The following is a 69,114-nucleotide window of genomic DNA, read 5'->3' on the forward strand; positions in this document are numbered from 1 at the left end:
CGCCAAGGCCGGGGGCACAGGGACAACAGCGGGACCGTGAGGGCCCAGCCACGGCAGGGGGCGCCGGGGAGCACCGACAGCGCGAACTGCAGCTCCCGGCATGCAACGCGCAGAAGGGCATGCGGCCCCTCGCGTTCCCGCCCCTACTCGGTGGGGCGGGCGGCGGGACTCGGCTACGGCGGCCCAGGCCTCGCTCTGCTCCCGCCGCTCGGCCCGGCTGGTTATGGCTCTAATCATGACTCTTAGCTCTTCTCGGCACTCGGGAGTGCCGCCACGACCGGAAGTGCCCGTTGCCATAGCACCTCGTCTCCCCTATGAGCATTCCGGGTGTCCCCGGAAGCGGTCGGAGCCGGTGTTTCGCGCGGAGATGATCTCCGTCGCTCCCGCGGCCGCGCCCCACGTGGTGCCGCCGTTAAACACCGTGCACCATTCATTGCAGCGCCGCGCGGGGCCGCGCTGGCCAAGCCCCCCCGCGCACGCCATTGGCCGAGCGCCGCTCCGCCCGCCAATGAGCGCCGGCCACGCTCCGACCGCAGGAAACCGCACATGGAAAGTCACGATTGGCAGCGACGGCTGAAGGCCCCGCCTTTCAAAGCTCTCCATTGGCTGCGTGTTTGGCGTGGTGCGCTGCTATTGGGCCGAGTGGCGAGGCCCCCCCCACCCTGGGGTTGATAAGCCGGAGGGGGAGGGCCGCGGCCGCTCCAGCGGGATCGGCGGCGGTGTGGGACGGGCTCGGGAGCGCGGGGCGGCGGCGCCGGGGGCTCTTCTCTTGTGACTGCGGCCGCCATGAAGTCAGTCTGGGGGCTCGCTCTGGCGTGTATGCTGCTCCTGGCCGGTAAGCGCCTGCGGGTTTCTAGAAGGTTCTGGCGGAGGGGTGTCCGGGTCCCGGCCAGCAGGCCCCCCCCCACCCTCACCCGCCTTCCCCCACTGTTTGCTGGGGTGAGGGGGACGGAGGCCGCCGAGGGGAGATGGGGCCTCCGGCGGGACCCCTCAGTCTGCTCCGCTGGGAGAGGAAGAGATGTTCGGGCCTTCGTCTGCCCTGCCAGGGCCTGGCCCTCTCCGGGGATGGGGCGGCGGGGGAAGGGGGCCGAGCGGCTCATGCGCCGTCACGGGCGGGGGCGGAGGGTGGGAGGGGGCCTCCCCCCGCCCGTCTCCCGTGTCTCCGGTTGAGCTGAACTCCCCTAGGGAGGGGACTCGAGGGGCAGCGCTGAGCCTGGAGGCGTAGGGAGGGGTAAGCGAAGAAGTTGGGCAGTGCATAGTGTGGAGTTCGGGCTCAGAACGCTGCTTTCCTTGTTTTTCCAGTGTCGGTCAGAGCCGATGAGGTGGATGTAGATGGGACCGTGGAAGATGACTTGGGCAAAAGCAGAGAAGGGTCTCGAACGGATGATGAAGTTGTTCAGAGGTTGGTACCTGGGGCGTTCTGCTTTTGGAAGGGTCAATTTGAGCACCAGTAATGCCTCAGAAATAAGGGGTGAATGCTGTTCAAAAAAGAGCTCCAGTCAGCTGGGAGAAATAAAACATTCCTGTCAAGACTGTTTTCTCAACGAGCTTGACAACTTAGAGAAGTTCAACTTTTTCTCGAATATTGATAACTGTTAATTTGGGTGTACTTGTGCATGTCATAAATCCTGTCAGTTTAGTCCCTGTGGATGAAATAGCTCTATGCCCATGAAATGCCTCACCCCTATGAGGTGCACCACAGGCTGAGGATTGCAGTAGCTTTAAGACTATCACTACTATTCTCTGAATTCTTTATTTAAAAAGTCTCACTTGCAAGTTTGAATTTTCACTCAAGTTTTTGGATTATGGTAATGTGGTTGAGGATTGCCACTCTTGCACTTGACTCATGTGATCATGTAATTTTGTGCTGCATCAGTGATTAAGTGTTATTGCTGCTGCTTTGTGATAAAATTAAATTGGTTTTGCTGTTGGTGGATGAGACTCCTTGATAGGTTTTTCTCTGTCTTAACAGAGAGGAAGAAGCTATCCAACTAGACGGCCTAAATGCATCCCAGATCAAAGAAATTAGAGAAAAATCTGAGAAGTTTGCATTTCAAGCAGAAGTTAACAGAATGATGAAGCTAATTATCAATTCTTTATATAAAAACAAAGAGGTTTGTGCCTTCATCTTCATATCATGTTAGAATTTTGAGAGGTGTGTGTCTGTTTTGCCCCTTGTTATTCCTGACTACTGGTTTCTATTTCAGATTTTCCTGCGGGAACTTATTTCAAATGCATCAGATGCTTTAGATAAGATACGGTTGATATCATTAACTGATGAAAATGCTCTTGCTGGCAATGAGGAACTTACAGTCAAAATCAAGGTAAGAAGGATAAGATGCAAACATACCTTATAAAGAAGTGATGGAGGAATGTAAAAATACACTGCATCATTGAATTTCTCTTTTTGGCTTAATACTGATGCAAGTACAAACTAGGACCACATGAGGACCCTTGCAACAAAGACTCGTCCTCTTTTAACAGTAATGATATGTTTCTGGTTTTATAAAGAGCAGCTGATGTATTGGATTACTTTGAAGGAAGGTGTTCCTCATTTCTGTAGTTACTGCAGATTCAGTTTATTGTAGCTAGGCATGTTTGATTAGCTACTGTGTACCACTTATTTGTGGCATGTATTAAGATTGACAGTGAAGTCAAACTGCATTTTTGTCTTTATTTTTTTTCAGTGTGATAAAGAGAAGAACATGCTTCATGTTACAGACACGGGTATTGGCATGACAAAGGAGGAGTTAGTTAAAAACCTGGGTACCATTGCAAAGTCTGGTACAAGTGAATTCTTAAACAAGATGACTGAAATGCAGGATGATAGCCAGTCAACATCTGAGTTAATTGGCCAGTTTGGTGTTGGCTTTTATTCTGCTTTCTTAGTAGCAGACAGAGTTATTGTCACATCAAAACACAACAATGATACTCAGCATATCTGGGAGTCAGATTCAAATGAATTCTCTGTGATCAATGACCCAAGAGGAAACACCTTAGGACGTGGCACAACCATAACGTAAGTATTAAGTTTCTTCAGTCTTAAAAAGGTTGTGTGGGTACACTTTGCTTACTGGAATATGTGAGTGACTTTAGCTTTGTGACTGATTTACTTCTTCTAATACAGTTTTATTCAGTTTAATAGAAATATGCAAAATACAAACTGCATCCAGAAAGAAATGTAGTTCATGTTCTGTTAGATGAACTAACAAAACTATGAATGTCTTGACAACTATCAGCAAGTAATTCCAGACAGTTCAGCTGCCTTCAGGCTCATTCAGTCACTCAAAACAATTCTGGCCTGCCAAGACTTATACAGGGGTTGTAGAGCTTTCCTTGGAATCTGGCTGCTGTTTATATATCAGTGAGGCTGGTCTGATGCAAATTTCAAAATGGAGGTAATTTGCTGGTCCTAGTCTCATTGCTTTCATGAGCAGGTAAATTTATTTGGTCTGGATTTAGAGGATGTTTTTCTGGAGGAGACACTCGGTGTAAAAAAGTTGATCTTGGTGCTTTATGAGTGTGCATTAAGACCCTGATAAGTACCAATATGATGTTTTCATTCAAACTTTTGAATATTGTGTTCTGCCTCAGCCAGTGAAAACAATTGCTGGTTGAGTAAGAATTGTGTTTTTTAAGAGATACTTGGAGCTGAACTAATAAAAAAAGCTCACTTGCATAAATCTGAATTGCTACAGCTTCAGCAAAAATCACAGGTTGTTCTGAGTTGGGACCTACAAGGATCATTAAGTCCAACTCTTAAGTGAATGATCCCATCCATATGTGGATCAATCCTCACTCTTGGTTATTAGCACCATGCTCTGGCTCAGTTGGTCAATCTCAGAGGCGTAAGAAATGTATATTCTGCTGTAAAACGGTCAAATACTTGTCTAGCACTTTAAAAGATTTGGTTTTGTGGATTTTGTTTTTCTTTAGCCTTGTCTTGAAGGAGGAAGCATCTGATTACCTTGAGCTGGACACTGTTAAAAATCTAGTGAAGAAATATTCCCAGTTCATAAACTTCCCCATATATGTGTGGAGCAGCAAGGTAAGTGTATTTAACTGAGCATTGTTCAGTATAAGGTTTGGTTAGGATCTTCATGGCCAGATGTTTCATGAAAGCTGAGGGCCTGCCATAGAGCTGTTTCTTGTCCAATTTCTAAAACACTTCTGTTCCTGACTCTTCTGGCTACTAATTCACTATGTTGTTTTGGTTTTTTGTTACTGGTCTATTTCTAAAATCACAAACTTCAAAGGAACTTGGATTTATTTGACTCAATGAACTTTACCAAAGAAAAAACATTGCTAATTACTAATAAGGATCTTTGTTCCACTGGATTTGGTAGATGGAAGCTTCGTTAAGTTTTCAAGCAGAGCCATAGTTACCCTTCTAAAAGAAACGGGGCAGTATCTTAGATTTTAGGCCTGTTGTGATGTTTTCTTGGTGTAGCACCAACTTGAAATCCACCAAGTCTCTGATAAGCATTATGTGTAAAGCACTGAGAAACTTAAATATGAGTGTGGTGATCTCCCAGTATATTGAAGGAAAGTAAGTATTAATGAAAAACCAACTGAAAAATACTACCTGTAGAAAAGTTTGCTACAGGCAAACAGCAGAAATCAGGCTACTGCTGTGAAAGATTATATTGTTTGAGGGGATACTACAACATGCCTGGTAGGAAGTCAAGGTGTTCAAATCCCCACTTGTGGTTCTCTCTTTAGACAGAGACTGTTGAAGAACCCATTGAAGAGGAGGAAGCAAAGGAGAAGGAAGAAGAAACGGATGATGAAGCTGCAGTTGAAGAAGAGGAGGAAGAAAAGAAACCAAAAACTAAGAAGGTAAGTTTTGTTAACCTTGGGGTCCTGTAACTCGTGTCAGATAGCAATTTTCCTAGGTAGTCTTGCAGAGGTGCATTTCAGTGTTGTGTGCTTTCAAGGAGCAAATCCTCTTAAAGTGAAATGGTAGGAGAGAAGGTTTTAAATGAAACCAGCTAGGTGGAAGTCAGGCAGGTGATTGGCAGTAGCCTTGTGAAGCTGTGGTCACAGCTAATTATAAGTACTTGCATGAACCGCTTGAAATGGTAGCGGAATTCTGTAATCTGATACTGTTCACAAGTTTAAATTTAACATACTCTGCGGGGAAGATTTTTCCAGAGTGGCATTAGAACATAAATGCTGGTGCTTAGTGAATGTGTTAAATGAACATGGAACACACTACACTGTAGACTGAAGTTTTGTTCCTATGCGTTACACTAGTGTGTATACTTAAAATGAGAATGTCCAGGTCATTGCATAAGTCTGTAAATGAGAGCATGTTTGGATTTTTACATGCTATTTTTTGTTTTGGCTGCGGTGGAGTGCCTTTAATTGGCCTGACCTGAAGTAAAGAATGTGTCTTTTTAATACTATTGTGTTTATTTACCTAGGTTGAAAAGACTGTCTGGGATTGGGAGCTCATGAATGACATAAAACCAATCTGGCAGAGACCATCTAAAGAAGTTGAGGAAGATGAATACAAAGCTTTTTACAAAACCTTTTCCAAGGTAAGCTCTGGGCCTCAATTCCAAAGCAAGAGGCTTGCTATAGTATCTCTTGCTATGTGAATAAAACCAAGTGCTTATAAGATGGGCTATTTCAGAAGAATTAATTAGTTGTTGTCAGTAGATGGAACTGCAGAGAGCTTGGAAGGTATAACACCTCAGTAAGGAATTCATCTCTTTTCCAAAAGAAGCTACTGCCATCCAAGTGTTGATTAGTCTAGATTTGGAAAGTATTATGTTGCAGCTCATGTGGAGCTTGCTGATGTGTTTAAATGTTACAGGGAAATTTTATTTAGTCTGAGGGTTGTAGTGTTTGTTGCATATGGTGGAAGAAAGAGTGAGACAGTTTCCTAGAAGTGTTGTCTTTGTATCATACAGTGTAATGTGTTACTCGAAAGTATCTTAACTGTGGTGTGATGATAACTATTGGTTATTTTCCTGTTAACCTTTTAGTGACTGGCTTGTTAAAATCCAGCAAAACTTAGGAGGTCTTCAGGAAAGTTACGTAGGAAAGTTATTTTTACATGAGTAACTCTGCTCTTGGAACTTAAACTTCTGTCTAGCAAAGCATAGCTATGTGGATTCGTTGTAAAATAATTGCACTTATTTGCCAAACTCGCTGTTATTATTGGAAACGTATTAACTCACTGGTATTTTCCCCATGTCAGTTGAAAGTGTTCTCTCTTCACAGGAACATGATGACCCGATGGCATACATCCACTTCACTGCTGAAGGAGAAGTAACTTTCAAATCCATCTTGTTTGTTCCTAATTCTGCTCCACGTGGACTGTTTGATGAATATGGATCCAAAAAAAGTGATTTCATTAAGGTAGGACAGAAAAGTGTGTGGGTATGGTTTTGTGGAAGAGAAAAATAGCCTAAAGTAACTTGGGTGCTCTCTGCTCTTGTAATTTAGCTGTACGTTCGAAGAGTGTTCATCACTGATGACTTCCATGACATGATGCCCAAGTATCTTAACTTCGTTAAGGGTGTTGTAAGTATTAGAAATATTACTTTAATTTACTTTTTAGCTTCAAATACTGCCAGATATACTTAAAATCTTGTTTCTCAATTAGGTGGATTCTGATGATCTTCCTTTGAATGTGTCCCGTGAAACACTTCAGCAGCATAAATTGTTAAAGGTAAGCACATAACAGCAGGAAGGTTTAGGAGACTTAATAGCTTGATGAATTTTGTTGCATGGCTCTGAAATTAATGTAAAGGAAACTCAGTTATTGCTGTTTACAGATTACTTGTCTACTTCAGATCAGGGATACAAAGTGGAATTTGTATTGAAGTGAGGTTGCATTGAGGGCTATTCAAAATACTTATTGTTGTAACTCAGTATTGCTGCTTTTTTTTTAGGTGATCAGAAAGAAACTTGTTCGCAAAACTCTTGATATGATCAAGAAAATTGCAGAGGAAAAATACAATGACACATTCTGGAAAGAATTTGGTACTAATGTGAAGCTTGGTGTTATTGAGGATCACTCCAATCGTACCCGGCTCGCTAAACTTCTGCGCTTCCAGTCTTCACATCATGAAAGTAACCTCACAAGCCTTGATCAGTATGTGGAAAGAATGAAAGAGAAGCAAGACAAAATCTATTTCATGGCTGGTGCCAGCAGAAAGGAGGTGTGTAAGAGTGAAAGAAAGAGGGAAGAAGTACAGTATATTATAGCCTCTAGTTTTAGTACCATAGAGGTTGGGAATTGCGTATTTACTGTAAATGTGGAGACTGCATGCTTATGTTACTACTGCAGTTCAGTTTTTCTGGTACCAGTATTTGCCAGATAGTTGTACAGATTTTTGTAACTGCTGCTACAAATGCAATTAAACTGACATTTTAAATGTTTTCATCCTAGGCTGAGTCCTCACCATTTGTTGAGCGTCTGCTGAAAAAGGGCTATGAAGTGATCTATCTGACTGAACCTGTAGATGAATACTGTATTCAGGCTTTGCCAGAGTTCGATGGCAAGAGGTTTCAGAATGTAGCAAAAGAAGGAGTTAAGTTTGAAGAAAGTGAAAAGTCTAAAGAGAGTCGGGAAGCCTTGGAAAAGGAATTTGAGCCCCTCTTAAACTGGATGAAAGACAAAGCTCTCAAAGACAAGGTAAAACATTGTGTTATATGTAGTGATTATTTTTATTTGTCCTACTTGATACAGCATACCTTGCAGATTATTTGAGCACAGACTTGACAGTAGCTTCTCTGTCTTTATGGGTGAACCTTTAGGGATAACATCTTTATTCAGGAAGATAATGAATTAGAACATCACCTTAGACATTTTTCAGAGATTCTTGAATTGACAGGGAAATGCAGAGTTAGTTAGTTTAGTAAGTATAAGCTATTAGCTCTGTGAACTAACGTTAGGGTGTTTTGGGTTTGGTTTTTTTTCCCCTACAGATCGAGAAAGCTGTGCTATCTCAACGTTTAACCCAATCTCCATGTGCTCTTGTGGCTAGTCAGTATGGATGGTCTGGTAACATGGAAAGAATCATGAAGGCTCAAGCTTACCAGACTGGGAAGGATATATCTACAAAGTAAGCTTCAAGTTCCAGCAGCAGACATGAAATTGCTTGGTGTGCCCATAACAAAGGCTTCTGCCTGGTTCAGATGATCATGGGTGTTTTTAAGGTCATTTCACAACCAAGTTAAGTCTCCATTATAGCCTTAAGTTGTTATTTTCAAGCCCAGTATGTAAAAGTGCCTGCTGAGCAAGACTCATCAGTGGCATTTGGTATCTGCCATTTGTCCATGGGTGTTTTTAAGGTCATTTTACAACCAAGTTAGTCTCCATTATAGCCTTAAATTGTTATTTTCAAGCCCAGTATGTAAAAGTGCCTGCTGAGCAAGACTCATCAGTGGCATTTGGTATCTGCCATTTGTTGGCAAAAGATTAACTTAGTAACTTGAATGCTTTTTATAGTTGCACCAGTATTAAAGGAGGGGGGGATTTCACTTGTTACTGTGACTGTAACCAGTGCAAGTAGATCTAAAGATATCATTGGGTCCTGTACTTTGAAACTTAGTACTTAGTACTGTAATTTCTCTTTTCAGTTATTATGCCAGCCAAAAGAAGACATTTGAAATTAACCCCAGGCATCCACTGATCAAGGACATGCTGAGGAGAGTCAAGGTAAATAAATAACAGTAATGGAAGTTTGACTGACTTGGCTGTATACAACCTGCTTTAACAGGTCTCTCTTGATTTTTCTGGTGCTCTTCCATGTTAGGAAAATGAAGATGACAAAACTGTTTCAGATCTTGCAGTGGTATTGTTTGAAACTGCGACTCTGAGATCAGGATATATGTTGCCAGACACTAAGGAATATGGAGACAGAATAGAAAGGATGCTTCGTTTGAGTTTGAACATTGACCTGGATGCCAAGGTTAGTTTGTCTTCCACTTGGAGTGATAATTGACCTACTGTTGCTCCCTCTTAAAAAAGTGCAGCTGCTTCATTCACTTCCATAAAATAAAATGTATCCAGCTTCCTGCAGTTAAGTGGGCCACCCACTTCACCCACTTCACCCATGGGTCTGTACTTAAAACTCATGTTCTCCCTTCCATGCTCTTCTTTGTAGCTGTTTGAGATTCTGCTATTTCATTATGCTTCTTCAGCATATTCCTGTCCTTAATTAAGTGCTGGCTCTACAGGAGTAAACTGGGCACACAGGCCTTTGGCTCCTGTCTCTCTAATGGAGAAATTCCTAAGTGGGTACAAGTAATACATGTTCTCATAACGCTGTGCAGGAACTTCTGCTGGCTGTTTTGCTCGAGTGGAGCAGTGCTAAACTGATTTTACTTTTTCCTTCAGGTAGCTGGTGGCAAATGTTAGGAAATAATAGTGAATACTTCAGTAGCCTGTATTTAGCTAGTGCACAACTAGTTAAACAACCTAAGCAAGTAAAGTAAATTGCTTGTGACCTTTGTGTACAGGTGGATGAGGAACCTGAAGAGCCTGAAGACGCAGCTGAGGAGGCAGAGCAGGATGAAGAGGAAATGGATGCTGATGCTGAGGACAGTGAAACACAGAAGGTAGGGTCTCAAGTTTGATGCTTTCTTGCCAGTATTTATGTGCAACTTCACCTGTGGGTGCTACCTGGCAATAAAGTTCACTTTGCCTTTCATGACAGTAGATTTTATTGTCAGGTGTTCCAGGTTTTTCTTGGAGGGGGAAAAAAAACAGCAGTACAAATTTATTATTAAACTATATTGTGAAAAGATGACACTGAGGTATGTTCAAAGCTGGAGCTGAGTTAAGCTTTAGAGATTGTAACAGTGCCTGTGGCAAGAAAATGGCAACAAATCCTCTAGTGAAGACAATTATCCATGGTATTTCCACAGCTTGTGGGCAAAAACATGAACAATTGTAATTGTGTAATTTTAAATGCTTACAATACAGGCTTGGAACAACACTGCAGACAACACCATTGCTTCTGAACAGTTCACCTGTCATGTGAAGTCAGCCTTCACTTAGCTCATGTCTGCAGTTTTAACTATGTCTTGATGATATGCTGAACTCTTCTAATACCATAGCTTCTTGATAATACTAACTTGTAAAGTTGCTATGAGGTTCCAGCTGGGCCTGCTTTCTTGGCTTGCTTTTGGAAGAGACCTGCAAGATGATATCCTGTGACTAGTGCAAATATATAGCTTATAGCAATGTAATTTCCTACTGTTATATGTCAGATTAGGTAAAAATAAATTTGAGAAACGGTATTTATTGTACTATACCTACTTAATTTTGATGCCATTATATACACAGCAGTATAATATAATGACAGTAATATAAATTTCTGTTCTTCTAGGGCAGTTCTTAAAACCTTTTTCCACTTTCCAAAAGTAATATTCTGATTCTCTTTTTTGTCTTCACAGGAATCCACAGATGTGAAAGATGAACTGTAAACTGCACTCAACTACTGTCTTGCATTGGGGGGTTAAGAGGGAATGTGAATTAGATTGTTTTGGTTTTTTCCACTGTAAAATGTTGACAGAGGGTATGGGGTTTTAAGGGTAAAGGAGTTGGTTTGTTTTTTTTTTTTTAAGTTCACTTTTCTAAAAACATTCCTCATGAATGTAAATTTGTATTATTTAACTGACTTGGTGTAAAATCTTGTCATGTACAAAATAAAATGTTCCCAAACACCACCAACTCTAAATTTATACATAGCAAGCTCATCTTGTGGGCTGGCAGAAAGAAGCGAAGGTATGGTCCTGCGTGTTTGGGTCCTCTGTGCAAACAGGCTGTTTGTTGGCAATCCTTGGACCTTCCTCTGCTGACACAGCCACACCTACTTGCAGCATCTGCCTGTGGCTGGGATTTACATTTACAAACGTGCTGTGCTGCTTAGCCTGGTAGCTGAGAGCTGTGTACTGAACTTGCTAATTAAAATAAGACTTGGAGTTAGTTATCTCCTGGCAAGCCTGACAAAGAGGAGATGGGGCATTAAAAAACGGCATTGGAAATGAAGCTGACAGCTTGTGCTGGACCCTGTGACTTGACTCCTTAGGACAGGCAGCAGAAGCTTTACAGATGAGAGGGAGAAAAACATTTCCTTTCACTAACTGTGTGGACAGCCAGCACCAGAACTGTCTCACTACCTATGAGCGGGTACCATCCTCCATGGCACTTGGAAACACCTTTGACTTTTGTAGCTACAGCAGTTCTGTTTTCTACAAGATTTTTTAAAGATGGAAGTTCTTTTCACATATTCCTGATGCTGTTACTCCTAAATGTTTTCATTCTTGTTCTTGGTCTCTTACGGCAAAGCACTGTAGTTACTTAATGTTACTGAAGCTAAACCTGGTTAGTTTTAGACGGGTTGAGCTTCCATTTATGTTAGCTTTATGTAGTGGTTGGATGAAGCACTACATTTTCTAACTAGTGCCTCTACTTGAAAACATCTTCACAGACTCTGCAGAAAGCGTTTACAGTAAGGATTTTATTTTCTTTTTGCCTTCCCCTGTGGAAGAAGGACATAGGAGTGGTGCTTCTGCACAATGATTCTACTTAAGAACCAATCTTTTCTGTTTTGTTAACAGAACTTCTGTGAAGTTACAAGTTTCTGCAGTCTGAAGCAAAATAAGCTTTCTTACTAGGTGAGGGCAGTAAACACTGACGTGAAGCACTTGCTTTCCATTTACTAGGCTTCTATATTGTCCAAAATGTGCCATGCATGAGTGTGGTTGTGTTAGGATTTTAGAGCTGGATTGAAGTCTGAGATGTCAAGGAAAGGAAGCCTAGTTTGGGGGGTTCTTGAGGGAGTCTGGGGCGGCTCTGGTTTCTGCTCACTGCAGTGGTATCTTAAGAGAAGAGCCTTTTGTTACTGGCCCAGGCTGAGTGGTCTAGCACAAGTCTCAGCAGCTGGCACTGTCAGCTTTAGCAGCAGCCTTTGCTACTAAGTTACTAAACAGGGCAAAAAGGGAATATCCCCTTACTTTGTGCTCTGTAGCAATAAACCTCCTAAAGATCACTTATTTTCAGTGATACACTCAGAAATGTATCATTACTACCCACACCTCTCTATTTGACCTCTGAGTAACGAAGGTTGCTCCCACCTCCTGTGTTGTTCTGAAGTTTAATTTGTTTGCCTAACAAGAGGAAGGGGAAGGGTGGCCTCCTCCAGTATTCTTAGTCTGTAAGTTACTTGTAGATTTAAGCAAACCTAGTTCTGTTGTATAGCTGAAGCCTTCAATGCTTTGGTTGGTTTGAGGGTGACAAAACTGATTAAATTTCAGAAATAATAAAGAGCATACTTGAGTTATGCTTTCTGCCTCTTCATATACTTCAGCGGAGAGTATCATGTGCAACATAGCTGTGGTCCAGCGGCTTTCTCTACACCCTGCTGTGACAAGTGTTTGCTATTAATAAGCACAAAATGCACTTGTAAGTTTCCCTTTTATTTTTGTCAGCTCTGAAGCAAAATGGTGGCAGTAGTGGAAGTGTCTCTCAGCACTGTTTCTTTCAGTGCTGCAGTTATGCTGATTCTGGTGCTGTCACCTCTGCTGTTAAAACTTGGTGCATTGTCAGCTTTGCTATTCCTAGATGGGCACTACTGAGGACATTTCCCTCAGTGCTGGAAAAGGCAGAGCTCCCTGTTGCTCAGTTTCTAGTAGCAGCAAGATACACTCAGAAGTCTAAGCCTAATTAGTAGAAGCTTCCCTCTGCAGCCTTTAGATCTGAAAAAACTTTAGAAAATAAGAGAGAAATGCATCTTGCATGTCAGAAATCAACAACATAAGAGGTGATAATCTGACAAAGTGTGAGTAACAGTGCAAGGGCTGGTGAATGCTGGCTTGTTAAAGGGATCATCAAAACCTGCTGTTCATGCCCCAGTTAGAACAGAAACAAAATACTGCTGAACTGTCCCATTTTCTCTTCAATAAACTTCATCTTCTGCTGAAGTAGAAGGTTGCCAATCTCAGCTTTGTTTAGGTGCAGTAAAGGAAAAAGTCTTTTCACCAGAAGTTGATCTATTAAGACTTTTTCATTGATAGATTTTGTTTGGACTTAACATCTGTGTTTTACCAGAGCCTCTCTCTCACTGCCTGCTGTCATTAATAAAGATGCCTGACAGAAAGGATGTGATCTAGTTATATAAAAAGTGCACACACGGGCACACAAGGGCAGGAGAGGAGTTCATCCCACCAGCTGTAAAACTTGGTGAGAGCAGACACACATGCATAAGAACCATAATAAACCTTTCTTCCTAGGAAAACCACTCCAGCTTACGTAGGCATAAATGAAATAGCTTCATAGTCAGAACTGATGTAAATGTAGCACTTTCTGTGATCATTTCTGGATCCTTCTGCTTCTACAAGACTTCCAAGTACCCTGGCAGTAGGAATTAGGGAGCTTTTTGTTTCCTTACTAGGTAATGTGTCAGACTGTGTTTTTACAAGTTAAACTGAAGTGTCAACTGAGGATGAAGCCTGTGCTTTGTCCTGGCACTTTTTTCAAGTAAAACAATCCCAACCTTCCCAAGCTCTGCACTGTACCATTCAAAACTGGGTTGTTGAGCCAGCTTCACAGGATGGTGACTGAATCTTCAAGTTCCTGGTGCGAGAGTGTTGTGATTCCATTTCCAGACTGAATCTTCAAGTTCCTGGTGCTAGAGTGTTGTGATTCCATTTCCAGACTGAAAGGTAAACCTGCACTTTCTGTTTCAGAGTTTTGCATATTTACAGCTATCAAAAGCAGATGAAGATGCCCAAATGGAGCACAAACAAATCTGATTTCAGTGTAATCTGTATATATTTGCCCCATATTAACTGAGATGACCAAGCTGTAAGATTCCAGCCTTAGAGTGGACCAAAGCAGATTTCCTGTCAGTGATACACTGTGTCATGGTTTGATGCCTTATTCTGTAGGATACTTAAAATGTAATCCAGATTTATGACCTCACAAGCATTTTGGCACACAACTGATGGGACTTTTACCAACAACATTCACTGTATGTTTATTTTTAATGCTGCCTGCAACTCTGCTCAAAGGAAAGCAAAGACACATTACAGGAGCACAGTATTTCACACATGTATTTCTGCAACTTAAACAGTTGGATAAATATTTTATCAGTTCTAGTTTTCATAACAAAAATAAACTCTGGTCACTGTTGTGAAGTCTGAACTTCGCTTGATCTTTCTTTTAGACCCAACAGTTCAGTTCTCAGTTCTCCAGGCTTAGGAGGTATTTCAGGTATGCTCTATTAAAAACAGAGAAAGACATCAGTGTTGTGACAGAGGAAAAACTACACTCCCAAAACAGTAAATTAGCTTACTCTGGAAGAGCATGACAGCTAAACTGTGATTTTTCTGCTGTCTTTTCTGAGCAGAATATAATTCCTACATGCAAAACACCTTAAGAAATATTACCTTTTTGTAACCTGACTTATTTTATAGTAGCAAAATACAATTTGGAAAAAAAACCCCAAGATGAAAGGAAGAATAGACAGTTTGTTTTAAACGAGCAAAGCTTATTTTTGCCATTAAAGAGCATTTGGTGAAGATGTTCTAGCACAGTTGAAGTTTCCACACATACTCTTGGTGATAGAAGAAAATGTTTCAATGCTTCTACTTCCCTGATTTAGAAAAAAGGCACTGAAACTGGAGATAAAATTTTTAAAAGGTAGCAGATAACATGACATTTCAAGAACTGCACCTCCTCAAAATTCATACTACTTAAGAGATATAGATAATTTGATCACTCTGAATAAATATGTCAATTTGCCAGTAATGAAGGCTGCAGTAGAGACTACTAAAACACATAAATTCTAATGTATTTATCAATGACTGAAGCATCATTGCTTAAAATTTGAGCTGACAGCTCAAGCATGGTAATTTTTTTAAACTTATTTCCCATTTGAAAGTAGCCCAGAGAATTAAAAAACCCAAGAAAAATACGTGAGCAGGAGGATGAGAGAAAGCTTTCAAGTCAGACCTCCAGGAGGCTAAACCAAACCATTACTATCCGTAGTGGAAGGTCTCGTTTAGAGTTTAGTTCTGTGACTGCAATTTTGACACCCTTGTCTGTCACAATTTCTAATGTTAACTTCTGGTCACCTTCATTTCCATTACTGGAGGAAATAAAGTCTATTTAAATCTAGTACAGCTCCTTCTTGCCACTTTTGCACACTCTCAAACCCAGCTTCCCACAGCAGAGACACCTTCTCGACACATGATACCGTGTTCACAGTGGAGGTGACTCCCCCGAGGAGTCACAGAATCACAGCACTGTTAGAGCTGGAAGATCATCCTCTGGAGATCGTCCAGTCCAAGCCCCTTGCAAGCAAGGTCACCCAGAGCAGATCACACACAAATGTGTTCAGGTGGGTTGGAATGTGTCCAGGGAGGGAGACTCCATGCTCTCCGTGGGCAGGCTGCTCCAGTGCTCTGCCACCCTCAATAGAAAGTTCTTCTTCATACTAAGGTGGAACTCCTTATGGTTTAGTTTATGGCCTTTGCTCCTCATCCTGATGCTAGTCACCACTGAAAACAGCCTGGCACCATCCTCTTGGCACCCACCTCTGAGGTATTTATAAGCATTAATAAGATCCCCTCTCAGTCGTCTCTCCAAAGAGACGCTGCAGACCCTGCACCATCTTCGTGACCCCTCACGGGACCCGCTCCAGCAGCTCATTGTCTTTCTTGTACTGAGGAGCTTAGAATCGGACACGGCTGGCCAATGCCTCTGCAGAGGCTGATCTCTGCCCGCCGCCAGGCCAGAGACGTTTCCGAGGCACAGCCTCTCCAGCAGACCCTCCATCCCGCACACACGCTACCAGCGACCGGGACCCTCCGAGCACTTACAAGGTCAGGCCTGTAGTACCTGTGCACGACCTCGGCACCCGCGAACATGGCCAGCATGCTGGCCGCCAGCGCCCGCAGGTAGGTGGGCCACGGCGCGCCGGCGGGCATGGCTGCCGGGGCGGGCCCTGGGCACGGACGGCGCCGGACATGCGTCATCCCCGCCGCCGCCGGGAGGGGGAGGGGGAAGGGAACAGGGAAGAGGGAAGAAGGTGCAGAGGCCCGCCCTCACCGGGGAGCATCGCGCCAGGCGGGGTGAGTCGCGACACGGCGCCCGCACCTCGGCCCGGCCGCCCCCTCACGCCCCCCGCCCGGGGCGGCCGCTGCCCCGCCCTGCGCCCCCATTGGCCCGCGCGGTCACGTGAGCGGGGCGCCCAGCGGGTCGGTGGGATCGCGGGGGCGGCGGCAGCGGCAGCGAGGGCCCGGCATGGAGGGCCCGGAGCTGGGCAGGTACCGGCGGGCGCCCGCAGCCGCGCTCGGGCCTCGCGGTGGGGATCGCCCGTTGTCCTTCTCCTCCTTCCCCGCATCCCACGGGAAGCCGGGGCCGCGCCGTGGCGGCCGCCTCCCTCCCCTTCCCCTGGGCACAAAGAGGGAGGGAAGGCGCTCCCGGGGCTCTGAGGCTCCCGGGCCCGCGGCTGGGAGAGCGCGGTGGCCCTGGGCAGCGTGGGGCGCCATCGTGTCTCTCTGCCCCAAGGGGGATTTGAAAATGATTTAATACCTGGTTTTGTTGCAGTGAACATTTATTTTTCTTTACCTTTTTCTTTTTTTTTTTTTTTCCTTTGTTTTTAGCATGAACGGAAAGGGGGGGGCGGGGAGAGGAAAAAATAATGAACTGAAGGGAGGGGAGAGGAACAAATCACTACCTTTTCATCGTGATACTGAAAGTACTTATTTAAATGTTCTGTAATATATATACATCAATACAAAAAAAATTCTGAACCCACGCAAGAAATCTGTCCTAAAATATATGCAAATCTGAAAATCAGTTTTGTTTGTTCATTGACTGCACAAGTATTTTATATAAAATGGAACTCTTCTTGGAGAGGGTTTAAAGTATTCCCTGTACACAGAAAATATCCTATAGCTTCATTAGGCAACTTCCCTGGGAATCTGACAGATGTATGTTCATATTTGTTCTCCTTGTTTCAGGATAGATATCTGGGTTAAAATTTGTGTCTTGATCACAAGACTGTGGGTTTCTTAAAAACCCAGTGTGTAGGAGGGAATGGTCGCTTCTTTTGAGAAATTTAAAATCAGAATTATTTAGGTTGGATAAGACCTCTAAGATCATCGAATCCAGCCATTCACCCAGCACTGCCAAGCCCACCACTAAACCCTGTCCATAAATCTACACATCTACAACATCTTTTAAATACCTCCAGGGTGGTGACTCTGGCAGTTCCCTGGGCAGCCTATTCCAATAGTTAACAAGCCTTTCCATTAAGAAATTTATCCTAATATCCAATCTAAACCTCCCCTGGCGCAACGTGAGGTCATTTCCCCTTGTCTTGTCACTTGTTGCTTGAGACTAACCCAGCTTCCACCTCTTTTCAGGTGGTTGTGGAGAGTGATAAGGTCACCCCTGAACTTCCTTTTCTTCAGGGTAAACACCCCCAGCTCCCTCAGCTGCTCCAGACCTTTCCCCAGATCTGTTGCCCTTCTCTGGACATGCTCCAGCACCTTTCTGTAGTGAAAGGCCCAAAACTGAACACAGGGCTCAAGATGTGGCCTCAGCAGTGCCAAGTCCAGGGGGAAAATCCCTGCCCTGGTCCTGCTGGCCACACTGTTGCTAATACAGGATGCCACTGGCCTTCTTGGACAAATATCTCTATATCTAAAAATTATTTGGTGTTTTTAATTATAGATCTGAGATGATAAAATTATTTCCTGAAAATCTGTTCACCAAGTCCTTGCTATGTATTTGTGAGGCAGTAGAAGCTATGGACAAGAAGGTTGCTGTGTAGGTAGAAGGGAGTGACAGAATAAAGTAGAAATGTGTGTGAGGGTTGTATATGACTAATAAATGTGTGGAAGGAGAGAACTGTCTATGGAAAAATGTCTTTATGCATAGGATTTCTGTATGTGTGAACACTGCCTTGTGGAATAAGTGCAATACTTATTTGGGTTGGCATCCAGTGTGTGATAGCAGGACAACATCTGCCACACAGCTTGTTAAAGCTGTTTAATAATCTGCATAGTAACAAATGCTGTGTGTATTCTTAATGCTTTATAGCCCTGAATGATTCATCCATTCTGTACCTTACCAGATCAAGCAACTGACACCACATAAAAAAGATCTAAAATTCAGGGAACTTGTGGAAGCTCAGAGAGCTTTAGCTCAACATGCATTATAAATTGTTGGTGTGTTTGATAGACAGTTTGCTTTGGAAATGTGTGCTACAGTGATTTTACAAAAAAAAAAAAAAAAGATGAAAGCTTTACTCTTCCCTTACAAATGCTGTGTTAATTCCACATGAGAGCAATCACAAGAGAACTGTGCTGTTAATGTTGGGGTTAACTCATACCAAGTAAGCAGCCAGAGTGCTTTGAAGTTGTGGATAATTTAGTGCCTTGTTAATATTGTTAATAGAGTCATCAGAGAATGTAAGTGCAGTACATGACAGCCTTGATAAAGTCTGATGTTTACATTCTGTTTGGTACATCAGTAAGTTTCTAAATTTTTGATAAATTATTTCTCTCTTTCTCCGTCTCTAAGATACTACGCATATCTCCAGCAAGCTCAGGCGTTTTACTCGTTTCCGTTCCATCAGATGATGACTGCAGTGCCCAACACGGAAATGATGGCTGAGCAGCCGACTCTAGAGGGCATTCCAGAGCCAAACATTGCTCAGGAGCCTCCAAAAGGTAGCTTGACTGGGCTGTGCCAGTGAGCTGAAGTGAGAGTGATTGATTGGGAAAAAATAATATTGCTCTTAAACTGCTTCCTTGGACCTATTGGATTTCCTTTTCTTGATGCTCACTGCAGAAGTATTGATTAATGGTATTCTTTAAGAAATGTGTTCTAACAGACAATTAAAAAGACAGGAAGTAAACTCATGTGAATGTATGCACATTATTCAGTCTCACATAATTATCTTGTTCCAAGAAAAGCAGATTTTTTTTTCAATAGGTAAATGCATTATTTTAGCTGAAGTCATGGGTTTTAACATTGTGTTAGAGAAGGTTTTTTTTAAGATTCTGGCTTCAAAATACCTATTTTTTTAACTTTCTGCAAGAAAAGTATGGTATAATTTATTTGAAATATTTTTGTTTGAATGGTTGCTTAGTTTTTGTAGTAATCACAGGTAGGGAATTGGTTACTAAGAATTGTTGCGTTTTGTGTGGCTTATTTAAAAAAATACTAACTGTTGGAAAGTGACACTGTTCTACAGCTCAACATTATTAATGAACATAGAGAGAGAGCAATCTTTGGGTGGTCATGTCATGGCCCGTGCCTGTGCTGCCTGAATCTCTAAACTTTTAAGAGCCAGAAGATGAGGAAGCTTCAGGTGTGTTGCTTAAATTAATGAATTTGGAAGGTAAATTTACCTCTTTGATTTCTCTCTCTGTGTCCCTACATTTAGCTGAGTCTATTTGAATATCCACAATGCAAGATGGGAAATTTACAAAAAGAATATTTGTTGTGTGTTTCAGAAGTTAAAAAAGGGGGAAGGAAAAGAAAAGCCAAAGAAACTGAGCCAAAGCAACCCAAAAAGCCTGCTGCTAAAAAAGAAAAACCAGCCAAGTCAAAAGGCAAACAAGAAAAGATCACAGATACTTTTAAAGTCAAAAGAAAAGTGGACCGTTTTAATGGTGTATCTGAAGCTGAACTTCTGACCAAGACTTTGCCTGATATTTTGACCTTTGATTTGGACATTGTGATAGTGAGTAATTCAGTTTCAAGATTAGGTAGAAAAGTCTTGTATTTACTTGTTATGATTTATATTCTTTCTGCTCACTCATCTGTATTGCTTATATGGCAAGATCTTGCAAGATAAAGTACATAAACTGTTTCCTGTGTGTAGAGCGGCTTTGCATTTTCTGTTAAAGCCACAGTAACTTAGTCCTAATTTTTGAGAAATCTAAGGCTCATGTTTAGCACAGATTCATGAGAACCCATAACTCAGTGCTTTATTTCCTGGAAGCTTTGCACCCTCTGAGCTGCTCTTTTGATCTTGCACATTTAAATGAGGCGCTGCTGCAAAATTGTCAGGTTTGAAAATAATGGTGGAAGGTGCCATTAATGCATTTTTATTTATTAACAGTAACTTAGAGAGAATTGAATAAGCATCCTTACTGTAACTTGAATAAATTCTTGACTAGCAAGCCATGTTGTCATTGTTAAAATGGACTGGTATCTTTGTAGATTGGCATAAATCCTGGCCTGATGGCAGCTTACAAGGGACATCATTACCCAGGACCTGGAAACCATTTTTGTACGTTTTTGTTTTTCTTTCTTCTTTTAGCATTTGCAGAACTTTGTTAGAACTTGTGGCAATGTAATTAAACTAGTTTGGTTTTTGTTTTTCTCCTGGGTTTTGGTTTGTTGGTTTTTGGGGATTTTATCTTCAGAGAGGGATTTTTATGTGCTAAATATGAGTTCAAGACAGCAGGTTCCGTTAGAGAGGCCCAGCAAAAGGAGAAGCAATGGCAAGATTGTCAAAGAAAGCTGACGTGTTGTATTTGCCGCATTCTTTCCCCCAACCCATATTGATCACTGCTTAAATGTCTCACAAAATCTAAAGCTCTGTGCTGAGCTTCTAGAATAAAAGACTGGTTTGCAGGATCATGATAAGGAATTCCTGTTCATGGGGCCTTTCTGCCCTCTTGGAGGAGGTAAAGTAATATTGGCTATTTTAAAACTTTCTGGATTGGGAAGTAGTCTTCCCAAATTAACTGATACTTTGTTAAAATAGATTATTCCTTTAGCATTCCAGTACTGCAGTAGTTGAGTGGAATTTTTTGGTTCTGTTTTCTTTTCCTTGGAAAAAAGGTAAATGCATATCTGTCTTCCAACATCACAGGGAAGTGTCTGTTCATGTCTGGTCTAAGTAATGAGCAGCTGAACCACATGGATGACCACACCTTGCCACATAAATATGGGATTGGATTTACAAACATGGTTGAAAGGACAACACCTGGAAGCAAAGACCTCTCCAGGTAAGACAATAAAAGGAAATATCAAGCTTGTTAATGAATTAATAGTTGTGATTATAATTTTGAGTATTTTGTCTTTTAGCAAAGAGTTTCGGGAAGGAGGGCGAATTCTGATGCAGAAGCTACAAAAGTATAAACCTCGTATAGCAGCTTTTAATGGAAAATGTGAGAACTTTTACATGAATTTTTTTCTGCCGGTAGCTTTTTTTTTCCACTTACCCTATATTTTCATTTTAGGTATTTACGAAATTTTTAGTAAAGAAGTTTTTGGAATTAAAGTTAAGAACTTGGAATTTGGGCTGCAGCCACACAAAGTGCCAGATACAGAAACTGTAAGTATTGAGACTGAGAAACAAAACTCAAACTGGGGCACTTCATTTTGGTTATTTAAAAACGAATGAAATCACAGGCTTTGCACACGCTTAGGATAACACCAGTTTGACCAGAGTACAAGAGGTGTGAAAGGTTTTTACTTAGATAGAGAAAGGGGACTAGTGCAGTTTTTGGACACATCTTTAATGCAGCTTCTTCAGACTTGCAGACTTCTTTTGAGAAATGGTATGTTATGGTTAGTAGGTTGGCGCATTCTCTGAGGACGGCGTAAAATACAAGTAACACATGCTTGCTTTTATGATAATTTTCATCTGATCCCCTGTGTCCAATTCCCTGGGTATTTGTATTACTGGATTTTGATACTGAGCATGACCATGCAGTGCCACAGTGGGGGAGAAAGTCCATCCTTGTGTTACTGCATGCAACCCTTCAGCATTGCTAGATCTGGGCATGCCCAAGCGCTTCCATCAGACTGGATCTCCTTAAGCTGATCTGCAGTTTGAAGTTAAATTGGATGCTTAAGATAAAACAAGCAATTTGATGAAGAGTGCATTAGTCATAGAACTCTAGTGCTGGAAGATATCTCAAGAGACCAGCTATGTATCATTAATAATTGGATTGTTTAATGTGTTCTTATAAACAAGTTAAAGCAAAGGCAATTACACTGCTTGCCAAAGTAGCTTATTCTAAAGCTCCATTATCTTGTCAGTTCAAAAGTTTGGTTTGTTTTTCTTCTTATTTCTATCCTCTACTACTAGTGCTGCAAGTTTCAGCTGCCTTTCTCTAAAGGTGGAAGTGCTGCCATTAGAGCCTGAAGAATCATTGGATAAATATTTGCTCCTTAGGTAGCTCTTAAGGACTTCTGCAGTAGATGTATTTGTAAGAAAAATAATCCCCTTTACTGGTACTTGTTCATAAAGACTGCATGGTAATAGAAGTATTGAATACAATTTTTCTTGAACTAACTTGATGTCTTTAGTTAGGGCTGTTGGCAGAGGTAGAAACACTGAAGCTGGCTCCAACCACACTAACAACAATTTCACAGCCTGGTGTACATCATGCAGCTGCACTTGTCCAATAAGCCAGGCTAATTAACCTGTGCTGCCTCCCTCACTGGTTTGGGATCTTTGCATGCTATCACATACACCTCTATGGCTCAGAGCTCTGCTTGTTCAGGGAGTTCTGGAGTGTGCTCTGCTCTCTTGTAACACACATGGCTACTGCTTCTCCTCCAGCACATAAGTAACTGGTGAAAATTGTGCTCACTTAGCAGCTGGTAATCAGCCCTATCTTCAGGGCAAGACAGATGGCTGACCAAGAAAAGTGGAAACTCATTTTAGCCCCTTCCATAACCACCTGTGGCATTAGTTGAAATTTGTACAAATAGTTAAAACAGTTAAGTTGTTCTGAATGCACTAAGTATTAACTCATAGCTTGGGGATCAGTAATGCTGTTTTTCTTGCTCTTTGTCTCAAGCTCTGCTATGTTATGCCATCATCCAGTGCAAGATGTGCTCAGTTTCCTCGGGCACAAGATAAAGTTCATTATTACATTAAGCTGAAAGACTTAAGGGATCAACTGAAAGGCATTGCACCCAACACGGAGGTCCAGGAGGTGCAGTACACATTTGACTTGCAACTTGCACAAGGTATTGTTGTTATTTTGTTAACACTTCATTAAAATGTAATGTAGTTTACAACACTAGCAGTTTCCCAAGCAGAAAGAAAGAAAGAATTTTTTAACGGGGAGATGTGATTCGCCAAACTGTGTGGTAGAGAATTACAGATTCCATTCTCTTTAGTACAGGATACATATTTTAAGGGGAGCAGGTAGAATCTTGTGGAATTTATGGCAATTTTTCAAATGTTTTCTGATAAAAGTGCTCTTTGATAATTTCTATTCTAAATATTAATGCTTGAGCTGTTCTGTTTGTGCAGAGGATGCTAAAAAGATGGCTGTCAAAGAAGAAAAGTATGACCCAGGCTATGAAGCAGCGTATGGAGGAGCTTACTGTGACCGTGCACCGTACGACACGGACCAGTGCGGCTTGTCTTCAAATGGAACTGGTAAAGTGCTTGGGGCATTCATTCTGCAGCCATTGCTGGGGAACAAAGAGCCCCTGGTGTCAACTGCCTTTAAAAATTGTGTGATTTTTGTTTGTTCAGCAGAAGGCAATCCACAGTACTGCGAAGGGTCGTCCTTCAGTGAGGTTCCTAACGGACAGTGGATGACACAGTCCTTTGCAGACCAGATTCCAGAGTTCAGTGCTGCCGTGACACAGGAAGAGGAGGGAAGCAGCATGTAGGAGCTGTTCCTTCTCAGCTATGCACACATGCTGCAGTTTTAATGCAGTGATCAAGATCGGTACCTCAGTTCTCCAACTGAAGCATCTGAATAGTATTTTATCTCACCTAGTTATTTTATTATAGTCCAAAGTAAGTGTGTGGTAGGCTGAAATCAATGAACTAGATAATTTTAAGGAACTGTCCAAACTTTTTAAAAAAAAGTTAGCCCTTTTTTGTATATGAGTTTTATATTTAATGTATACCATGTCTTGCAGTTTTAACAAATTGCTTTCTCATTTGTGAAGATTTCTTTGAGGTGTTAATTTTATTCCATAAATGGCAACATGGTAATGGTAGGAACAGCAGCAGTATACTTTTTACTGATGCCTCAGTACATGGATAACTCTTAATACTTTTATATCCAGGGGGGAAAATGGAAAATGTACCCTTACCGTGTGTGAAGCGGTGTTTTTAATCATGCACAGTTGAGGAAATGGTGCTTTTTAATCCTGCCTTTTACCATCTTAAAAACTGTAGAAAGTTGTGTTCTGCAGCTATAGGTGCTGTTTTCTGGGTGGGACAAGACAGCTCTGTCTCTTCAGTGAGTGTACCGTAATTGAGGATGAAGGGAGTGAAGACATCATCTCAAGTCACAGCACTGGGGAGGAAAACTTGTGTCACACAGGACAGGGCCTAAATATCCTAGCTGAGCTCTCTTAGGATAAGGTTTCTCTACCACTCCATCTCTTTCCCCCTTAAATTACAATGTAAGGAACTGGAATTGCTTTAAAAAAAAAAGCAAAAACAAAGAGCAGTGGTAGTTCTTGAATTCTGTGGTATTTAAACTCCATCATTTCCATGAAGTTAGTCCCTTCACCTGACTTTTAGCAGGAGATAACACCTTTGAATGAGACAGAGAATTGAAAGACTGCATTCTCTTAAAAGTCATATACAACTATGTTATTTACATCATGTACAATTAGCACAGGATGAAAGAGATTTGCAGTTTAGCAATTTTTAACATTAAGCTCTCTTCAATCTGTAGTACCTTAGAGGTTGTTCCCTTTATGCCACTTAAAATTTAAAAACACTGAGTTGAATACAGGGACAGCTGTTCCATGAATAAGAAATTGTCTGTAGAAACTCTCTTCTGAGGAACTTGCCTAAATGATACACATTTTTGTCCAATATGACTGAGAAAAATCATCCTGGTGCCTAACTAACTCTCATCTTCTTTCCCTCTTTTATCATGTAAGGAAAAGATGAAGTAAAAGCAATAAGCTGATCAAAACACTAAAGTTTTGATGATCTTACAACATTTGGTGCTTCACATACTTGAAAACAGACACAAACAGTATCTCCACACTCCATGCTGGTCAGAGATTCCTGTACCAATGTGATTTATCCTCTCCTCACAGCTAGTGACAGTTGTCAGTTGTGTGTAACTGGTTAGTGTATGCTCTAATCCTGCTGTAACACCTCTTACAGAGATCACACACTGTCAACATGTTGTGAGGCAGGCTTGATGTTTACAGTTTCTTCCCAAATTATGTGGCTTAATTCTGAGAATCTTCAATTAAGTGAGTGTGCATTATGATTCTGATTGTGTTTATTAGCTGCAGCATAAAACTGTTCCACATATTGTCAGAAAGGTATAGGACTTTTCTGTTATTTAAAGTGTACTGTATCATGTATTGCTGTTTACATGGATGTTTTCCTGCAGGTGCTCAAAGTATCTTGCATCAGGGATTTGTTACAATTTAGTTTTATTTTCAACAACATTAGAAGCATGAAATTAGCACTGCTAAGTATGTAGCACAGTAGGATGTAACTCCTGAAAGGCTATCCTGTTTGATTGGAAGGGAAAGGTCTCTTCCTTAATGGAATCACCCACTTGGTTATCTGGGTATGAAATACAGTTGAGTGTGCAATGACCATTCCACTAAATACTGCAATTCTGTGTCCTCCCTCAAAACTGGTGCTCTTTTTGTTACAGTGATACAGAAGTTCTTAATCTGTCTTAAATCTATCAATGTTTCACAATAAAATCAGGAATTGTACTGCAGTGTATTGGAATGTATTTTGCATCTTGCTAAGTGCATTACAGGATGGGTTGTAGTCAGAGATGCCACAAAACAGTCACCACACAACAGAACACTGTAATATGTGCCCAGGTTTTCAATTCAGGCTGTTTATGTGGGCTACATAACTAAACACTTCTTGTGCATAACACTGCAGCTATCTCCTGTGTAGTTTTTTTCCTACCAGAAGACATTGGAATCTTACTTAGAAAGACCTTAAAGCACTCTGTCTGACACTGAATTTCACCTCTCTAAGTGTTTAATGAAAGTACTTCATTGTCAAATAAACTTGTTTCCTCACCTTACATGACAGTCAAGACAATCTGAACTATGTATTGGTCACTCCGGCCTCCCTCACTGCCATAAGCACACAAAACTGATGGTCAATTATTCATATTTTTAACAAATACTTCGTTTTCTAAAATCAGTCACTCATACAACATGTTGCGTCTCAAACTATTAAATGCATCCCATACACTACGTTATGCAGTGTGTCAGTATCAGCTGTCAGGACGAGTTAATTTGAACTTCCCTGAGGGGTCAGGAATAAACCAGTTTTCCCAGAGATCAGTGTGGACACTGGGGTAGTCCCAAGGTTTGTATCTCCCATTCCAGTGAAGTAATTTAGCTTCTTGAAGAAATTGCTCTGAGTAACGGGCATCAGGACTCCAACCTGCATGGGTAGATTAAAAAAAATAATTGAAATGCAGTTTTTGATAATGGAAGACACTGTAGAGTGAGTTAAATTCAGGTGACTTTTTTTCAGAAATCTGATTAGTATGCTTTCATGTTAATTTACAACTAGTTGTATGATACAGCAGCTTTTTTTCAGCTTGATGCCTCTTATGCTGCATCAGCAAAAAACCTCAACACATTTCCTCTCTCAACACTTTTAACATCTTGGCATAGCTGGGATTAAAAACAAAGTAAAATCTATTCATTTTACCATACCAGCTAAGCCATTATGTTTTTCCTAGGATAATTCACCACTCCCTGGTGAAAGGTAACTACTTCCTACAAAATGCTGACAACAAACTGCCAGGCCTCCCCTTGTCTTCCACTGCACCTGACTTTTTTCAGTCTCTCACTATATTCAGATATTTCGTATATTCTTTCCATGTAAGTGGCACATGAGGTAAAGGCACATAAGGTCTTGCACTGCAATCTCACAAACTCATCTTAGTTCCAACTTGCAAACAGTGAGAAATTAAACTTACCAAGATGCCTTATGTGCCACATAGGATTAATAGAGGAATATTTTCCATGAAATACAATCAGCATTGGGGAGGTTGCCACACCACCCCCAAGGGTACTGCTATAGAGGTTTTCCCTGCAAAAGGAAAAATAAAAGAATATGTTAAAAACCTCAAGGAATCTTTAGTACAAAAGGCAGAAGATTAAAAATAAGTATCTGGCAAGGAGGAAATACTCATTTTTTTTTTAAGCTAGCCTCAGGAAGGGAAGATCATTCAGTGGCTTCATTCCAGGCTAAGATGGTCACCCAAAATGAGAACCACATGTTCTCAATGTCCCTCAGGATTAAGTGTGGTTTGTGATTGAACACAAGAGTAAAATTCCAAGTGGCCATTTCCTGGTACAGAATTGGTCAGATTTAAACAGATGGAAATGCTGGAACATGAGTTACTTCACTTGACAAGATCTCAAAAGAAAGACTGCTCTGAGTTAAAAAAAACCTGTAAGAGCTTTTAAATGGAAATAAAACTGTAAAACAAGTATTAAAAGTAAAGCACAAAGCTAGATTTCTACACATACTCTACATTTCTTTGCATCCACTTTTCCAACTGCTTTGTAATCCGCTGATGTTTCCATTCAGTCATGTTACCAACAATTACTCCAGGATTAAAGGAGCAGGTACTGGGGCTGATGCCAAGATCTCTAATGGCTTGCTTTCTGTAGTCCAGGAATCCCATGTATGTGTTCTGAGAAAAAAAAAAAAAAAGTACGTTCATCCTTTATGAATCTCTGTGAAGATACATGTAAATGCACCTCACTCTCACTGAGAAGGAGGCTAATTATGCTCTCCCAAAGATAAGCTCCTAGATGGTGGTTACCTGTCGTGAGTTCTGTATGACAAGGCTGTAAGGCAGGATACTTTCAGATATTAAATTACTTTTTCCACAACATTGTACCATGGAAGTTTGATAAGGTTTTAACCTTGCTATGTTTGTCTTTTGGTACCCACGCTAAATCATGCAGCATCACAATTGTACCAGTAGAAAAAGTCCTTAATTACCTGTTCTATTACAAAGCTATCTATATATATAAAATTTTCACTTTGGGGAAAACACATAAAATCACCTTATATTTATGGGCAAACACATTCAATATTAGAATTCCAGAATGGCACCTTACCTGCATCCCTACACTTCTAACCATTTCATGTGTAGAAGGCAGATCGCAATCATCTGAAAAAGCTGCTGCATGTCCAGGAGCTAACTTAGTATTGTAGAGTTCCTGGATGTCACCTGATTACAGAAAGGTCACAAGCATGAGACAACACCTACTGCACTGCTGCAGAGCTGATAGGATAACGTCAGCTCTCATATCTTACACACACACCAGTTTTAAGGATAGCCCCTATTGAATTTCATAATATGGGACCATTTTCAAATTTGCATTTGGATGCCTAAGGTTTTTCTTTAGATATAGTCATTGGTATTACATACATTCATATTATGATTGTCCAAAATCAGCTACAGCAGAAGCTGATAGGACTGTTAAAAAAGCCTGGTTACAAACTTCTGCATACATAGAGCTTGTCTATGGAGAGGGAGGGCACAGGCAATTTTTCTGAGCTCTTCAAGTCCCACAAAAGTTCCATTTCAGTGTCTTGTACAGGTGAGGTTTTTCCTGTTGTTATGGCGTATTTATCTCCTAGGAAGATACCTGGATTCCCAGAAATGGCTGATTGAAATGTGCCTGTCACTTGACATCCCTGCTGGCTTCACAGCCCACCCAGCTCCTTCTTGGTGGAGGGAAACATTGTAATGCCTGGCACCTCACTCATCACCTGACTGTCAGGTACCCAAGATGTGCCAGAGCAGTTTCAGGGCAGGTGGGAAGCAGAGCACTGCCACAGCAATTGAGTGAGTCTGCATCCCAACCCCTTACAGCTTCCAGTTTTACTTTTGCTTTTATCTCTTTTACTTTTTGTACTGCGGGTCTTCTGCCAGGTCGAACAGCTGAATCAGCTGTGTCTGCAGCTGCACAACTGCAGGTTACACACGTAAGAGGAGCTGCCTGGGGACAGGAAAGGCCACTTGGTCAGCAGCAGTCCACCATGAGGTGTGATGTGAAACGGCACCTTTTATCCTGCAGCTCCACAATTATCATCAGCTGACACCCCCAGGGAAAGAGAGAGCCCAGTGCTGGTGAGCACAGGTGCAGGGAGGGGTGAAGGGGGAGTGGCAGGCTCAGCTTGAACTGCTCGCGAAATTGGAGTCGAAATGAAGGCCTGGAACCTTACAGAGTTAAATATTGCTGCTGCCCATTGATGACAGAGCAACAAAACCAAAAAAGCAGAGACTGTCACTGGAAACACCCGTGTTGGAGGAAGTCTATGCCAAATTAAAATGAGACAGAACAGGTTAGTTGTCTTTTACAAAGCAGCAAATAGTGACTCCTTTAAGTGCAGGTGGTCTGAAATCTGCCTCTAGAGAGACAAAATTATAAAAAGGTGCAGAAAAGCAGTGGAGAATTATACTTTTGTCATGTGCAAATTCACTGGTCTTAATGTTCTTACAGCAAAAACTAATAAAGGCTCAAAAGTTTATTGTAGTTACACTCACTCTTTCCAAAGGAAATTTTGTTAGCTGCCCACCAGGCTTAAAACACAACACTCTGGTGAAAAGTGCTTTAAAGTAACAAGAAAATATGATAAAACAAATATGAAGACAACAGCTCTACAGAGAAACAAAAAAACCCAACAAATTGGAAACAGAACAGCAAAAGCTCACAAGAAATGAATCTTTAAAAAAATAATTGGCCGTCAAAAGAGATCACGTGGATGATAAGAAAAAAATAAAATGTTTTTTCAGGATTTGAATGCCTTGTAAGTGCTCCCACTTGACTAGAAACTCTGAAATCTTCATGATTCTGCAAATTGCTTTACATTCTGAGCTGAAGATGCTCAAAACCATATTTTGAGTGTTTGGAGCTTCCATCCACATTTTTTAGTAAATTCCTGCTCTCAAGAACAGCAATTCTGGATAAGGAATTGGTAGCATTTGTGGGAATTTAAATACCAGAAGGAAATGCATGTCACACAACTTAATAAACATTGCAGCATCTGAGTGAAATCCATTGTATCTTTTAGCAATTGACCAGAATCAATTAAAATGAAATCCACATAAAATTTTGATGACAATTATTCAAAATATAAGCAGGTAAGTTCTTCCTCAAACTTGCATTTAAACAAACAAATTATTTGTAGTTTCCCTAAGTTCAACACTCCTAGCAGCTGCCTCAGTTTCGATCTCATATTTCCAAATGGCTGTAAAAGCTGCAATAACTTGGATTTTAATTCTGTTAGAAACTGCTTTTTAACAGCTTACCTTGAACAATGACATCATCATCCAAATATATTACTTTCTCATGCTTCTGGATAAGCAAAGGGAGATAAAATCGAACGAAGTTCAGCTATTAAAGAGAAAGAAAAGGTAAAGACTAAATAGTAAAGCTGTTTAACACAGCAGTCTCAGGCTTCTGTCTCTATTAAGTCAGTTGGAATTTCTCCCTTTATTGAGCACTAATCAGTGACCATTTGCTTCCTTCCCCATAGTTTTCCTGCCCTATCTCAAGCCCAGTATTATTACTATTATTGCTGTTATTACTCATCCACTATGGCCCTAACCACGTAGCCCAAATCTGTTGCTTCCTCACAGAATCCTTTAGGCTGCAAGGGGCCTTTTGAGATCCTCTTGTTCAACCCCCCAGCTGCAGCAGAGCCCACTTGAACAGGCTGACAGGGACCATGCCCAGCTGGGTTCTGAATATGGCCACAGATGGAGACCCAGCAGTCTCTCTGGGCAACCTGAGACTTTTAAACTCATGCTTTAAAAAGGCTTTTCTTCAGCTCAGAGGGAATTTCTTGTTATTTGTGCCCATTGTCTCTTGTTACTCCTCTCAAGTATTTACACACATTGATAAGAACCTCCTGGGTCTTGTCTTCTCCAGACTGAAACAGCCTCAACTCTTTCAGCCTCTCATATAAAAGATGCTTCAGCCTCTTAATCATCTTTGTAGCCCACGTTAGACTTGCCCCAGTAAGACCATATCTTTCTTATACTGGTGGGCTCAGAAGTGGACACGGCACTTTCAGATGCAGCCCCACCAGCGCAGAGCAGAGTGGAAGGAGCACCTTTTTGGACCTGCTGCCAATGCTCTTCCTAGTGCATTTTTACAGCACACATCACACCAAACATTTCAAAATGTAATAATATCACCAATCCACTCTAAAGGAATGATTTGACTGGTGACACAGACATGGGATAACTGCTACTACAGCAATGAAGAACAGAGCAGAGGGAAAGGGGACTGAGAATGTAAGAACAACCATAAGAATTCAGATCATTTTACCCAGCCCCTGCTTTCACAGTGGTCCTAACCAGATGCTCAGTGAAAAATAAAAATAGAGCAAGCACGCAGAACAGTTGCTCCATGTATTTCTCCTAGCTTTCAGCTATTTTCAGCTCAAGGGATTTTCTGATCTAGATGTGATCTAAATATGAACTTCGATCCTAAATGAACCCCTGTACCTTTTTACATCCACAAGACCTTTCAGCAAGGAAATCTAGAGATGCAGTACTCATTCCATGAAAAGTGTGCAACATCTATTGTTTATGCTGTCATTCTGATTAATTTCATCTCACGGTCATTAGCTCTCGCATTGGAAGAGACATATACGCACGCCTCCTCCATGAAATGGAACAGATCTAGGACATTTTAAAGCCCACAATAAGTATTAAAAACCTCAATCATTTGTTATGTGGCATTCATTGACTCACAGGTTGAAGTAGCTCAGGACGTGATGCATCTTGTCTGATTTTTCCTTTTAGTACCATAGGATTGAATTCCACAACCTTAAATTTTATTTCTTTCAGTTTAGAATTTTCAATCCATTTTCTGTGATGGAAAAAAAAGAAGAGATAAAAGAAATATCAAGTGTGTGAATTTCATACTTCCTGCAGGAATTTCACAGACACTTAGGAGAATACTAAGAGACCTTAAAAGCTCACTTGATCTATTCTATCCCAAGACAGAATCAATTATGTCTACAGCTACTGCACATAGACCTTTGTTAAACTTACTCTTAAAATACAAAAAATTCCCACAAAACCTCAATAAAACAAACACCCCACACACTCCTCAAACCAGAGACTCCATCTGTAGCCCAAACAACTATTATTTCCAATAAACTATATTCTTCTAAGTTTTCTTGCTATAATTAAAGATTATAATTTCTCACCCTATCTACAGTGTGTTTAAAGCTGAGGTTAGTCTTCTCCCTTTCCTAGCTTTATGTTCTTCCGGATGACTTCTACATCACCTCCTAATTATGTTTTCTTTAGACTAAACTAATCTTATTTTCATGTTTTTGTCAGATTTTTTAACACCACTGTTTATTTTCTCTCCTGACACAAATTGTGGGTACAAAGGCTACAGAAGTGAAGTAGCCAGAGGTGAGAACTGCTAAGAAATGTTTTAGTTTGCATTCACAACTTGGTCCTCTTCAAGACAATGTTTGCAAACTTGAATGCTGAAACAATAAACTGAAACTTCATGAAATTACATTCATTGAAATGTCAGGATATAAGTTCCTTTCATGAAATGAAGAATTCTCATTTCATGAAGGAAATTAAATAGCAAATCAAGGAATGAAGTGAAATGAAAGGAAGAGACATGAAATATAATGAAAAAAAAAAAAAGAGAAAACTATGTAATGAAGTGAAACAAGTGAAAGGGAATAGAATGAAATGAAGTACATTGAAATGAGATGAAACCTCAATAAATTATATTCATTGAAATCTAGAGATTTCATTTCCTTTCAAGAAATGAGGAATTTTCATTTCAGGAAGCGAAATAAAATGAGAAAAGAAGGATTAAAGCAAAAAGGATAGAAAGGAAAGGAAAATATAATGCAGTGAAACTGAGAAGAAGAAAATTCTGAAATTAAGTGAAAACAATTAAATTGAATGGAATGAAGTGCTGTGAAATGAACTGAAATTTAATGAGATGAATATTCATTGAAATCCTGAGATTTCATTTCATGATAGAAAATGAAATGAGAAATTAAGGAATGAAGTGAAATGGAAAGAAAGGGAAGTCATCACAATATTTTTTGGTTCTCTTTTTATAACTTTAATACATCATCAACTGAAATTAGCTTCAAACAGCAAGTTTTTTCGACTCTGAAACTGAAGACCCAGCACCAGAAGAGGCAATTGCAGTTCCACCAAGTGGGATTGTGACAAGTAGGCTGTGTATCCTTACCTCACTACAGATTCTTCTGCAGCCTAGCTACAAAAACCTAAGAACAGGCATGGCATGGCCTGGATATTTCACACCTCTTTGCACGACTCAGTGCCTTGTGGAGGACAAAGCGGTCCTTTTTCCATCACATACAGAACCCTGGGGGTTGCTCCCAATACCACTACATTTTCCTGAAAAGTCCTCTGAAGTCCAAAAGTGGCTATGCCTGTGCTGGGCGGAACAACAATGTGCCTCTAACTACAGGCCAAAACAAAGCAAGGCTGGTGTGTACCGAATGTGTGGGATGGTTGTCTTCAGCCCAATGATGTAGAACAAAACATTGGCCTCTGTGTTGCTGTAGATGCTGCTGATCGCTGCCACAGCTGCGCCCATCCTGCCCGCAGCAGCGCAGATCACCACTGGGATTTCTTCCTCCATTTCCTCAGGGCTCTCTAAATCCACTATCAGAAACAAATCCATTTTACATCAGATCTGGGTCACAAAAATGAGTAAGCACTACCACAAGCAGTGGAATCATTTTATCACCACTCCATTTTTCCTTACCACATCCTATACACATCCCTATCTTGCAAGGCACACAGCTTGAACTGTTGCTAATCCAGAACCACTTGCAGGTTGACCGGACTGTTGGATGCAACCAAATAGAATAAATAAGAGCATTCTCAGAATCTTCTACTCAGCAGGGGCACAATTTAGCCTGTCCTTCATGTAGCTGCTCATTCATATGAAATCTGGACTGGTTTGAATACCTTTGAGACTTCTACTTCTCAGTTATATTCAGTACAAATTGAACAACAGGTTCCAAAATTATCAAAGGAAGGCGGTAAGTCAAAGAGACTGTGCAATTGCATGAGCTCCTCTTCTCTGGCAAGCTGGCTTGAAAGGAAGAGCACAAAAATTTATACCACCAGGAAATTGCTAATGATATAAGGGAAAAAAGCCTAAACTACACTGAATCAGGTCACATTCCTGCTAAAGATTTATATCCCTGATTAGCACCAATTAACTTACAGAACTTAAACAGATATAACTGTACTGGTTAAAACATAACAATTAGAGTCATAAAAACCCCAACAAAAATATATTGAAAATAAATTATTTATATCAAGATAGAGTTTATTTATCTTTACTGGCAGCAGCGAGTAAGCTATTTATATAGATACTATATAAACAGCTTACTACATTTAATACTAGTCCAACCTTAATGAACTAGCAGTTTTCTGTCACTATAAAAATTTCAGCTGAAACTTCTGCTGTAAATATGAAGATCTGATGGTCTATCTGAAATGAATAATGAAGCCAAGAACATTCCCAAGGAAGCAGGTCGTGATCAAAGTTTATTACCACTTGACAGCTCCAATCTGTTCAGCTATGTAAGGATCCATCTACATCAGTGACATCTGGATAAAAACTTAATCAGAATTACAACTCTTAGTCATCACTACCAATCTCCCATAATTTTATTCAAGTAATTCAGGAGCAAAATGCTTTTCATCACAGACCATATGCAACAGTGTGAGTAGCTCATCTACTGCAGGACATTCAGTAAGGTGAAAAGTGCTGTTCAAGTTAAGACATGAGGAATACAAAACAGGAACGTAAATGAAACTGAAGTGAGAGTCACTTACCTGTTTCATTGCTTAACGCCAAGGGCACTTGGTGAACTTTGTTATACAGAATAGCGCACACGGTTAAGACAAGAAGTAACAGCAAGATCTGGTTAACTGAAACAAGAGGGAGAATGTGTTAACAATCAATATAACTGCTAATTCCCAAGTATCTGACTAAGAAAAAAAATCCAATTTGCAACCAGTACAGGTGATAGAAGAATTTGATAACCTGTTGTGTTTTTCTCATGTTATTTGATCAAGCTAAAAACTTTCCATTAGAAAACATAACAATAATTCTCTCTTATTAAAGTAATCCCCAACTATCTGATTTTCATGGTTAATTTGCTCACTAAATCATACAAGTCCCAATATATATATATAAATATATTTGGGTTATCCGTACTAGGAAATTCACATGTTTCTGAATTTAACCAGGAACTCAGAATATTTTTTTTGCTGGCTAGTCTGTTGTCTGTTTACATTCACTTAATGAGTCAATTATTTTTATGTAGCCCTTGCATTCTGTTATGCTTCCCTGATAAAACTTCAGACACAGGAGAATTTTTAGATCTATTTCAATGTTCAGATCCTGAAGGCGTACTTGAGCAAAACCCTAAAAATTCTAGAAAAACAAACCCACCATGCTAGTGAAACCAGGGATGTTTAAAAATATTTGAAAATACTTATTTTGGCAGGGTAATTTGAATGAGTAAAATCAAAGCAAGGCAAAGACCTGACTGTATATTCTGATTTATAGTTCCAAGAAGACTGTCTTGCACAAATTTAAGTCATTCAACACAAACCAAGCATGTTCAGGTGTTGTGACAGTTCATCAAGCACAACAGGGAAGGAATACATTGCCCTCATCAACATGGGTGTTCTTTGTTTCAGACTACTTTGTTACTTTTTAAAATGTATTTAAGGTGTTCAAAAGAGCAAAAGGAACAGAATTTTTGATCTATTTTAATCAAAACGGCCAACTGGCCACAACTGGGCACGAGACTAGATTGAAATTGGTAAACCAAACCGTCCCTAATTCAAACCAGTTGAGGAAAAAGCCCACTGACTTCTGAGAAATTTTGGGCACATAAATAAATGCGGAAGTCCATTTTCAGTCACTGACCATTACAGCTAATGAGAACCCCAAAATTCTTGGGGCCACACCTCAATATTGAGTATGAACAGCATTAATGTGCAGAGCTCTGGAAAATTCAGCTTCAGTGCCCTGGGCACAATTCACATGAAAGCAGCAGCTACTTGCAGTATTGGTGGGAAATTTCACAATCTCCACTCTCATGAAGTAAAGCAGTGAGTAATTTTAAATGAATGTGAATTATGGTGGTACTTATCTGACAGTTAACAGGAAAAGACTTATCGGCATACTTAAAGTTAAGAATAATTTAGCAATACCAGAACTATAAATTTGCATGCAACTCTGAAAACAGTTGCATGAGAAATCAGATTTGACATTTCTGTCCTCTTTTAAAAAATACATCTTTTAAATGTTTTAATCTCTCTTACCTTTCTTTAAAAGAGCCATGTGTCCTGTTGGATGAGAACTGTGATCTATGGTAAACTAAAATAAAAAATAATTAAAAGAAAAAAATAATAAAAGAGAGAAATATCATTATTACCACAAGTGAATTCCAGTTAGTTATATAAAGGTCTAGGTTTTGGATTATCAAATTTTACTGCTGAACTGATAAAAGTAAAACTGCAATTAATCTCTGTAAATACCTTTTGGTTTTTGAACAAATACTAATTTTATGTGTTTGAAATATTTTCATTAATAATTTAAGCAACGAATAAGTTGTGAAAAACATTTTCATAAATCCCATCTGATCATCCATGTCAGTAGGCGATTTCTAGTACATTTTAAGATACTGTGCAAAGTAGTATTAAAACATCCACTAATGCAATTTATAAATATATTTATCTCTGATTTCACCTCCAACATAGTAACTATAGCAAATAATAATGTCTTGCTGGAGTATGCATTCCCAAACATATGAGAGCCTTATACCAGGGCAGTGTCTTCTAGACCCTTAAAAAATTCAGAGCAATAGTGCAAATATTTTCTTACAGCTGTATTCTTCCAGTGGGTGTCGTGGGCTTGTATTTATGCATATTTTTTGTGATGCTGAAGAAAAGGAGGTAGCCTTCCCTAAAACTGTGCTTCTAGCCCAGGCCTAAGAAGACAGAACATAATCCCTAAAGTATAGGATTATGAGAAATACAACATTCGTTTGAATTCTGGATCCAAAACTACTGTTTATAAAAGAAAACACAAAGCACATAACCAAAACAACAACAACCAACAGTAAAAAACAGCACCAGAAGTTGGATGGGAGAGAAAAATCCAACTGTGTGATCTAACCTTTCTACTATGTAGGGATAGAACAGAAAACAATTTTTCCTGCTTCAACACCTACAGGTATGGACACATTACAGCACAGATTAAGATAGAAGATGGTTCTTTGCACACACAAAAGTGAAGTTTATTCCAGCTCCTTGACAAATCAGACAGAACAGCAAGAACTCCTGAAATCTGAGTCACAAAACTGACCACCTCCCATTGGTTAGTGCTCAAGTTCAGGCAGAATCCTAAATTAGTCTCTACTTTGACCAACAAGTTAAATGACAATAACAACAAAAATATATGAAATCTAAGATGTGGCATAGTTTACAAACCCCTTATATTCAAATGTATTTAAGTCTCAGGTAATGGCTAAATTGCAGTGAGAAAGGAGTACTCTGGAAGTTCTTCCACATCTGCACTACATATCTACATTCCAGGAGACCATTCTCTTCATGTGGCATTAATATACACAGAGGAAATCAAGCTTATCTGTTGGAAAAAATACACAGCTGAGACAGCCTTTCCCTCACGCATTACGCAAAAGCATTACTTTCTTTTACACTTAAAAACTTAACTCATTTAGGTAAGCAGAAAGACAACAGAACACTTTTGGACTAATTTTCTAACCCCACTTTAGCTGATGACAATCTTCCCCTGATTTCCATAGAGCTGCCTACTATCTTTGAATTAGCATTCATAACAATAGCCACAAACAATCCTGATGATCACTGCAAGATGAAAGCTGCACAGCCACAGCTTCATGTTATCTCCAGAAATTATTAAATCCACATAAACTGAACCATGTTTTAAATGTTAAAATCAAAAGACAGACTCTCACACAAGTCTGAGTTCTACAACTACAGCATTCCTAAGCCTCTGAAACACCAGTTGATTACCTACTGATTTTTAAGAAAAGAGAGGTATATTTGTGCCCCTGCAAATATTTACTCATTTACTGTAGACATTATTTCCTGGAACCTGGCAGTCCCTAACTCAGCTGCCAAATCCTGTAACAAAACGAGAGGCTGCAGAAAGGAAAGCTCAAAAACAGTGACATTACTGCTCAGATATTTCCCGCTTAATTAGTCTTTTTACCTCTTCAAAGCAGCACAGTGTTCGGGACTCCTCTCTCCTGAAGCGCTGTAGTTATTTACTTGGATCCTAGATAGCCCACATCTGTAAGCACTCTTGCCAAAGCGCCCTCGACCACCATCCTCCTTTGAAGTCACCCACACAAGGGCCTTACAGGGCACAGTAACAGTTTTATGATTCAATTCCTTTTTTGAACTCTTCAAAATTTACTTTGGAGCTGTGCTGGTTTTCTTTCCTTTCTCTGCTGCTGAGGAATAGTGCAGAGTCCAGACGCTGTGCTGGAGGAATGTGAGCACATAAACCACTTCCAGATGTGCAGAGTGATGATACAGCCCCAGATTTGGCAAACTGGCCTCAGAGCTTCAGCTAGCAGATTGCAAACAAATCCCACAAGACAAAAAGTCTTAAAGGGGTGGGGGAAAGAGAAGGAAACAAACCCTTCCAGAAGTTACTTCCAAAATCTAGCTGCAAGTTATGCTTTTAGTCATTATTTATGGTAAATGTGAACAGGTAACTAGTGTGCCAGAGCCAGACTACCACATGCCAAAGTCTAACAGAAATCCAAAGTTTTTCCAGTGTCTGTTGGCAGAGTTCTTGAGAGTCAAAAGCTAAGGGAAACTTGCAAAAGTCAACTCTGAACATGCATTTTGACTTGAATAATCTCATTTCCTAATCTTTGAGCATTTAATCCACAGGTTTGGTTTAGATTCAAAAGGATCTTGGATCAAGGTAACCAGCACATGGTGATACCCTGCCTACTAAGCTCTCCTGGAATGCTTTTGCAGTTTTCTTTCTACAGCACTTCTTTTATTTGAATTCTGTCCCTCCCTTCTAGGAATGAGCTTTCTAAATGATAAACCACTGGTTTTTAACAAGACTTTCTTGAGTACTGAAAGGAATAACAATAAACGTCTTCAACTCTAAACTATTTTTTGTATTTTTATTCTGAGGCAGTGCCAAATTTATGAGTAATAGTCAATAAAGGTCTTAAAAATCTTAACTGTTTTAAATGGCGATTGCTCCATTTGCAGGAGCCAAAAATGTGGGATTTCAACTATGTGCCTCAAACATGCCCAAACTGTATTATCTGTGTCTGATTTTGTACAGGAATCTCTCCTCTGCTTGAAGAAAAATTAAATGAAGAGTTATACACACAGTTATGTGCTTTGTGCAGATGGCCACAACTATTAGTATTTTGTTGTGCTACGATATTTAAGTTGTATTAAACTCATGTTCACCATAATCCACCCATGTTTTTTTCACCTTCCCTTCCATTTCTATGTGAATTTAAACAGATCTGAGCAGCACGCAGTCACATGAGCCTGCAGAACTGGACTGGCTCCTTCACCTGGCAGAACCCTCGGGATTACTGGCAATGCAGTAAAACCTTCACAGCATCAGGTTGGAAAAGCACTCTGAAACCATCAAGTCCAACCTATAACCAAGCACCACCTTGTCAACTAGACCACAGTGCCACATGTGCCAAGTCACCTTCACAGAATCAGGTTGGAAAAGCACTCTGAAACCTATAACTAAGCACCACCTTGTCAATTAGACCACGGTGCCACATGTGCCAAGTGCCACATCCAGTCCTTCCTTAAACACCTCCACCACATGCCGGGGCAGCCCATTCCAATGTCTAATCACTCTTTCTATGAAGAAATTCCTCCTAATGTCCAACCTCAATTATACATGTCAGCATCATGATTTACCGTGTGGAACTCAACCATGAGAAGAGACTTTTAGCACCAGATACACCTTTTTTGGATTACCCTCAGCATCACACGTTTATATTCTCACAAAACACTCCCCTCACACAGGAAAGAGCAGCTTCTCTCCTGCAGAACCAGACCTTCGAATTCACTCAGATCACCCGCGGCCAGCCGCAGAACCGAAACCTCGGTTGCTAATCTCAACCTTCAATGTTTAAACAGGAACTCATTTCTTTCTCGCCGCACACCTCGCAAGCAGCAGCATTGCCTCGCCTACCGCTAGCCAGTTAAAAAAAAAAAAATTAAAAAAGAGAACATGCTACACGTTTCTGAGGGCTCGGCGGCAGAGGGGGTGCCCCAAGCAGAGGAGCCCACGCCGCGCCCGCTCGGGCGGCGTGCGCTGCAGGCATGGAGCCCCTCCACAGGGATCCCGGCGGAGCACGGCCGGGCCCGGGGGCGCCGCAGGAGCGGAGGGGGCAGCGCCGAGCCGGGCTGCGGCGGAGGAGGCCGCGGGGCGGGACACGGACCCGCCGCCCTCACGTCAGCGCTCCCCCTTCCCCGGCGGGCTGCCCCGGCCGCGCGGTGCGTTGTGGGAGCGGCGCTGAGATGGCGGCGGCCGCCGCCGGGCTGAGCTGGAGGCGGGTGTCCTCCTTCACGGGGCCGGTGCCACGCTCCCGCCACGGGCACCGCGCGGTCGCCATCCGAGAGCTGCTCATCATCTTCGGCGGCGGCAACGAGGGCATCGCCGACGAGCTGCACGTCTACAACACGGGTGCGCGGGGCGGGGCCCCGCCGCGGGGCGGGCGGAGCGGGGGGACCGCGGCGGGGCTGTCCCGCATGCGACCGCCGGTGGCACCGGGCTCTTCACGGCGCCGGGACCCCCCCAGGCCTCCCGCCCTCCCCCGGCGCTGCCCGCGGGAAGCTCGGCAGAGGGGGCGGCGGGCGGGCTGAGGAGCTGGCCGGAGCCGAAATGGCGGGGCGGAAAATACGCCTGGGCCAGGGGTCTTCCCTGGGGTAGTACTGCGCCCCGGCTGGTGCTGCGGGGTTGGTGCTCCTTGCTGGGGAAAAGCGAGCGGCAGGATGGCCCGGTGCGTGTCGCGGCTGCTCTGCCGTTCCCGGCTGTTGCGCAGGGATGCGGCGGCTCTCTTCGCTGGCAGGTCGCGGCTGAATGGCGGCAGGCGGGATTAGTCCCTGCGAGTGTCCGGATCCCCCTCCTTCCCTCTGGTGGCGGCAGCTCACGAGAGCCGAATGCGCTGGAATGGGAATCTTGTTTGGAAAAGTGAACATGTTGGCATCGGGAGCCTTTCCAAACAGGAAGCTGCCCAAGACCGATTTTATTTATGAAAGATGAGATGCCCAAATAGTTACAGTACGGAATGCTGGATGAGGCTGGAAAACTTGCGTGTAATTTCAGGGCTTGGGCCGAGTCGGGGGAGTTCAGTGACTGATCTGTGCTTCTCAGTCAGACCGTGCTGGCTGCTTGAGGTTTTTCAGGCAGACTTTTCTCAGATAGCTTAAAGATCTACTATGCTTAAATCACATTTCTGACAGGAGAACGCAAAAATCTCTTAACCTTTCTGTTCTAACAAATAATCCAAAGAAAACTCTTAACATAGCTATGCTATCAGAAGAAGAGGTTCTGACGGATGCCTTTTGAATGAGTCTTATCGTGACTTGTTTTTTTTTTCTTCTCAGACTTTCTGCTTAAGGTGTTTCCCCTTTGCAGCATTGACAAAAAGCATCATGACTTAGTTGCTCCAGTTTCTGGATGAGTGCTTGGCCCAAACTGACCTTTTTTTATTCTGGGGTTTAAGATGCAGGGTTATGACCTGAGCTGCCCGAGTGTGGGATGTCATCCATGGCCCTTGCTGTGATGATTTTTGAGGAGAGTGAGAGCATCTTAATCCCCTGCAGCAACGTTCACTGGAAGCTTCTAATTTCCTACTTCTCCTCTTCGTGCTCATAAAAAAGGTGTAGGAAAACGAAGACATTGTCCCCTGTAATTCTTAAATTCCAGAACAGTTTAGGCATCACTATGCTGCTGCTGCTGGATCAGACAGTCTCAGTTGCTTTTTCTTGGCTCTGTGCCTCTCCTCTCCCACTCTTTGGATATTAAAATGGGTCCCAGAACAGTGTAATTAGTTTTTGAATAGGGCTATTAAGTCCAGGCACAGTGCCATGCTGCTGTAGCTCTAATAATTCTGTTTCTAGGGCTAGCTCCCTCTGAGTTAGCGTTGTTATCTCTTTTGTGTGGAGCTGCACTTGTGTTCCTCATTAGCCTCTATTCTTGGCAAGTCCATTAAATTGCTGGATGACCCTTTATGACTGACAGTTGCAGTGACCTCATGGGCTCATTCATGTACTGAGAACATTGGTTTGATAGAGGTGTTTGCTTTTCTTGTTATTAAAGAAAATAAGAATTCATTTAAAATTTAGTGTGAAGCAAATAGCCTTAGTTATCTGCAGATAATTCTTTGGAAAGCAGAGGTGTCTAAAATAAATGTCTAAAAACACATGTTCAGTGTTTGAAATATTTTTCTAATCTATTTTTCTGGGTTTTGGCTTTTTATTTTCTACTATAGTTACGAATCAATGGTTCCTTCCTGCTGTAAGGGGAGATATTCCTCCAGGCTGTGCAGCACATGGATTTGTTTGTGATGGTACAAGAATACTAGTTTTTGGAGGAATGGTTGAATATGGAAGATACAGCAATGATTTATATGAATTGCAGGTAGGAAATGTATTAATATGTTTTGATTTTCAGGACTACTATATTTATCTGTTTATGAAGAAACACATTTTATTTTACCAACTGCAGAGGAAATTTATATGATCTTTGCTCTTCTTCAGAAGATTTTTTTTCCATCTTAAGAATTTAATGTTTATTCTAAATAACTTTGATATGGAGACTTTCATCTAGTCTAAATAAAGTATGATATATTTAGTATTTTATTAAGGTTAGCTCTTACATATCTCTTTTAGTGAATGTCTTAAGAAAAGCTCAGCATTCCCTTAAAAATAATTCAGAAAATATATAACTGTTAATATTATATGAATTCTATTTGTTATGACAGATTATGAAATAATTATGAAATTATTTTAAAATAATTTTTTCTTGTCTTCAAGGCAAGTCGGTGGCTCTGGAAAAAAGTAAAACCTCAAGCTCCTTCAAATGGATCACCACCCTGTCCTCGGCTTGGCCACAGCTTTTCTTTGTATGGTAACAAGTGCTATTTATTTGGTGGCCTGGCAAATGAAAGTGAAGATTCAAATAATAACGTTCCCAGGTATGGTGATTTGTCTTCGAATTTAATGGCTTTAAAAACAAATTATTTGATTTGACAGCTTTGAAAAGGTACATTCTAGGCGGGCTGTCCTGCCTAGTACTCAAAGTTGGATTATTTGTGCAGTGAAGGGGTTACATGTGAAGAAGGTTAAGTATTCCTTCTGCTAATCCCACAATGTGGAGCACTGAGTGATAGCTCTGACACTTTTGTAGGGAAACCTGAGTAGGCTTTCGTATTTCTCCTGGTATTTTGGGTGATGTTTTTAAGAATGGCTTGTTTGTAAGAGTTACGTTAATCAGCAGAGTCTCATGAGTCATCAGGGAATTCATGATGGATGTTTCTTCTGTATTGCTGTGAAAAACAGTTATCAGTTCATCTGGAATTTTTTTACAGTAACAGCTGAAGTTGCCATTGTAAGAAACTGTGCTATAATGCTGAAGTTTTGTATGCACATTCACCTGCAGTTCAGAGCACTTATATCCACTGAGCTATAAGCTGGCAATTTCAAGCTCAGTAAACAAAAGATATCTGGTGTGAATGCCAAGATTCAAAGACCATTATCTAAAAATAACTTGCTGATAGATTCAGCAACAAATGGCTAATTGTGCATTGGCCAGCCTGAAGACACAAGAAAACAAACAGCTGCTTCTTATCTTTGTTGCCTTAAGAGTTGCAGAAATTTCTCTCTAATACCTCTTGTCATCATGTATTTCCCACAGCTTTGCGGTTTATTGTGTGTCTGTATGTAGCAATTTTTGCAAGAAATGTTGTTTTCATGTTTCTTTCATGTAATACATTGTAGCAAATAAGAGAACCTGTCTTCTCAGAGGCAACAAGTTACAACTGTTGTTGTTATTTTTTTTCTCATTTAAAATCCATTTTGAATTCAGATTTGGTACTGCCCACAATGCATCAAATGTTTTGAGAGTTTAAAACTCTTCAGCCTCCCAAGACAGAAGTAATACCTGGAAGTGGTTAGGGTTTAAAGTGCACTTGTTGTCATACTTATAAGTGAGTTTTTCATACTTTGACAATAATACTCTAGATATTTAAATGATTTCTATGAACTGGAGCTGCAACATGGGTCTGGCGTGGTCGGCTGGAGCATTCCTGTGACCAAAGGAGTCTTGCCATCTCCCCGAGAATCTCACACAGCCATAGTGTACTGCAGAAAAGATGTGGGAAGCCCAAAGATGTATATTTTTGGAGGCATGTGTGGCTGTCGGCTTAATGATCTCTGGGAACTTGACATAGGTGAGTTGGTTTGCCAGTAGAAGTGAGTGCTTACTGGCTGAGGGGAAAAATTACAGTATAGAATGGTTAATGGCATGCTGTGGTGCAGATATTATTGAGACTCACACCATAGTGTTAACCTTTTGTAATATTTGGAATTAATTAGATTGTTTGCATATATTGTCCTCACTGAGTATGGGTACTCCATGAGACAGATATCATAGCCTTTAAAACACTCTAAAGAAACCAAGTTGAATAACCATAATGAAACCATAATTTATGTTTTTGATAAACACTTTGTTTATCAATATTTCCTGTGATTTTTTAAAAAGAAGTTCCAAGTGCTTGTTATTGCACTCTTTTTCTAAAAGTAGCCATCTTAAAAAGCTGAAATTTAGCTTTGCTGAATATTAGAGGTAGGTTCCCTCCTAAAATCCAGGTAGTGAAATATGTAGCAACAAGATAATTTTTTTTTGAGGATTTTATTCTCTTTCTTTTAGAAACCATGACCTGGTCAAGACCAGAAACCAAAGGAACAGTACCACTTCCTCGCAGTCTCCATACGGCCAATGTAATAGGAAACAAGTATGTCTGTTGTTAAAAGCTCAACTCTAGAAAGGTACACCTAGTAGGAGAATGATGATGCTTATCCACTACTGCTCAGTATAAATATCAGCCCTGTAGAGTAGTTTTCTGCTGCTGTTTCAGTGCCACTATTAACTCAAGGGTAGCAAGCTGTCAATACTTCCATCCAGCAGGACAGTCTGCCCAAGCCACCAGCAGCTTTCTGGGCTTCTTGGAGCACCTTTGTGCATTCTGGGGCAGCCTCAGCTGGGCCTGAGCTCTGTCAGGAGCAAGCTTTAGTGCCTCTGTGTGTGTGACACAGGTGAGGTAGCTACTCAAAGTAACTTCTCAAAGAGTAAAACTAGTTCCAGGCAAAGCTATTCTCCACTTTTTCTGCAGTCTGTCCCTCATTACTCGGTTTTTTGCCCATATGGTTTGTTTTGGCAGGTAGCATTGATAAAATGGATTTTTAAACATAGGTTTCAGTGCATTTTGTATCAATTTACAAGCTGGCATGAGGGGAAAGAGGCAAGGGAGTAAAGAGGTACAAAAGCTTTATATCTTCTGATCCAACAACTTAGGTATTTATTATTTACTTAAAATGTTGGTAGTTTGTAGCCTGCATTATATTTTTAAATTTTGATATCTGAAGTGTATCAAAATTTAATATGATGCCAGTCATCTTATTTTAGCATGACTTACTGAGGGCTCTGCGGTAAAGGATTGCAGAAATTCTGTTGTGTGTAAGGGATTTTTGGAGAGCATTAGCAGTTTGATGGTTTGCTAAATATTACAGTATTAACTGCTGTTTTTAGGAAGTTGTTTGTGAAGTTTCTGGGACTTTTTTGTGTGGTTGAGTTTTTCAATCAGTCAGTTTACTCAGAAATTTCAGGAGGTAGATGTCCGCAACAGTACTTCATAAAGACAGTAGATACAAATAAGATTTGCTGTGAACCAGAACTGTAGCACACTGGAAAATTTCCTTTTTGTCCTAGTTTGAGAGAGCGCATGCAGCACATCTAGATGTTAATTGGTGTTTCTTTTCTTTTTCCCTCTTCCCTCTTTTTCTGTATTTCAGAATGTATGTTTTTGGTGGATGGGTTCCACAGTCAGCAGAAGGTGAAATTTCTGCTCCTGATGGTGAATGGAAATGCACTGGTTCCTTTTCTTACCTTAATTTGGGTTAGTGTTTCTACCTTCTCGGAGTGGGTATTTTGAATTAATATTTTCTTAACAGAGTAGAGTAACTATTTTGAACACCTTGAAAAAACTTTAGGATACATAGTTGCAATCCTGGCTGACTAAAGAAGTTGCCAGTTTTTTGCACATTACTTGAAAAGTAATATTTTAATTATTATTTTTCTTTGAAGATTTAGCAGGTTTGCTTCTTCAAATCTTTATTAATACAACCTTAATGCTAAGTAATGTACATACTCCTTCTTCATTTATAGAAGAACACAGGAGACAGATTCTGAAATGAGGTTTTTCTAAGCATGTTAGTACTATCCCTGAATTCTCAACTTCTGATCTATTTGCCTGAGAGAGATAACCAGAGGTCAGAAAGTTCAGCCTGTGTGAATTGATTTTATCTTGCACACTAATTGGAAAGTGACCTTCTCTTCATAATACTTCCATTTTAAATGCAACTATCTATAAAAAGAGAGGTGATTTATTTTCTTTTTTTTTCTTTTTTTTTTTTTTTCTGAGCAGTTAAGTGTGTTAACATCTTTATTTCTTGTTTTGGAAAACATCTAGAAACTAAATGCTTTGAGTTTCGTTTACTAGATACCACAGAATGGATAGGTCTGATCTCAGATTGCCAGGAGGACAAAAGTAACTTGTTACCAGGGCCAAGAGCAGGACACTGTGCCGTAGCTGTTGGCACTCGTCTCTATATCTGGAGTGGTAGAGATGGTTACAGAAAAGCTTGGAACAATCAAGTTTGCTGCAAAGATCTTTGGTACCTTGATACTGGTGAGTCAGAAATAAATAAGAGACTTGTACTGTGTTCTGTGTTTTATTAACGTATGGAAAGCTTGCATGATTGATGATCAAACATTAAAGCTGTAGCAAATTTGAAGGGTATTTACATTTTTAAAATTGTTTTTCAATCATGCTTTACTGCTCGTTGTTTAAAGGCTATTACTTAAACTGAAAAAAAATTAGGAAGGCTTCTTTAAAGCCTCTGGAAAAACATTGTGCTGAATTCTGCTCTGCATACCATAGTCAGTTGATACAAGATGCTAAAGATTGTTTTGCCTAAACTCAGGGTTCCTGGCCTCTTTTTAGTCATCTTTTCTGCTACTACTTACTTTTTTTACCAAATCCCTTCTCTTGGGATCACTGCTGCTGCTGCTGCTTCCTCATCTCTTGGGCTGCAAAAAGATATTTTTCAATCTAAGAAAGGACCAAATTGTTACTGGGGATGAAGGGAATTCTGGAGACTAATCACTCATTAGTAGCTGCATTGATAGCAGGACACTGAGTTGGGAGAGAGGGAATTAGAATAGAAGTTTTTTTTTCCTGTTTCATTTTTCCCTCAGAAAATGAAGAAGAGTAGCAGGAGAGGGGTGTGCTTAGGACTGCAGCCTGGTCAGGCATAGAGGCATGTGAGAGGAGCAAGCCGTTGGCATTAGTCATGTCCAAGTTTCAGCCTCTGCAGAATAAGTTAGAGCAAAAGCTCACTTCAGCTACACAGAACAAGCAAAAAGGAAGAGGAATCATTTATGAATTAGAGGGATATGTAAAGCTTTAGGAGCCAAAGAGCTACCTGTACCATTTCAGGAAAGCACAAGGATCTCTTGTCTCTGTAATCCCTATAGTGATGTAGCTACAATCCAAAGGCCTACTGGCAGCAGAACCATTAAAAACAAAGCATCAGAACTGGAGCATTTTTGAACACTTTGAAAAGACACTTTGTAATTCTCTGACTTGACTTGTCCCCTTTGACAGTGGTTTCTTGTTGAATACATGTTGGTATATACTGTACGTCAGTGAAAAGGGAGCGACTGATTTTACTTGCAATATGCAGCTATTTAATAAACTGGTAAGGGAGGGCAATTTCTAACATGCCATCTGTGTTTTATTGGTTTCCCGTAGAGAGACCTCTAGCACCATCACAGGTACAGCTGATCAGAGCTACAACCAACTCTTTTCAACTGAAGTGGGATGAAGTACCTACAGTTGAAGGATATCTTCTTCAATTACATGCTGACTCACCAGTGCCACCGGTGGCTGGAATTCCTGACACTGGCGTTCCTGAGACATCCGTGCTGAGTTCACAAGGTAGCAGTCAGATCACATTACACTAACGCTCATGCACAGGGAGACTGGAGGGTTGCATAAGTAATAAATATGAGTTTGTTTGTTTTTTAAAGAACCATTCTGTGAGAGAGAGACCCTGTTTCTTTGGTTATTCTCCAAATGCCTGCATCATAATTATGGCAAACTCCCCTTTCACTTGTTTCTGTTGTTTTGGCCAGCTATCTGAATTATGAAGATATACATAGAATGCTGGGCACAAGTTGACAAAGGAAACATGAGGAAGGGATTTTATCTGACAGTTTCATTTCAGACTTACAATAATGTTTTCCTTCAGGCAACTTTGGCCTCCCTTTTTCTTACTGAAATAGGTTAAAACCATCATAATATTAAGTTTTACATAACTGATGGGAATTTACTTTTGTTTACCTGCAAGGTGGCTGTTCTCTCCATCAGAGTCTACAATCATTGCCTAGCATCCCCTATGCAGAAATGAAGGTGGATCATCCCAGCCAAACAAATAATCCCATTCCTAATAATGTAAGTGTAAGCTGAAAAATGCTTCAGTGTCAAAACAGTGTGGCAAGGTAGTGAACTGCCAGAACTGAAGTTTAAAAGTTCAGTTTTAAAACTCCCTGTATACTTTTTAAGTCTTAGGAAAAAAAAAAAAGGCAAATAAAACAAAAAGAAAGACACCAGCTGAAGTAGTTGTCTGTTTTCTTACATACTTCTTGCTTTAATGATTGAGACAAAATCTTTCAAGTCCTCTTCTTGTTAATGCAAAGGGGAATTGCAACTGTATTGTCTTCCACAATGCCAACTGTGAGTCTGATACCAAAAGGAATACTATTCATCCTCAGAATGTTGGTGACATTAATGTGGGAAGCAAAAAGAATAAGGCATATTCCTTCTTTGTTAGTCTAGTTTAGTTTTATGCTAGTCTGCTTATTTGTAAGTTCCTACAGCAGGTTAAATCCAGTTATTTTCTGTGGTGTGCAGTTGTACATGTTCCTCTGTTTCGCCAATTTAACAGAAATAGTGAGGACAAACTCTGGCTAAAGGATCCCGTTTTTAGAACTTTGGATCATTTCTTAATTGTCTAAAGTTTGAGATCTGTATGGGATCCATAATGTATTCCTGGAGAAAACACATGTAGAAATACTATAAATTTCACTAAGAGTAGAAATATCTCAACTACTTGTCAGGAAAGCAAAGGTTGAAAGCCTCTGTAATTGTGATTTTGCCCATTGCCCAAAGTCCCCCCAGCAGACTAAATATACACAGCAATGAAATGCCATGTAACGACAAAATTTAGTGTGACTGTTCCAAGTCAACTCTGTGTTTGAGTCTTTGTTTTATAATGACTAAGATAAGGATTAAGAGATTGATTTCTTGGTCTAATTTAAAGTACTAGAAGGAATTATTGGAGGAGTTTATATTGTTGTTTATGAGCAAGCATTTTCATGCCATGTTTGCAGCTGAAATTTCTGAACTTCGCAGTTTAACATTAACAAATGTGTTGTTTTGGTTAGGTCCAAGTTGCCCTTTCTTCCAGTTCAAAAGTAGAAGGAAAAGAAAAGGTTACAGCACCTGAAAACAAGGTTACACAGGAGACTATGAAAAACCACACAGATGCTGCAGGATTCAAAGAATCAAATGCCCCTTCTCTTTTGCCTGTTTGTACTTCAAGTAAGATTACTATAGAAAAAAAATAGAGGAAAAAAAAAAAGTGAGAGTTAAAATTCATCTCAAAAACATAAAATAAGGTTGTTTCTGTCTTGTAGTTTAAAATTATTTAAGAGTCCTTTGTAGTGTATGAAACCCATCTTGTGTTAGTTATTACTGAACGTATTTTTGGAAGATACAAAGAAAATTGAAATCTTAACTTGTCTGAAGTGTTGCAAGGTACATTAAATTCTCCATATATTAATTATTATTATGGAAAATCTGTCTATTTAAACATTAATAGCCATTTTTAGCATCAAGTAAAAAGGGACAGATGACATTTTACAACATTATGGTGATGGTAACTCCAGACAGACACTGTGTCTGTCTGTTAGCAGTGAAAAGCTATTGGCTGATGTAAAATTTCAGGCAATGTAGAGACAAGCATGTTTCTCTCTGATTGTAGAGGAAGTAAAAGATGACAAGGCTCTGATTTATGCATTTCACTGAAGTGCCTTAAGTTCAGTGTAGTGAATCCAGGCTTAATCACCTGATCTGTTTATATTTGATCTCGGTGTATTTTATAGGTAGTTTTATGTTTTCTTCACAGTGTAATTTTATATTTTATAGGTAGTTTTTTATTTTCTTCACAGTGTAATTTAAATGTGGAAATTTTGGTTCTTATTGCTAAGTGAGAAACAGACTTCTACAGGGGTTAATCTTAAATTAATTGTTAGAAATCTATGATGCTGATTTGTGTGGATGCTTTATTTTAGTAGGGTTTTTTTCCCAAATTAATTTTTTTGTGACCAGATACATAAAAACCAGCAAGCTTAAAATAACTGTTTACATACACCTATTTATGACTGTGGAGACAGACTCCAGTTATAAACATAAAGAAAGCATTAGCAATCAATGTAATCAGATCTGTTCTAACCTAATTCTGTGCTAAACTCAGGCTTTATATTAAACTAAATCCATTAGACCAAGATGAGATTTGGTGTGTTATCAATATTGAATTCTTGCTAATATTTTCTTCTTTTTTAAGGTGCTCAGTCATCAGCAAATGTAGGCGAATTACATGACTTGGACAAACAAAGTGTAAATCCTGATGCTTCTGTATCCAGTACTGTCTCCAGCACACAAACTATGGTAACCCAGCAGGCTGTTAAAACTGAATCATCAAGTACAAATGGGGCAGTTGTTAAAGATGAAACTTCACTAACAACATTCAATTCAAAATCTGAAGGTTTGAAATGTGTTTCACATACTGTATTTTGAGCCATATATTTCTAAGGCCATCAGAGTTCCTATAGTGTGGTGGGATTCCCATCTTGAGTAGTACCTGGGATGTAGATAGGGCTTTGGGCATTGAAGACCTTGTGCAGCATGGATGATCTCTGCTGGGGTTTATACATCTTTTAAAATCAGGATATTCCTTCTATGCATTTGTAAATCACCATGTTTCCTGTACGTCACAAATCTCCATTTATGCATAGGTCCATTTTCTAAATATCAGTGGTAGCCTGCTTTGCTGCTCGTTGCACATTTACTTTCATTTGGTGCTTGTCTATTTAGTCAGCAAAAGACTAAAATGGTAACCTTGGATGATTTTGACTTTAAGCAACTGACCTCTGTAATAAATATGGCCAGTTAGTGTGGCCAGCTGGTCTAATGTGCTAGCCTCTTCACAATCTGCTGGAAATACCCAAAATAAGCAGCAATGCAGAAGATGAATGGGTAGTTTTTCAAGTTTTGTTTTTGACAAATATCCACAGGCAGTGCTTGTTACAGTTTTGAGTGTTAACTAAAGAACTGTATTCTCATATTGATGTTGTGTGTATAGTGTGATTTTTACCAAGCAGTATTGTATTTTAAGAGCAAAACCCAGGAACACAAGCATAGAATACTAATACTCCCATGTGTTAGTCATGTGGTTAATATTTTTTTTTTCTTTAAAGATTCCATGTTAAATTTAATGAATGCTCTGTTCCCATTTGTTAAGGTTGTTTGCAGTTTAACTGCTTATGTTCAGAATTCAGACTGTATTGATGTCAGAAAAACTGCAATCAGATTAAGAATTCACACTTAGACTATTCATACAATGTCCCCAGTATGTGCCTCAATCTGGTATTTAGATTATTTGTTCACAAATATTTTATATTGAATTCATAATCCTGTCACTTTTTAGGATTTTCTGAGTCCTGCCTTCTGTTTGTATTATCTGTAGCAACCTCCAATGCCAGACTCTCAGAATTGTTCTGTGAATTTGATAGAAGCCAAAATTAGTTTGTGTTATAAATAGAACTGCATGCAAAAGAAGTCTGAGACGTTCTTGTGCAACAAATACTTGTAAATGGCTATTGAGGTCAACTTTCATACTCTGTGGGTTTTGTATTAAATTTCTTCTATTGCTTCTGTTTTTAAAATGTAATGTTTTGTTTTTAGCTGCTGAAACTGCTTATGTCACGCCTTCAACAAGGGTCAGTACTGGACAGACAAATAATTCACACTCTTCTGTAAGTCTGAAAAAGTATTCAAATTCCTTTACCTATTGTTCTGTTGATTAGTTGTAAGGGCTCTTCTGTTTTCCTTTAATTATATTTTTGAAAGAAAAGCAGTGTTTATTTTGAGCTTGGAGTGAATAATACAGGGGTAAACATATCTGTTGTAAAACTAATTGCATTGTGTGGGTTACATGTGAGTCTAAGTAGCAGTTGTGTAGTTGGGAGGAGATCCAAGTACGTGTTTCAGCTGTTGAATCGTTTTTATCAACTGGCACAGTGGAATGGTCTCTGCTGCATGATGTGCAAATGTAAAAATTTTCCTGTATGCACAGCTGAATTTAGAATGAAATATGTATTAGAACAGACTAGTGTTAGCTGCTGATTCTATAGATTTGAAACGTAACTGAACTGACATCTTGATGTTTTTCCCTAGAGGAGATGGGGACTGACTATGCAAGCTGTAAATACTGCCTGAAAAAGTAAATGCTTCCTATTTCACCTGCTTACAACTTAATACACAAACCCAAGGTGCCACTGTTGCCACCAAAAGCGAGGAACTAAGGCTGGGGAGAAGCAGCTGCTACCAAAGGGTGGGGTGCTTTTGCCAAGGGCAGCTGCAGCTCCTGCCCCATTTCCATGCTAGCAGGATCATGGCCTGTCTGTGTGGGGCACCTGACAGTGCAAGTGCCCTCCCTGGTGCCTGGAGACCAGCAAGAAAGCCAGTTTGTGTTACTGGGTCAGTCAGGAGCAGTTTGCACACCCTCCATCCCCATGGCCCCATGCCACAGCAGAGGGCTGTTCTCAGCTGCAGGCGAGTTCTGCAGTGCCTGACAAAGAGCAGCGTGGGGCTGAGGTACAGCTGAGCCCCAGGGGGAGCTGCTGATGTTGGACCACCTTGGGAAACTTCTTGACCTCTGAGAGAAGGTCAAGACCTTCTCTTAACTACATGCTGCTACAGACACCTAGCTCTACAGCTTTAAGCTTCTTCCCTGCCCCATTCAGAATGTCAGAATGTGACAGAATATCAGACGTGACATCCCAACTGTTACTTTTTAAATGACAGACTGTGTCTGAGTAAATGTATAAGAACTGGTTGGTTTTGCACAGTATTTTAACAATACATGCATATTCATTTGAAGCATAGGAAAGTAACACTGGTATAAAAGGGGGTTGTCTCTTACATATACTAGAGCCTTGACATTTTTTTCCATGGCATTGAAGTGTGGGTAATCTACATGACGTGTTCTTCAAATACTAGAGAGCTCCCCAGAGGCCTCCGGCACCAGTGAAAACCAGGGATCGCCGGTGGTATGATGTGGGAATTTTTAAGAACAACAGTGCTGTGGTGAGCCAGTTCTACTTGCTGCCAGAGGAAACACTGAACATCAATAGCAAGGTAGCTGCTGCTTCTCTGGTATAACTTGCACATACCTATTTCAGAATTTGTTGCTTGAATAGTTCACAACAAAATATGGTATTTTCTAATACTGCAGCAGAATCTGGTGCTTGTAGGAGTTGTATTTTATGTTCTTAATGTATTTTCTCACCTTTTTTTACTATTTCCTAAACTAGATTAATTTCTTTTGTTATTTATGCATGATAGTACAAAATATCTTATTTTGCTATTGCTGATTCTTTTTTTATTTCTTGCCTTAGAAAACAATTTTAAACTTATAAATTTTCAAGCCAGTAAAATTCTTAAAAACTAAAACGCCCACAGTTTCTTAATATGTCATTTCGGTCCAGCATTGAAATGTTTCAATTTCTTCTCTATTCCCAGAATCTTTGCATAAAAATTCTTAAAGATACTAATAAAAACAGGCTTAGGCTGTTTAAAAAGAGTAGATCTGGAACTGTAGTGGCTTTTCTATTAGGTCTTTCTAATTTAATATTTGGTACATATAAGTGGATACATGAAAATTATGAGTGTGAAACTTGCAAAAGTGTAACAGTTTTGATGGTTAAAAGTGTAAAATAGTGATGTCCTCATTAACTAGAAACAAAAATTGTGTCTTCTTGAGACAGAAAGAAAATAACAGAAGCCTTCCTTTGCAAGCACTTCACTACAAATAGTTTTAAAGAGCACACAACATTGTACAGTGTTTACATTAATTCTGTTTTCCTATAGAATAATGTTCTTTCACATTATTCTGTAGGAAAATAGTTCCACTGTAAGGATCAGTGATGCATCAATGCATATTTTAATCACGGAAGTATGGTAGCACATCATGTTTCAGAAAGCTGTTTGTTACTAACTTACTGTGCTTTTCCTTAAAACCATTTTGATTACTTACACATTGTACTGTAGCCCCTAATGTTAGGAATAACTGCTTTCGAAATAAAAATATTTTTTAGGACAGAAGATTATGTTAACTAATTGTAACTTAAGTAGTTGTAAATGCTACTTTGTTTTAACTTTCCTGAGTAAAAATAACCACAAGGCACAGTTTAATTTCAATGACTGAAAAAATGGGATATCTTTTGGTCTAGACATGTAATACGTTGCATATTACATAGCTGTTTTGAGGTGAGATACTGTGTCAGTCAAAATCTTTTCAAAAATTCTGATGTAAGTACAGCAGTATTAAATAGAGTTTCAGTTTCAATTAAACTTTATTAATCTCAGCTTAACACTTTATACTTTTTTAGGCTAATTGTGTTTATAATATTTTAAAAATTAGCACAAATGTTGCTTTATTTTCAGACGGAAGGTGCAGATGTACCAGACTACAGATTACTTAAGAAACAAGATCTGTTTCCAGGCACAGTGTACAGATTCAGAGTTGCTGCAATTAATGGCTGTGGTGTTGGGCCCTTCAGTAAAATCAGTGAATTCAAGACGTGCATTCCAGGTTTTCCTGGAGCTCCTTCGACAGTCAAAATCACCAAGGTGAGAAATAGACGTAATTCTGATTCTGGTTCTGATGTGTGAAATTCTGGTCACCCGTGTAATCTCAGAACTCTTGGTTATAGTTGGTTTTATTTTTAAGTCAAAATTGTCATACAAAATAGTGTCCAATGCTTACTTGGATAACTCTGCTCAATATAATATCCTTTAAGAAATTTTCTAAAAAGAATTCTTTTAAGAGTTAATTACAGTTTCCCCATGATTTTCTAGTCTTGCATCATTAAATCTATAGGGGTTTACCACACTTGTTTAAAAAAAGTCAAAAGACATCCTTATCTCTAGAGTGGTGATGATAGGTTAGAAATTTCAGATAATCTTTAGAATTTGGGTTTTTTTTGTATTGTTTATATATTTATGGTTAGCTACATACTATCATATTTTTCTCTCTTTCTTCAGAGTGTAGACTGTATTCATCTTTCTTGGGAGCCTCCTGCTTCACCCTCTGGAAATATTTTAGAATATTCTGCCTACTTAGCCATCCGTTCCACGCAACTACAGGAAAATCCAAGTCAGCTTGTATTTATGAGGATATACTGTGGTCTTAAAACCTCCTGCATAGTGACTGCTGCCCAGCTTTCCAATGCCCACGTGGATTACACCTCCCGGCCTGCCATAGTGTTCAGGATTTCAGCCAAGAATGAGAGAGGCTACGGCCCGGCCACGCAGGTTCGGTGGCTCCAAGGTAAAGTCACTGTCACACACAGCATTTGAGTGGAGCAGGAGCTGTGCATTTCTTCCAGAACCAACACAGCACTGCATGTGAACTTCTTGAAATGTTGGTTTGTTCCTTATGGGAGTTTTATGCAATTCTAGTTGTTGCTTCTGACTTCCCTAGAATTCACTTCAGCTCAGAAGTTTTTCAGTCTAATAAGAAGTAATCCAGTTTTGTGCATCATATAGATGACATACACTGTAATCAGGGGTTTTTTTCAGCCTTTTCACCCTCCTAAATGGAAAAAAAAATCCATCAGGTGATATAAAGTGCATTTTTGTGATGCATATACACTTTAAAATCTGTGTTACAACCAGAAGAGGTATTGTCATCTTGTCCCTGGGCTTGAATTTATACAAGTTCATGATGATTTGGGGACGGGGATGGGAATTGATCCACTGAAAATAAAATTAGTGTTAGCCTGGCCAGTTCTGGCTTCCCTCATAAGTAAGCCAATCTGGGGTCTCAAGTTTTGCTAGCTTCTCATCCTGCTCCTTCCCATTTCTGGCTTAGCTTTCTTGGGAGCTGGCTTTGCTCAGCAAGAGGTGCTGTGGGCACAGAGGAAGGTAGGAAGGGCAGAGTGCCCCCCGCCTCGGGCTGCAGGGAACTGTGGGGGGGTAGCTGACCTCAGCTGCTGGGCTGGAACCCTGCTGTTGAATGCTCCACTGCTTGGCTTCTAATACGTGCTTTTCTAAGATGGGGAGTAACAATGAAGAAGTTGTCTTCTGTGATGTTCAGTATTTCAGTGCTGCTTTAACCCTTTATTTGGCAGGGGTTTTGACCATTATCTATATCCTACAACTCTGAAATAGTGTTTGTTTGAAAATGTTTGAGTGTGTACACCATGTGAAATTATGAAACATTTAATAATGTCTCCTTTGTTTTGCAGATATGAAAACATCAGGCTCAAAGTAGAAACGACTTCATAAATCTCAAGTTTCGAATGTAGTGTTTAATGTAACTCTTGTACTATTTGTAAATGCTACAAATACTTTATTTTTGCATTGTTTTTATCTTAAAAATATATAACCTTTTTTACATTCGACACATCGATGTTGTAGAGCCTTGCTCAGGTATGAGTATCATATAGAAAATATATCAGAGATGGTGGGGTGGAGGATCACTCTCTATCCAGCAGCTTTTTTTGGTAGTGATAAGTTAAAATGTAAAGAACACCGAGTTTCAAGTGAAAAATTAATAAAAGAATTGGCACAAGTAGTAGTATTTGAGGTAGAGTCCCTGGGACTGCTACAGATATTGCATAGATAATTCATAAGATTTGGGATATGAGCAAATTCTGTTTGGTTTCAGTTCCCTATATCACATTCTTCATTGTGGTGCCCGAGTACAAGGCAAAAATTTCCAGTTATTATATAGTAACTTAAAATGTATAAATATTTTAATATATACTTTTTTGTAAAGAAATGATTTTTTCTACTATTTGTAGCAAATATCTTAATCTTGAAGGATATCCCCTGAAAATTTAAAAGGAAAAAGATAATCTTACCCATTGCTCTTATTACAAAAAACGTAAATTCATTGTAAATGCACTACTATTACATAAAATGATCCTTTTGTAGTTGTACAAATCTTAAACTTGTAAATACCAATGTTTACAAGAGACCTTTCTGGTCTTGTATTAAAACATCCATGAGATTCATTCTCTTTTTTTTTTTTTTTTTTTTTTTAATCCATATGCTTTGCTTTTAGCATATGCTTGCTTTTTGCACTAATAATAACTTACCTCATTCCTGTATTAGTAATCACTTGTGTTGCTTCCATAATGTTTCTGTAAAACTTCAATCTGAAAATTTTAACCAAAGTTTAGAATACATGGTAAGCAATTTTGCACATATTATATGGCAAGTTTCAACATATTTATTTCAGTTAATCTTCTTAAGTGCTTGTTTGCTTTACCAATATATTCTACCAATCAAGTTCAATATCTCCCTTTTACTATGCATCATTTTACATTATCTAGCTAGCTGACAAAATCAACAAGCATTACTTCTAGGAATAGGTTGATTCATTCCTATGCGAAAAGATAAAAATTGTTCACGGTAGTGAAATAAAGGTAAACATTTTAAATGCTATTTATGTATCTATATATAAAACTATGTTTACCAAAGTATAGAGAAAAATGGCTGAGTTGGACAAGGTCACTAGGTGAATAGATTGAGGCACCTAAATAAGATTTATTTTAAAATAAAATCTAAATTATTTACTGTGCAATGAAGTTTATACTTTGCACTTTAATTTTGCCCCAAATGCCAAAAGATCATACATCAAGGTAGAATTGCCTCTTCCAGTAAAATTTGTTTTAAGAGCATTTGTAAATATATAAACTAAAATCAATGATGTGCCTGGTTTGGTGAGAGAGGTATCACTAAAATAGTAGAGATTTAGCAGCTCAAGTCTCCCAGAGCAGATTTAACAGCCAAGTGTTGGCTACCCTGAGAATCGGGGTTATAACAAAATGCTGGTACAGCCTTAATTATTGCAATGCATCACATGCTCCAATAGCATCTATAAGTGCTGGGGACCATAAATGGCTATAATAGTGTTAATTGTGGCACAGGAGTAACACACGTTGTTTGACTCCAGAGAAGAATCATCATGTTTTTATGACAATGACAGATATCCCAGTTTCACTTTAAACAGTGTTTATAGTATGAATGTATAGGACTTTTCCTGAAGTTAACTGGCTTTAAGATATTTGTGTTTTAATGGTCCATTTCATCAGGTAGGATCTCACTACCAATACTGTCTGATAACTGAAGTACCATACAAATGAACTGTCAACTAGAAGAATAGAACTTGGTTTTTGTTATTAGTACTGTGAAAGAAGCCTTTAGAGAAAACACTTGTGGCTTTGATTTTGTTGGTTGATAGCTGTGATTGTAGAGTTGTTATTTAAGAATAAAACCTGTTGGGTGTGTCTGGGTGGAGTTTTTTTGCACTTGGTTTCACATCCTTTGCACAATTTCTTTTTTCAGTGGGTGTGTCACGACTACCAAAGGGTAAAACTGTGGCGTTTTCAATGAAAGTATAATTTCCTTGTGACTGTGCTTTCTTCAGCTGACTTGACATAAGATGTCACTTTCTCTTTTTTGTCCAAGTCCGGTAATGTTGAATAGTGACCATATGCAACTCTTCAGTTGCTCACAGTTTTACTTTAAACTGAAATTGTGGTACACACTGTAAAATACACTTTTTGGTCTGTTTTTAGAACTGTATTTATAATGTCTAAATCCCACCTGTTTGCCTATCAACTAGATATCAGACAAATATTGATTGTTTGATTTTAAAGTTTAGAAGACTGTTGACACCAGCTCTTTGAGACTCCATGTTATCCATTTATTTCAGATACTGCTAAAGGACAAGTAACAGAAGCTGAAATCTAGCAGATTACTATATCCATATTGTAGGAATGTCTCGTTTTACTGAACTCCTTAGGGAGGTTGTGACTGTGTCAGCATAGCACAGTTGTGCCAGTTATGGGGGGCACTGCTACAGCTTCATCTTCAGAATGTTCTTGTGAAAGTGGAAATGAAGTGAACAATAACCTACACTTTGTGTTTTCAAAGTAATTATAGCAATATCTTTTGAATGTAGTTTGGAGTAGAGCACATGATCATGCCATAAACTCTGAAGATATATTTGTAAGTATTACTGTTGTTATCTGATTATTTCAGGATAGCGAATTTGACGTGAACTTAATCTTACAGCCTGTTACTTAATGACCTCTACAAGGAAACTGACATTTTGTACAATACAAGTTGATTAGTCTTATTTTGAAGCATTGTTTGTTCTTTGTAATAAAGTGGTTGTCCTATCAAATGCATTGTAAATACTGAAGTGCGTCTGTTTTTTCAGCGGTGTACATGTACAAACTTGGAATTTCTGATGCAGAGAGTGTGTAAATTTCTCAAACTGGGGAAGAGGGTTTAAAAATAAGCACTGCCATGATACTATTACTCTTTCATAAATATTGTGTCCTAAGTTAATTCTTGGTTACCTCATGAGCTTTTTCTGTAGTTGAGGTTCTCCAATATCCCTGCCCCACCTTGTGCAGTTGCTGTGCACTCACCATTACTGTGCCCCCTTCCATGCCTTTGTGCCTTGCAGGCTGTGGCTTCTGAACGGAAATTTTGACATTATTTCCTCTGTCTGTACAGGAGTCATGTTGCTGTTGCTGACAATGAGTGACAAAGAGTTTGGGGCTGCTTTGTTGCAGTTTGTTAAAAAAGATGTGTGAGCACAAAGTCTGTTCAGAATGCTTCTACTAAGGATTTGAATTGTGTTCATGTCCAGCTCTGCTCAAAATGACACCAACTTTTATGGCAGCTGACCATAGGGAACTCTTGTGGGAATAAGCAGTACATGTTGCAAGGAGCAGAGGAGCAAGTGAACTGAAAAGTCTACTGGATGGTTTCTAGACCTCCTTAAGAGACTTCACATGAGAAACTGCTAAAAGCTGTCTGCTCCAGATTGATTCCTTGTGTTCCTAGCTATTGTAATAATGGTTGTTGTCTGGTTATTTGTAATGCTTGCATTAGTGGAAAACAAATGGGAAGGCCTAAAACATCAGTGAAGAATCCTCTCTTGCTGTTTTCTTCCTGTTAATAAGATTTTCAGAGTAGGAGTTATTTTCTCTTGAAAGCAAATTTGAATTTGCTATATGAATTTATCTTAAAAACAACTCAGATTTATTTATTTATTCTTTATAGCATTATCTGGTCCCTAGGGTATTTTTATACCATTTCTAGTGAGCTAAACATCAGGGCTTTTATTCTGTGGCTTCCAGTTCTGACACTGAAGGACTTCCAGATTCCCAAGACAGGGGTGGAGCACTGACTGCTAGCACTGTCTGGGCAATGTGTTCCTCCTTCTGTTAATAGTAGTGAAATCTTCATTTTGAGGTGTTTGCCATTGGTCTGGAAGTGGAGATCCCTTTTATTAGAATTTCAACAAATCAGCCTGAAATATCAGGAAGATGAGCTTCATTCCTCTTGATCTATAGAGTCTTTAGGATACTGCACCTCCAGCACTTCCCCCAGTGAGAAGAAATCCCCGTGATGTGGGGCAGGTGGGGGTAGGGTGGGCACCCAGCTGGATCCCAGCATGAGTGAATGGTGGTGGGGCTCAGCCAGAGAATGTCTAGCACCTGCAGCCCCTGGAAGGGGAGTTAGGATGGCAGGAAGGCCCAAGAGATCTGTGTGAGCTACTGGGCCCCTTGGTCTTACTCCCCCCTTACACCTGCCTCATGCTGGGTGGTGAAAGTCTGGCATCTATAAATGCCATCAATTTCAACTGGGTCTGCTCCCTACATCCTTCAAAAGCCTGAAGTACTTCATCTATTTGTTTGGTTTACAGTCCTGACAGAAACAACAAAAATATCTCTCACATTGGGATTGGTCATAGTTTACTGTCACTGGTTGTTTTGGGTTTTTTGTAGTTTTGTTGTTGTTGTTGGTTGTTTGGTTGGTTGTGTTTTTGTTTTTGTTTTTTTGTTTGTTTTTGTTTTTTGGTTTGGTTTTTTTTTTTTTTTTTTTTTTTTGGGGGGGTTTTTTTTTTTTTTTTTTTTTTTGTGGGTTTTTTGTTTTTTGTTTTTTTTTTTGAGGGGATTCTTGCCTCTAATAAGCATCTGCTTTTAATATCTGATGTAATTGATAAGTTGGTACAGCAGCTCCTTAAAATGAAAACTTCAGCTTGGATGTGGTATCTTCGAAGAGAAAAAGAGATGAAGCATTTCAGTGTGTCCTAGTGTTCAGAGAGTTATTTCTGTATCTGTTGAAAATATAAAGTACTGTTATCCACACATGGAAGTTATCAATATACAGTTATTTCAAAGCAATTCTTAAAAGAGGCACACTAGCTATATGCCATTTTAGAAGGTTCAAAACCTTTTAGAAGGTCCAAAATGTTGCTTTAGTTTGCATCCTCTTTTTGTTTCTTTGTTTCTATTCACTCATTTAAATGTTTAACTGCCTTTTAGAGTAACCATCGCTCTTGCACGCAGTGCTGGTAATTCTCTTTTAACAAAAAGTTATTAGTACAAGCAGTTATCTTGCAACTTTGAGCAGTACTAACAAATATCCCAAACTCTTCTTTTTAGCAGCAGTTTCCAAATTATTTCCTCATTGTATTTTGCCTGAGTATGAAACAGACTTTATATGTTGACTTTAAATGCTGCCTGCTCCAGAAGGAAAGCGTTTAGAGTCTGGGAGCAACTCTTTGAAATTATAGTCTTGAAAAAGAAAACCTGAAATATCAATCTAACAGCTTGAGATTTCAGCTACTTACATTTCAGCCATCTGAAGCAACATGAGAGCTGTCAAACCAGACAACATAAAACGGCCAGTTCTTGTCAATATTTCTTCTTGTGTGTACAGAACTTGATCCCACTGCATGTACTGCAGAAACATTTTGGATGAGTTTCAACTGCTTGGCTTGTAAAACATGGCTGTTGCTTATGGTTTTGGATAGAGTGAGAGCAGACTCATCCTCTGCTGCAGCCCTCCCCAGGCTCCACAGGGCTGGAGCCTGTTTCTTTGTAGCAGAAATGCTCTCCAGCTGGCTGGAGGCGAGATTTCAGATCCTTCCCCTTCTCCCTCAGTGCTTAGCTTTTCCTGTCTGCTGGGTCCTGACATCTGCCTGTTCACCAGGTTGCTTTTCCCAGGATGTTACACTGCACAAGGAGCTCAGGTGTCTGGTGGGTTTGGATTTCCTGGCTGGGGCCAAGGAGGAGTCGAACAGTGCAGAAACAAACTTGTGCATCCCAGCATCCTTTCTCTGTGTCATGCTGCTCTTGACAGTGTTGGGACATGGGCTCTGCTGTGCTGGACTGTCTTTGCCCAGGGTGCAGATAGGGTTTCAGAAATAGCATATACTGTTGCAAATGTTTTAGCTGCAGCTGCATTTCGAGTGACACAGCCCTTGCACATGAACTGAGTCTTGGTTGTGCTGTTGGAGGTGGTTTTATTTGCTGTTCATGTTGCTGTACAGGCTGGGTAAGCATCAGGCACACATACATTAAATTAGCAGCCCAAAGGCTGCTCCTCTGCCCAGCAGATTTAAACCTTCAATAGTTTTCTTTCACACATAAGCAAATCAGGTGCCATTGCTCTGATAAATGGACCCTCTGGCCTGGCGTACTGCAGTAAAATATTCCAGGAAATGAGCCTGGAAATTTGCCTGGAAGATTTCTTAAAGCAGGCTAGCTGACTCCCTCAGACCTGCTGTGCACTGCATCACTCTGGCCCTGCCTCCACAGCCATCCTTGGGGACTTGGATTTAATAAACTCAGTGCAGCTGGCACCAATTTGGAGACTATTGTGCATAGCAGCAAACTGCCCTCCCTCCCAAGAGCACAGGGCCTTGAATGTCACTGCAAGCTGAACTGGCAGTTTCCAGGGAGCTTCCCATTAAACTTTTACATCTGAGGGTCAGAGGTAACATTGCAGTCCATTACCATGCCAATTTCACAAATCAATAGGTAAACAGATCAACATTTGGTTGCTTAAAATGTATTTTTCAGCCTCTGAAAGGGTGAAAGTGTGAATTATTTTGCCACAATAGCATATCTGATTTTCAAAGAGGAAAAATTGGTTGATCTTTTCAACTAGGTCCATGTCTTACAGTGTACCACATGCAAAAGGCATCTTCCCACCACTGCTCTTTTCACCACACCAGTGCAACAGGGGAAAAATAAGAGGAACCATTAGAATTAACATTATCAAACTTCTCTCTATAGGACTGCATATATAGTTTCCTTATAGCATTACTTGTCTTAGAATCTATATCCAGCTTTGGAGGTCTTTTCATCTACAGACACAAGAAAATTCACTCATAGTTTCAGTGAAAAACTTCCTTTCTTCTATTTGGTACAAATCAAACCCCAAAAACATCAAGCCTGCACCATTTGGTAATACAGTGACTTAAAGGCAAGTTGTCTTACTGCTGTAAATGTAACTGAGGCAGCGAATCTCCATGATTTAACTGGACCATTAATCACACACAGAGCTCTGCAAAATGAGGAATATTATAGCTATAAGCAAAGCTGCTGCCAACCCTTATCATGACAGCAAGGTGCTGGGGAAAACACTAGCCCCTGGCTCTGCCCCTTGCTTAGCACTCAGCAATCTTCTGTGTGTGCAGTTGCCCATACGCTTCCTCTCCTCCCAAAGGCTAGATAGAAATCACCTCTCCATGCCTACAACATGTTCATGAGCATCATCCTCAAATTCTGCAACAGGAGTCATCCCACAGCATTCAGAGTGATCCAGAGTGCAGTTCAATGAAGACAGCTCTTTAAAGAATAGCCCATATAATTCAGGCTGATTTTTAGCTACAGGCAGATAAGCATGGGGCAGTAGGTATTTAGGACGTACCACCTCACGCCAGAACTCCATCTGTGTTCTGGCTACATCATCCAGCCACATATTTTAGCATTCAGTAGAGATCAGAAGGGAGGAATAAATAAAAGTTAACAATGCATGTGTACATCAACAAGACTGGGAAAGGCAGAGCCTCAGCTCCTATTTTGCCTGTAATGAAAATGGGATGTAGAAGAACACCATCTAAATTAGCTTTTCTCATAATTGCATTTGGACTAGAGAGAACAGCATTTCTGTGCTTTTAAAGACACCAAAAGCACCCTATAAAGAAATACCAGAAGGATCAAGTTACACAAAAATGCATTTTTCAAAAAATTACTGTGGTAAAACTTGCTTGTGTTGTGAAAAGGCACCTAAAAGAAATCACTGTTCTTGAAAAAAGATCTTTGAACATCACTGCTTTTCAAGCAGCCTTTCTCCAAGTCTTAACATACGCTGCCACAGCTGCCTCACACTGAAGCTCAGTTTGGGGGTATCTTAATGTATGTTCAAAAAACATTCAGAAGACCAAGGACAGGAGTTTTGTAGAAGCAGATGAGATGTAGCAAGAATGGTCATTCTTGGTTCAGGTCTTTGCTACTTGTAAACACCCAAACAGAGCAAAATGAGAACACAGATTTGTTGAACAAATATAAAGAATGCACTGGTTGTGCTGCTGCTAATAAAATTAGGCAAGTATTTCTTCAGACCACATTTTTTTTATTTGGTGTACCATGGCTACAGTACCCTGCAAACTTTTATTAGGAGAAAGGTTTCAGAGAGACATGGAACAAAGTGTTGTACTATTACTTTTACTGCTGTAGTTTCAGGAAGAGAATGAGAAGTTATGCAGTTTTGTCCCTGGCCCTCAGAGGGTGAGGGGAGAAGAAAGAAAAAGGAAAAACTAAGTATCAGCTTCATTGCTCACATGATGGAGTATAAACCACAAACTTAACACACTTTAACCTTTAACCTAAACTCACGGCAGAGAGGGGAGCCTGAAAAATTTTTCCTGTTTCAAGCAAATGTGTGGGATCACCTGAACCTGCTTTCTCTACATCAAAATGCCAAATATTTCCTAGCTTCTCCTTAGCTGGTATCACAGCTTTTTTCCATTGCAAATCTGGGAACAGCAAGAACAGGCTATGCTGGCCTGAAATAAATGGAATACAAACAGAAGGGGCTCTTGTAGGGATTGTGTTATTCAGTTTTACATTTAATGAGAAACTCCATTTATTCATAGCTGCTGAAGAACGACAGGCTGCCACAAAGCCCAGAACATCCATGCAGACTGCCCAGAATACACTGGATCGCCTCCAGAGGCTCTGCCAGCAGGATGCTGACTCGTAGGAAACACTGCTCAAATCTGCACATGAAGTTTTTGTTTAGCTAAAGAGCTGGGATATCTTAGGTAATGCTAATTTCCCAATATTGAACTGTTACTTTTCATTCATTATTTTTTTTTAGAAAAAACAAAACCAGCAAGAAATCATATTTCAATCAAGTTTCAAAGTGTGGTTTGCTTAAATTAATAACAGGTATGTGGAAAGATAATTAATATATTACATTTCAGTCCACTAGAAATAGTAAAAATACGGAAGGTCCCAAAATCCAGTCTGAGTAAGATATTACTAAAACCCCCACCCCTACCCTAATAGGCTAAGACTTGGCACCAAAATTACCCACCCAATTATTAAAGAAACAGCAATGTTACCAAGAACAGCTCACTAAATATATAGAACTACATTACCTAGGTAGAGTTTATTGCAAAACCAGGAAAGAGACAGCAAACCTGAAGTCTGTCTTCCATTTCAGATTTGTATCACTTGTTCAGCTGTCAGCCACTCATGCACATACACACCCACACAACACGCAGCCCAGACACAAAGTCACTACCACTTTTGAGTGCCCACAGGCTCACAAGAAACGTTAAAACATTTCAGTAAAAAGTTAAAATGAGATCTTCTACCACAAGGACTATAAAATTCCCCTACCCTTGGATTTCTAAGTTTGGGATTCTAAAAGCCATACATAAAAAGGAGGAGTTATTTCAATAGCAGAAAGACTACCTTAAAAGTATCAAAGTAAGTCTAAGGAGAGTTAATGCAACTGAAAAAAATTTAAAAAAAGAAAACCTGCATCTCACAGTCAGTGCTTTCATTAACACTGTTGATAAGCTCTAAACCTCTAAATGTAGTAGAGCATTCATTGGTTTTGATTAACCTTAAATTCAGAAGTTACATTAGAAAAAACAATTGTAGCAATTCTTTTGAGCTGCTAGTTTCATGAGGAAAAAGTCCCTTTCAAAATCTCAATAAATAAGCTGACATGTCAAGTTAGTTGAGGTTGTCATGCAAGACAAGTTACAAAATCAAGACTAACTCAATCTTTATAATAAAGGCAACTTGCATTCAAAAATGAACTTTACCCTTACAATTTTATTCAAAGGGTAAACATGAATTAACCCAGCTGTTTACCTGAATTACAAAAGTAACATGATTCAATATGAAAATAAGAAACTGTCTACAAATCTCTGACAGTAATAAATTGCAATATACAATGCATACAGGAGTTATACAGAGCAACAAACTCTTGTACAAAACAAAAATACTTTAATACCTTTAAAATCCAATTATTTCTTTAAAATCATCATGAAAAAGATTTGAGTCAGAACTCACACCTCAATTAGTCAAGCTTCTGGTAGCTACATTACAGCTATTTAATATACAAAGAGATAAATCTCTTCACCAGTCATTAAAACTGCCTCTTCGTTAGAGTTGCACAGGTTTTCTGTGTCGTGTTCCCAGATGGAAAGTTTTCTTCAAAATCATGAGAACTGAATTTGTTGAACACCAGAGATCTAGAGAAAGAAAATGCAAGCTTACATTCCACTGCACGTTTTCTGAAGCTGCAGAGCAGTTCACAGCAAGCAGCCATGAGTTCTCAGTGTTGGAATGGCATGACAGCCACCGCCAAAGGACTAAACACAATTAATTCTCATCTTTCAGAACAGAGCAGCTGAACTACTGTTTGGATTTTAGCAGCAGAAGGGAGAGTAGAGGACAAGATACAGGATCATACCTGTTGATATGATGTTGTGTAGACCATAACATTCTGCTGTTGGCCATCTGTAGTTATTAAGCCTGCTGGCAACTGGTTAGCTGAAAGAAAGAGCATTTTAAAAACATTAGGCAGGAGCTGCTTGATATACAGAGCCTTGTTTGATGTGTCTGTCACCTTTAAATAACTGTGATCCACTCCAGGACTACAGAGCCATTAATCTCCTGAGTTACCATCCTACACTGGTATAGTCACATTTGTTACCAAGTGTTACAAGTGAACAAGTTTATTCCCATTCAGAACACATAAAATCCAACTTGATTTTGCTCTGAGGGTAAGCAGAATGTCCAAACCTGCACACAGGCAAATGGAGTGGAGCTCACCACCCTGACCACTGAATAGGCTCAGTATCCCAACAAGCCTGGAGAATTCAGTTTGTTTAAACACAAAGTTAGCACTTGAGCATAGCCATGGGGGAGGAACTCAAATCATTGTGCTGCTTTATAAACTGGGATCCATCAGGGACTCCATAATACGGAAGCCCCATGGAAGGCAGAAGAGAGGAACAGGAACAGACAATGACAAAAAATAAAAGGCACTGCTAGAGCCTGACATTGTATTGGTCAACTTCAGCACCTCCTTCAGGGCACATAGAAGAGTCTGATTTCACAGAGGAAAGAGAAGGCCAACAAAAGGAGTAAAAAGTACTTCTGAGATACCGAGAGAAAACAGAGAGTGATGCTCCAAGGTAGACCTTCACAATACGCAATCTGAGCTCTCACACTCAGAGTAGGTGCCTTACAACTGCTATTTGAAAGCAAAGCAGCACAACTCTTATATTGTAGGTTGTCACTGTAGCAGATTTTCCCCTAGGACACAAATAATGAGGCTTTGTTCATGTACTTACTAAATATAAACAAGATGTATAACCAATACAAAATTCTGAAAGCACAGCATAATCCTAACCGTTTTCATTTGAAAGCTGATGCTTGAGGGTTTTGTAATTAGATTTTTGGTTGGTTGTTTGGGGTTGTTATTATTTTTTTTCCTTCCTCCTTCGTTGAACAAATTTTCAATTGCTTCAGTTGCAGGCTAAGAGATGCATTAAGATTAGTGAGAATGGCTCTGGCAGGTCCAAAATTTGCTGCCCTTCAATGTGCACGTTCCACATCCAACACAGCTTAATGGACAGTCCCTGACCCAGCCCTGGCACGAGGCCACCACAAAGAGCTGAGGGTTATGCCACAGAAGCACAGCTATCACTGCTACTGCTGCAGTGACACCATCCTTCATTCCAGACAGAGCTATAGCTGGCCCTGTGGAGGGAAATATCTGCAGCACTTGACAGGATCAATTATTTAATTTTTTTTTTTTTTTCCTTTAATACTGCAACATCTCCTTTGCACCCTTAATCCTGTGAGGACATTTCTAAAATTGCTCTTTTCAAGTCATAGCAACCTAAGTTTCTTCAGAGAGCACTCTGAGGCTCCAAGGTCTGGAAATTAAGAATCTAAATCTAAATATTACGAGGGACCCTTGCAATATTTAGATT

General features: G+C 39.9%; 6 protein-coding genes across 19 annotated transcripts in view; 3 read left to right on the forward strand and 3 right to left on the reverse strand.

The window, feature by feature from the left end:
* Positions 1-677: 677 nt before the first annotated feature.
* Positions 678-10,692, forward strand: HSP90B1 (heat shock protein 90 beta family member 1). The gene is made up of 18 exons (XM_041426829.1): positions 678-835; positions 1,303-1,402; positions 1,973-2,114; positions 2,208-2,324; positions 2,688-3,019; positions 3,937-4,048; positions 4,723-4,839; positions 5,427-5,543; positions 6,232-6,369; positions 6,457-6,534; positions 6,617-6,682; positions 6,906-7,175; positions 7,406-7,651; positions 7,945-8,081; positions 8,599-8,677; positions 8,775-8,930; positions 9,481-9,579; positions 10,420-10,692. Exons 1-18 carry the CDS (start codon positions 787-789, stop codon positions 10,447-10,449), a joined length of 2,385 nt encoding a protein of 794 aa, XP_041282763.1. The 5' UTR covers positions 678-786; the 3' UTR covers positions 10,450-10,692.
* A 3,295-nt stretch (positions 10,693-13,987) lies between these two features.
* On the reverse strand, positions 13,988-16,005 carry CUNH12orf73 (chromosome unknown C12orf73 homolog). The gene is made up of 2 exons (XM_041426843.1): positions 15,850-16,005; positions 13,988-14,246 (listed from the first exon to the last, which is right to left on the reverse strand). Exons 1-2 carry the CDS (start codon positions 16,003-16,005, stop codon positions 14,151-14,153), a joined length of 252 nt encoding a protein of 83 aa, XP_041282777.1. The 3' UTR covers positions 13,988-14,150.
* Positions 15,956-26,164, forward strand: TDG (thymine DNA glycosylase). Of its 10 annotated transcripts, none has more exons than XM_041426835.1 (10): positions 15,956-16,101; positions 18,563-18,711; positions 19,501-19,730; positions 20,213-20,282; positions 20,871-21,006; positions 21,086-21,168; positions 21,241-21,335; positions 22,813-22,984; positions 23,274-23,402; positions 23,502-26,152. In XM_041426835.1, exons 1-10 carry the CDS (start codon positions 15,956-15,958, stop codon positions 23,639-23,641), a joined length of 1,350 nt encoding a protein of 449 aa, XP_041282769.1. In that variant the 3' UTR covers positions 23,642-26,152. The 10 variants fall into 10 exon arrangements, with proteins under 10 accessions (XP_041282769.1, XP_041282770.1, XP_041282768.1 ...); XM_041426836.1 differs by having other exon boundaries at positions 23,505-26,152; XM_041426832.1 differs by having other exon boundaries at positions 15,997-16,296; positions 18,618-18,711; positions 23,502-26,162.
* GLT8D2 (glycosyltransferase 8 domain containing 2) lies at positions 24,413-39,041 on the reverse strand. 2 transcript variants are annotated; one of them, XM_041426841.1, is made up of 10 exons: positions 38,279-39,041; positions 36,346-36,400; positions 34,843-34,938; positions 33,486-33,654; positions 31,729-31,846; positions 30,277-30,361; positions 28,076-28,188; positions 27,476-27,642; positions 26,920-27,032; positions 24,413-26,375 (listed from the first exon to the last, which is right to left on the reverse strand). In XM_041426841.1, the coding sequence occupies exons 2-10, from the start codon at positions 36,362-36,364 to the stop codon at positions 26,203-26,205; spliced, it is 1,053 nt and encodes a 350-aa protein (XP_041282775.1). In that variant the 5' UTR covers positions 36,365-36,400; positions 38,279-39,041; the 3' UTR covers positions 24,413-26,202. The 2 variants fall into 2 exon arrangements, with proteins under 2 accessions (XP_041282775.1, XP_041282776.1); XM_041426842.1 differs by lacking the exons at positions 34,843-34,938; positions 36,346-36,400; positions 38,279-39,041 and adding an exon at positions 33,758-34,086.
* A 1,543-nt stretch (positions 39,042-40,584) lies between these two features.
* Positions 40,585-59,975, forward strand: HCFC2 (host cell factor C2). Of its 2 annotated transcripts, XM_041426819.1 has the most exons (16): positions 40,585-40,759; positions 42,570-42,718; positions 43,114-43,274; positions 44,320-44,528; positions 45,008-45,092; positions 46,150-46,253; positions 46,857-47,045; positions 48,171-48,356; positions 48,769-48,872; positions 49,865-50,021; positions 51,046-51,246; positions 52,446-52,516; positions 53,763-53,900; positions 55,209-55,394; positions 55,809-56,094; positions 57,014-59,975. In XM_041426819.1, the coding sequence occupies exons 1-16, from the start codon at positions 40,594-40,596 to the stop codon at positions 57,037-57,039; spliced, it is 2,418 nt and encodes an 805-aa protein (XP_041282753.1). In that variant the 5' UTR covers positions 40,585-40,593; the 3' UTR covers positions 57,040-59,975. The 2 variants fall into 2 exon arrangements, with proteins under 2 accessions (XP_041282753.1, XP_041282752.1); XM_041426818.1 differs by lacking the exon at positions 57,014-59,975 and having other exon boundaries at positions 55,809-56,999.
* Positions 59,976-65,201: 5,226 nt separating this feature from the next.
* Positions 65,202-69,114, reverse strand: part of NFYB (nuclear transcription factor Y subunit beta) — a 17,537-nt gene continuing 13,624 nt past the window's right edge. For all 3 annotated transcript variants that reach the window (XM_041426823.1, XM_041426825.1, XM_041426824.1), the window contains 2 exons: positions 67,584-67,663; positions 65,202-67,362 (listed from right to left, as the gene is read on the reverse strand). In XM_041426823.1, coding sequence (XP_041282757.1) covers positions 67,330-67,362; positions 67,584-67,663 — 113 coding nt within the window. In that variant the 3' untranslated portion in view covers positions 65,202-67,329. The remainder of the gene's footprint in view (positions 67,363-67,583; positions 67,664-69,114) is intronic.

Source organism: Onychostruthus taczanowskii, unplaced genomic scaffold, assembly GCF_017590055.1.
Source record: "Onychostruthus taczanowskii isolate IOZ18803 unplaced genomic scaffold, ASM1759005v1 scaffold95, whole genome shotgun sequence".
NCBI lineage: Eukaryota > Metazoa > Chordata > Aves > Passeriformes > Passeridae > Onychostruthus > Onychostruthus taczanowskii.

What these genes read in the sequence shown, in the direction of transcription:
- HSP90B1 (XM_041426829.1), top strand. Translation starts at nt 787, where the DNA reads ATGAAGTCAGTCTGGGGGCTCGCTCTGGCGTGTATGCTGCTCCTGGCC. An exon ending in GGACGTGGCACAACCATAAC is followed by an intron (nt 3,020 to 3,936) that starts GTAAGTATTAAG and finishes GTTTTTCTTTAG; the next exon opens with CCTTGTCTTGAAGGAGGAAG. An exon ending in ACATGCTGAGGAGAGTCAAG is followed by an intron (nt 8,678 to 8,774) that starts GTAAATAAATAA and finishes CTTCCATGTTAG; the next exon opens with GAAAATGAAGATGACAAAAC.
- TDG (XM_041426830.1), top strand. Translation starts at nt 15,997, where the DNA reads ATGCGTCATCCCCGCCGCCGCCGGGAGGGGGAGGGGGAAGGGAACAGG. An exon ending in GAGGGCCCGGAGCTGGGCAG is followed by an intron (nt 16,297 to 18,617) that starts GTACCGGCGGGC and finishes CCGTTCCATCAG; the next exon opens with ATGATGACTGCAGTGCCCAA. An exon ending in TGCTCAGGAGCCTCCAAAAG is followed by an intron (nt 18,712 to 19,500) that starts GTAGCTTGACTG and finishes TGTGTGTTTCAG; the next exon opens with AAGTTAAAAAAGGGGGAAGG.
- CUNH12orf73 (XM_041426843.1), bottom strand. Translation starts at nt 16,005, where the DNA reads ATGACGCATGTCCGGCGCCGTCCGTGCCCAGGGCCCGCCCCGGCAGCC. An exon ending in GGTACTACAGGCCTGACCTT is followed by an intron (nt 14,247 to 15,849) that starts GTAAGTGCTCGG and finishes TGTTTTTAATAG; the next exon opens with AGCATACCTGAAATACCTCC.
- GLT8D2 (XM_041426841.1), bottom strand. An exon ending in ACAACCATCCCACACATTCG is followed by an intron (nt 31,847 to 33,485) that starts GTACACACCAGC and finishes TTTCCATCACAG; the next exon opens with AAAATGGATTGAAAATTCTA. An exon ending in TGGATGCAAAGAAATGTAGA is followed by an intron (nt 27,033 to 27,475) that starts GTATGTGTAGAA and finishes TTCCTTTTGCAG; the next exon opens with GGAAAACCTCTATAGCAGTA.
- HCFC2 (XM_041426818.1), top strand. Translation starts at nt 40,594, where the DNA reads ATGGCGGCGGCCGCCGCCGGGCTGAGCTGGAGGCGGGTGTCCTCCTTC. An exon ending in CAAATAATTCACACTCTTCT is followed by an intron (nt 52,517 to 53,762) that starts GTAAGTCTGAAA and finishes TTCAAATACTAG; the next exon opens with AGAGCTCCCCAGAGGCCTCC. An exon ending in CGACAGTCAAAATCACCAAG is followed by an intron (nt 55,395 to 55,808) that starts GTGAGAAATAGA and finishes CTCTTTCTTCAG; the next exon opens with AGTGTAGACTGTATTCATCT.